At 44.8% G+C, this 72,089-nt stretch overlaps 2 protein-coding genes and 1 non-coding gene across 3 annotated transcripts in view; all 3 read right to left on the reverse strand.

Annotated features, from left to right (window-relative positions):
- Positions 1-11,732: 11,732 nt before the first annotated feature.
- Positions 11,733-40,959, reverse strand: LOC142596533 (zinc finger protein 367-like). The gene is given in 7 exon segments (XM_075725685.1): positions 11,733-11,970; positions 12,569-12,707; positions 13,132-13,251; positions 15,801-15,951; positions 40,612-40,740; positions 40,742-40,816; positions 40,819-40,959. Coding segments are annotated over 7 exon segments (993 nt in total).
- Positions 21,077-21,149, reverse strand: TRNAK-CUU (transfer RNA lysine (anticodon CUU)). Its single transcript has one exon. It is a non-coding gene; the product is annotated as a tRNA-Lys (tRNA).
- A 26,396-nt stretch (positions 40,960-67,355) lies between the features above and the next one.
- The window catches only part of LOC142596457 (E3 ubiquitin-protein ligase UHRF2-like), a 54,599-nt gene continuing 49,865 nt past the window's right edge, over positions 67,356-72,089 (reverse strand). The window contains exons 10-13 of the mRNA XM_075725565.1: positions 71,727-71,850; positions 71,184-71,344; positions 68,856-68,954; positions 67,356-67,502 (exon numbers count right to left, since the gene is read on the reverse strand). Of these exons, the coding sequence (XP_075581680.1) occupies positions 67,356-67,502; positions 68,856-68,954; positions 71,184-71,344; positions 71,727-71,850 (531 nt within the window). The remainder of the gene's footprint in view (positions 67,503-68,855; positions 68,955-71,183; positions 71,345-71,726; positions 71,851-72,089) is intronic.

A 72,089-nucleotide genomic window follows, 5' to 3' on the forward strand; every position in this document is an offset into this window, starting at 1 on the left:
GCTTTTAGCCAATCACAGGGCAGTATGAAAACAAATGGGTTATGATTTTTAAAAAAATGGCAGCTGAAACAAAGTTTTGACCCCCATGTGTATGTAGTGGAAGGGACTTCCTGTTCTGATGTACTTCTGGGTAAACTGGAAAGGGTGGCTTGTCCTGCTAGCTAATCACAACAGACCACATGACTGGAAGAGGGACATGACTTCCCAGGCAAATGGTACACGGGGCAGCTTGCAAGGAGGGGGACAGATTTCTGACGGAAGCTGGGGCAACTGTCGCTTATTATCTTGAATAAAAGTTGTCCCTAAACTACTGGCCAGTATCAGACTGCATCTTTTCTAGTGCAGATAAACAGTCAATCCTGCCACTGCTAATGAGGGTCAGCAGAAATATGTCAAAAAGATTATCATGCAAGTGATATTGTATCTTACCATATTTGCCTTCATTTGAATGAATTCTCGAAAAATGGTCTGGGATGCTGTCACCTGACACTAAGGAGGCAGACAGGTTCTTTTAGGGATCCTTGGCAGAATGATGACGGCACTAAATCGTCAAGCAGAATTAATGTAGTACAATTTATAGGTAGCGTAATACAGAATACATAATACAACTTAACTTATAAATTCTAATCACATAGACCTTAATTTAACTTATAAATTCTAATCATCTGGACTCTCTGCAGATTGGGTCAAATCTTAATACATGGTTTGCTGTATCAATATAACAATCATAATCTAGGCTTGAAAATCATATAAAAGAATACAAGTCACTCAATCCTCGGAGGAAGCAGATGACAGTGGAGGCATCCCTGGCCACTGGGGATTCATGGGTCTCACTGTCCAGCAGCAGTTCCAGTCCAAGTTCCCCACTTAGGACTTGTAACTGCTTGATTTTATAGACAGTGCTCTGTGTGCTGTTATGCTTCCCTGTTCTGTGACAGGGTCATCAAAAACACCTCATTGGCCGGGTGCCTGGGACCTTCAAGGCCAGTAAGGAAGGGAGTAGTTGGCCTGGCGCCCAGGAATCTTGAGGCCGGTAGAGAGGGGAAGAAGAAATCTGTTTGGTTTGTCTACTTGGTTCACAGGACCTTCAGGGCCTGATAATGAGGGGAAAGGGGACTAATATGTGACTGGCTCAGTCACAGAGAATGGCCTTTTGCCTTATAAAATGGTTTTAGTTATGCTAACCACATTGCAGGGGTCAGAAGCAGGGGGTACCGGTCACAGATATTCAAACCTATGGAGTGCAGCCATCCTTGGTGCTCCTGATGTGCTCTGCATGCCCTGGGTGCCCTTTCCAAAGCTTTCTCTTCTCCCTGTGTGCAAATATAGGCTTTTTTTTCCCCATATTCTACTGCAGTATCTTTACTTATTCCAAGCAGTACTTTAATCCTTTGCAAGTACCTGTTATTATTTATCAGATGATGTGAGATTCTGCAGAGTGAATGGCCTTATGTAAATGTTTTATGACATTACACTGTTGTTATGATTTCTTATTTTAGGTAGCAGCTCCTTATGTTATTTCTACTCCAATGACAATTTACCAAAACCCCAGTCGTATTACAAAGATGGCAGAAGAGTTTGTTAGTGAATCGATGGATTACATCACTTTTCAAAATGAAATTTTTGGATCTTTAGCCCATGAAATATTGGCAATTTAATTTGATAGTTTGTAAATGGAGCCCAAAGACAGCCAAAGCTGTCTAGGCTCAGCAGGGTTCTTTTGAACTGATTTCAAGTACCTCAGGATTAGACTTGAAATGAGAAATGGTGGATAGCTTGTTAAGGCTAATATGACACTAGTAAACTACGAAGGGAGGAAGATACTAGTAACATGCAGTAGTATCAGCAAAGTATGGCATTCTATGCTTTCAATGACCTTTGTGAACACCTAGTTAATTTCTTTCAAGAGCCTTCTGTAATCTTTTGTCTTTGTATTGGTTTTGCTTGATTGTTTTGAAGGCATGTGTTCTGTAGCTCATCCCTTTATGGATATTCCACAGTGACAGATTTCAAGAAACAGTCCTGCATGCATTTGCCAGGTATCTGAAGAAGAGGTGGAAGAACCCCTAACAGAGTTATTTTGGGGGGAAGATACACAATTGGAAACCTCAGAAAGATGCATTTGTAGTGCCTCTGTGTGTGTGTGAATGGGGAAGGAATCAAATCAGTTTAAAGTATAACGCCATCCAAATCACTTATCAAGGATTAATTTGATCCAATTATTAAGCAAATTCGTTAATGTCCCTTTCCAAACACCGCAACATTTACTAGAGCTGTTCCAGCGACTCTGGACTTTAGATAGGTTCTAAGAAATGCTGCTGCTGCTGTTGCTGTTTTAAGAGATGCTTGGAGGCCACAGATATTTGTACTCATTTGATGTTCACAAATAAGATAACTCACTTTATTTCCAAACTTGTTCATAGTTTATTTTGACGCTTTCAGAGAGTGCTTTGTATCTTTGGTTTCTTCAGAAAAGACAAGAAAATTTGCAAAAAGAAAAAAAAGGAAGCTTTTGGGGGGAATGTACACACTGGAGCTTTGGAAATCTGCAGCCATAAAAAAATTATTACTGCCAAGAGTCTATGAAAGACTTCTTCCTCTGCAGTATTTGATATGAGCTGGAGGAGGCAGGAGCATGGGCAAAAATATGCAGTAATTCTGTGTTCCTGGATGAAAGCAGAAGGCAAACTTCTTGATTTTAGATATCATTTATTCAGATCTATTTCAGTTTGTTAAAAATCAGGAGTTTTAATGCATCTTCCAGTTTTGCAGATGTATTTTGTTTCTGCATTTCAAAAAGCTTTTTTTGTAAAGCTGCCTTAAGATAGCAAACGCCTTACTGATAAAAAAAAGCATATGTTGATGTTTCTTGGTCAAATGTGACCTGACAGAATCTCTCTAATATTTGCTACACAGGATGGAGAGGAATAACTAAATATATCCTATTGGCTCCAGAAATTCCTGCATGCCGCATTGAATCTAGTGAAAAATACAGAATCTAGTGAAAAATATAGGCAACACCACACAGACTTATGATAGAACATCACAAGTCCCAACTTTCCTCACTTGTCTCCTATACTTATTGCTGTAATTTTCACAAAGAACAATTAATAATTGTGCTGAAATCTCTGAACTGAAATAATAAAAGTAATAATATATAAAATGTCATGGTTTAGCCCCAGCCAGCAACTAAGCACCACACAGCCGCTCACTCAGTCTCCCTACCCTGATGGGATGGGGGAGAGAATCGGAGGAGTAAGAGTGAGAAACACTCCTGGGTTGAGATAAGAACAGTTTAATAATTGAAATAAGGTAAAAATAATAATAACAATATAATAATGATAATAATAATAATAATATACAAAGCAAGTGATGCACAATGCAATTGCTCACCACCCGCCGACCGATACCCAGACAGTTCCCGAGCAGCAATCGCTGCTCCCCGGCCAACCCCCCCAGTTTATATACTGAGCATGATGTCATATGGTATGGAATAGCCCTTTGGTCAGTTTGGATCAACTATCCTGGCTGTGCCCCCTCCCAGTTTCTTGTGCACCTGGCAGAGCCTGGGAAGCTGAAAAGTCCTTGACTAGCATAAGCAGTACTTAGCAACAACTAAAACATCAGTGTGTTACCAACATTCTTCTCATACTAAATCCAAAACACAGCACTATGCCAGCTACTAGGAAGAAAATTAACTCTATCCCAGCCAAAACCAGGACAGTATCCACCCCTTATTCTATACCATCCACGTCATGCCCAGGTCCTACCCTTTCCAATGCATTCCAATCAATCACCACCATTTTCCCTATTTTGATATATACACACAGATATCATTCCCTTCATCTATGGGCCATCCCTCTAAAATGTCCATTGAGTTCATTTAGCCCATGACTTTGGGTTCCATGTGTCATCACAGTCTTTCAGAGCAGGAGAGGTGGTGTGCAGTGTTGGATTGTTGCATGCTGAAGCCAGTTCTCATTCCAACATGGTTTCATCAAAGTTCATTTTCATTAAGCTGGGCAATTCTTACTGTAATACCATTGATGTGGCATATAGCAATCATAACATACAGTATTATATACTTAACACTAGCATACTATATTATTATATTAACATACAGTTAAGAGATAACATAAGGTAACTGATAACATACAGTTAAGAGATAACACGCAGTATTATTTTTCATGTGCACTACAGGGACTTTATCCCCCTCTACAGTATGTAAAAGTTTTGATTGGGCAGGGCCAGCTCGATTGGCAGATCCCCTGGTGTTGACTAACCAGGTGGCTTTTGCTAAATGCGTATCCCAATGTTTGAATGTCCCACCACCCATTGCTCTCAGGGTAGTCTTTAACAGTCCATTGTATCGTTTGATTGTCCCAGAGGCTGGTGCATGATAAGGGATGTGATATACCCACTCAATGCCGTGCTCTTTGGCCCAGGTGTCTATGAGGTTGTTTCGGAAATGAGTCCCGTTGTCTGACTCGATTCTTTCTGGGGTGCCATGTCGCCACAGGACTTGCTTTTCAAGGCCCAGGATGGTGTTCCGGGCGGTGGCATGGGGCACGGGATATGTTTCCAGCCATTCGGTGGTTGCTTCCACCATGGTGAGCACATGGCACTTGCCTTGGCGGATTTGTGGGAGTGTGATATAATCAATCTGCCAGGCCTCCCCATATTGATATTTTAGCCATCATTCACTATACCCGAGGGGCTTGAACCTCTTGGCTTGCTTGATTGCAGCGCATGTTTCACACTAAGGAATAACCTGTGCAATACTGTCCATAGTTAGAGTCCACCCCTCGATCACAAGCCCATCTATATGTTGCATCTCTTCCTTGATGGCCTGAGGCATCATGGGCCCACCAAGCTATAAATAGTTCACCCTTATGCTACCAGTCCAGATCCACCTGAGCCACTTCAATCTTAGCAGCCTGATCCACCTGCTGGTTGTTTTGATGTTCTTCAGGGGCCCCACTCCTGGGTACATGAGCATCTACGTGACATACTTTTACAACCAGGTTCTCTACCCGGGCAGCAATATCTTGCCATAATGCGGCAGCCCAGATGGGTTTGCCTCTGCGCTGCCAGTTGCTTTGCCTCCATTGCTGCAACCACCCCCACAGGGCATTTGCCACCATCCATGAGTCAGTATAGAGATAAAGGACTGGCCATTTCTCTTGGTCAGCAATATCTAAAGCCACCTGGATGGCTGTCACCTCTGCAAACTGACTCGACTCCCCTTCTCCTTCAGCAGTTTCTGCAACTTGTCGTATAGGACTCCATACAGCAGCTTTCCACCTCCGGTGCTTTCCCACAAGACAACAGGACCCATCAGTGAACAGGGCATATTGTTTCTCATTTTCTGGCAATTTATTATACAGTGGGGCCTCTTCAGCACGTGTCACCTTCTCCTCTGGTGATATTCTAATGTTTTTGCCTTCTGGCCAGTCCATGATCACTTCCAAGATTCCTGGGCGACTGGGGTTTCCTATTCGAGCCCGTTGTGTGATCAGTGCAACCCACTTACTCCACGTAGCATCAGTTGCATGATGTGTAGAGGGGACCCTCCCTCTGAACATCCAGCCCAGCACCGGCAGTCGGGGTGCCAGCAGGCACTGAGCATGACGACATATGGTATGGAATAGCCCTTTGGTCAGTTTGGTCAGTTTGGATCAACTATCCTGGCTGTGCCCCCTCCCAGTTTCTTGTGCACCTGGCAGAGCCTGGGAAGCTGACAAGTCCTTGACTAGCATAAGCAGTACTTAGCAACAACTAAAACATCAGTGTGTTATCAACATTATTCTCATCCTAAATCCAAAACACAGCACTATGCCAGCTACTAGGAAGAAAATTAACTCTATCCCAGCCAAAACCAGGACAAATGGCTCAGTTTATTTTTAAACCAGTGTGTAGTCATCCTGACCAGAAGACCATTGTACATTGAAGGGTTAGTGAGCCACATAACAGTTAACCTACTTAGGCCCAGGCCTATGCTGTGTTGTGCTGCATGTAAAGCTTGGCCTTCAGGCCTGTGTTGCGCTGTGCATACGGCCACAGGATAAACTTAGTCTGTTGATTGCAACAGAGGAGCCTGCAGGCAGCTCCCACTCAGTTCTGGCAATTACATCACCTGTGTGGCCTTGCCTTTATCTGAAATTGCAGCAAGAAGCTCTTATGCAAACACCTTTCCTGTTTAACAGCAGAAATGATGAACAGAGTTGTTTTCTTCTAAGAAAAATCCTATAATAGCATGAATGACCAAAATGGAGTAACCCTTCCACGGATGGGATCTACATGGCTTGCTGCACCCTCATCAATGTTCAATGCTGCACAGCTCAGGGTTCCCAGAACCTGAAGGGATGTAGTGTTATCTATACTGTCCTCTCCTTTATAGTGTTAGCTCTAATAAATAGCCTTTTAAAATGATACTTTACAGAGTGTGAGTGCCTTTCTTACTGGGATCATAACAAACCAGCACCTTCAGGCACAAAACACTAGTCTCACTAGAAAAAAGTTCTCAACTATGAGCACATGGGAATTCCAGCATCTATAAGCACTCGCATTGTAGAAATAGAAAAAAAAAAAATTTCTGCAGATCTGTATTGGGTGTAAGGCAAGGTTTTGGTAGGGGGGGGGGCTGCAGGGGTGGTCTCTTGTGAGACGAGACCAAGGGTTGCCCTGTGCTGAACACAGCCAGTTCCACCTGGCTTGGCAATGGACCCACCGCTGGCCAAAGATGAGCCAATCAGTGTAGTTGGTGATGCCCCTGTGAAAACATATTTAAGAAAGGGCAAAATGCTGCACAGGCAGTGATTAGTGAGGAAAAAAAGTGTGAGAAACAACCCTGTGAACACCAAAGTCGAAGGAGGAGGAGGGGGAGGGGGAGGGGGAGGAGGTGCTCCAGGCACTGGAGCAGATATTCCCCTGCAGCCCATGGAGGACCCTACACCGTAGCAGTTGGATATTTTCTGAAAGAACTGCAGCCTGCAGAGACCCCACGCTGGATCAGATTTTTTTTCCTTAAGGACTGCAGCCCATGAAGAGGACCCACGCTGGAGCAGGGGAAAAGTGTGAGGAGGAAGGAGCAGCAGAGAGGAACTGTTATGGACTAAACACAACACCCCATTCCCCCTGCACCACTGAGGGGGGGAGGTAGAAGAGTCAGGAATGAAGGAGTAAAGTTGAACCTGAGAAAAAGGGGGAGGGGGCAGGAAGGTGTTTTTCACCATCGTACTCCTTTTTTAATTGGCAATAAATTAAATTAATTTTCCCCAACTCGAGTCTGTTTTGCCTGTGATGGTAATTGGAAAGTGATCTCCCTGTCTTTATCTTGACCCACAAGCTTCTCCATCTTATTTTCTCCTGCTGAGGAGGGGGAGTGAGAGAGTGGCTGAGTGGGTGTCTGGCAGCCAGCCAAGGTCAACCCACTACACCATCTCTAGATTAAAGCTGCTTCAAGAAGTTCTAGGCACTACTGTTGTCCCAAATGGGGCTCGCTTACCCGGTGTGCAATAAGCCAATCTTCACACACTGAGATGAGATATTGTTTTATTTAATTTCTGCACAGAGATGGGTGCTAGGTGGTAATTCCACAAAGCTGGCACACCAAATCGTTGTCAGCCTCTATTTATACACATTCATTACCATATTTAATTCCCTAATACATATGCAGTGCTATGATTGGTTAAAATCTCTTTGCCTACTATTTAAATTAATGAGCATGCTCAGTTGTCCTTCAGTTTGAGTCTGGGGTGTAATTGTGGTAGGGGTCTCATGAGTCGGTGGTCGTGATCTCCCCCTGCTGGAATTACCTGTCCCCTGATTTCTTTCTTGGCAGATCTTAAATGACTTCTCGTGGTTTACTGATCAAGTCAGTAATACATCACCTAGACTTCTGCTCTCGGACAATCTGTTAACTTCAGCAAAACCATATTGTATAATTTAGTTAGGGTCACCTTAGACTTCTGCTCTCAATCTGTTAACTAAACAAAAGCATAGTTAGGGTAGGGCTTTACAATGGACATCTATAGCAGCATGTTTTGGACAACACTACTTGCTTACTTGTTTTGGGCTGCCACATTGTTACCTCAAACATATATATTTTTCTTGGATGAAATGGAAATAGTGCAGGAGTTAGTAGTAGTTAAGGAAGGATCACAGTTAGGAGTGGAAACTAACACATAATGTGTAGGCCAGATAAGAGGGTATTAGCAATGCATGCCTCACCAACGAGTACCTCCTCAAAAGAATACAAATCTGTAGAACTTCAAGGACTGACAATGGAAACATCCTGCTACAAAGAAGGTTGTAAAGATAAGGGAAGGGCACAAATGTGAGGTCAGCAGTGATAAAAGGGAACATCTTGCCCCAGAAGATCCTGAGAAATCAGGCGATTGCCGAAGCATGATAACTGGGGGAAAGGTAATTCCGGCAGGGGGAGATTGCGACCACCGACTCAACTGAGGGACGAAAGGACTACCCCCCCGCCACTCCTTTTGAGCATGTGCAGTGAATTAAAATCACACTGTAGCTTTAAAATTAAGCAGAAAAGATACAGACTAATGGAAGAAGAGGATGCTCAGTCAGTGCAATGATTATGTATTAGATAGGCGTGGTGTGTTAACTGTCACCTATAAATGTCAAAATGAACTTCAAGAGGTGTGCTTGATTTGTGGAAATATTCCACCTTGCACCCGGTGCCGAATAAAGTAATGCCTGTTTCTTAATATAGAAATAAAGTGTTAAGGAGTTTTATTCCCAATTTCGGTGACATCACATCAGATCTGGCCTTTGTTTCAAAGGAATTCTCAAAGTTTTGGTCAGACAACTACTAAAAAAATTGGTCTCTCAACATGCTTGAGAAGGTTTACTTATAATAGTCAAATTTCAACAAACAGGAAACATAAACACCTATATGTTCTGTGATATGTCAGAATGATAGGATTATAGCAATGAGGAAGAGAAGGATTAAGAATTGCCAAACACCACTGAAGGGGAAACTCAAATTGTAACTGCTCAGCAGTGGTAATTTGTGACCAAGGAATGATCTGGCATGGAAGGCAAGAAGGCCTAACAGCAGAAGGGGTTAAACTGGCTGGAAGCAGGAATGCCAGAGACAGAAGGACTCCCAGTAAGGGAGTGAAGTTTCCCTCAGTCCTGAGATAAGAAATGCTGCAGTATTGTTTTGTAAAGATCCTGGAATGCAAGTGCTCAGGAGCCACCTGTGGGCAGCAGAACTGGCTCTGGGGGATTGACCCAGTGCTGGGCCAAGGCACCCCATGCCTACACTCACGGGACTGGTACTGGTACAAGTGTATATAAGGAATGGGCTCGTGACGTGACGCATGTTTGCAGACTCCTTGTAGAACCACTTATGGCGGTAGGACTGTCCAATGCACTGATCATTTTTTTTTTTTAATTTAAGCACAAACATGTGTTTAATTCGCCTCAAGGGGTACAATAAAAATTCCCCAACACCACACACATGTAAACTAAAGTTGAAAGTTAAATCAACTTTTTATTCAAAGCACCTATTAAAATGACAGCGCATTTACTCTTCTGCTGTTAAGTCATGCCAAACTACAGCGTAATCTTATGAAGCATAGAACACTTCAATATTTCTTGTATGCAGTCATTTTTTAATAAACCAAAAAGCAGTCTTCTACCTCAGGTTTTTTACTTGTTATTTTACCCAAAATTTGTTACTTACACAAAAGTACTTGAGCTGTCTGAATTTTTCCTACAGCTACATAGAATTCAGTGTATTTGTCATACTGAAAGAAGTATTGTGCAAGTTGTCAAAAGCATTACAGCTGATTGGGAAAATCAGTTCTATTGAATTAAGTTATGACTTGGATCTGCAACTGGCTGGTTATTAGTCTTGTGCCGTGTGAAATACCACTCACAAGCAATTCCAAGTTATGACTCACAAGTACAACAGATTCATGCTCAAGGCTCATTTTGGGATCAGACTATTTGTATGCAGCTAACTGAACAGTCAAAAGCATGTAACTGAGAAATTCTAAACCCACACCCATGAACTGCCAGGTATTTTTACATAGGCTAAGAAGCCTGAAACGACTACGAAGTGTTTCATTTTTTTAAGCTCAAAAGATCAAAACCAAAGTGTATTAATACATTATTTTAAACAAACAGGGTTAATACAATTTACTACCACAACAGGTATCAATTATCAGAGAACATAACCCAACAATTGCAGTTTCTGCTGTAGAATTAGACTACTTTTCTGAAACAGCTGTATGCATCTAGTCAGTCTATATCAAGTAATTGAACAATGTTTTCTTTTTGCTTAAGAAAGAGGGAAAGTCTGAATTCTTATCTGAATTTCCTGACCTTCAATGAGAGGGAGGAGTTAAGAGCAAGCGGGTCAGTAAATATGACATTAACATTCCCTAAAGCAGTAGCTCAACTAAAGAGTTTATCCAATTTGGAAACAAAATTTCCGTAGCATATTAGGAATCTCTGGTTGCCTTCCAAGCAAAATACAGAAAGAGATCACCATGAGACAATGGTATTTGAAAGTACACAATACTCATGAGGTGACAAGATGTAGTGCTAAATGCTTTTTATCTGCATCTTAGAGCACTAGGCAGTGTTCTGTACCTTCATTTATTTGGGAAATATATGAAATCACACAGTTAACATACTCAAAACTACCTTTGGAAGCCTATTTTCTGGTTATATAGTGAATACTTTTTTGCCATGTTTAATTGATAGCTGTGCTACAGTTAGTGAACACAAAATTGGCATGTTATTCTGAAGTAAAGCAATAAGGCAGCTTTATGCACAGCAAGTATGGAGGCTTCTATTTGCTAATAATCATATATGAGCAATACTTTAAAACTTAGTGTTTGCTAATAGGAGATCTAAAATAGTTTAGTACAAATCAATACCACCCTGTCAATACTCCCTTTATTAACAAAAGCAAGTGCCAAATCACTAAAGGGTCCAAAAATATCTAAAAAAATATTACCAATTGTTTACCTTTGTCTAGACTTTGCAAGACTAATCATTTTCAGATAAACCCAACAATGTGCAAAAGTTCCTAACATCATACATTAGGAATAACAAGTGCTACTCAAACCAAGAGATTCTGCTGAGATCAAATAAAAAAACATAAAATAGCAAAGTCAAGTCTCATATCTTGAGCAGTTGCAGTGAAGATCCTGAACTATCTTACAGTTTCCTGCCCGAAGCAGTTTCTTCCCCTCTACGAGTTGAGATAATAGGTAAAAATATACTGACATTAGAAAATTTGGTTCCATTGCTGCTTACAGTATCTTCAGACCTACCACTTAATATAGTTTTGCTTAAACAGTGAGATACTTTCCCTTTTCTCAGCCTTCTTTGGCCACATGTACCATTCTGCTAACCACAAACACTGTGCTCAGAAAGTGCTTCCTGTGAAAACTGTTTCAAATAAATGAGTTAACCTTGCAAAAAATCTAGCTTCCCACAACATGAAGTTTGTCCACCCTGCATTATGCAGTTCCATATTTACAAGATACTTAAACTTTACATTTGTCTTTCACCTTACAAAAAGTGCAACTCTCCCACCCCGTGTTATGGGGCGACAACATTCTTCATAAATTCTACAGAACAGCAGCCTATGATAAGTAAATAAGGTGCTCAGATTATGCCCAGGATCTAACTGGTTAAGGACCACAAAGTACCACCATTTTGTAAAGGCAGACTCCATTCCTATGCTACTGACACAGTGGTGCCACAGCTAGGTTTGCAAGCTCAATAAGAGCCAATGCACCATGCATGCGTTCACGCTGTTCCTGGAGGCGGCGGTGAGCAGCTGAATGAGTGCTATTTTTCTCTTCATCATCCTCTTCGTCAGACTGAAGATATCCCATCGGGTCCTGCTGTTCCTGATCCATTTTCTGGATTGTTTTACTTTTCAAAGTGGGAGCACGCTGTTCTCTAGTCTCCCAGTATCTACAACATCAGAGGTGGAGAATGCTTTTAAATTATGTACAGCTTATGTCAGAACTACCATTCAAAGCTAGCAAAGACCTTCCAAGTATTGTCTTGCACATGACTAGTCACTGCATTTGTTTTTTTCTCTTTCAACCCTTTTATGGCACTATTTAAGCTGTCAGAAGCCTCCTTTATTCAGCATTTTAAATGCAGAAGTGCCCAAGGGATATCTGATCTTTCACACAGATCTTTCTGCTACATGGTATTCCCACCAGTCAGCTCTCCCTGTGCATACACGATTGTTGTTCCTCACATAGATGCAAATTCAGCAGTATGACTATAGCACTAACATGGTATTAGCAGGTGTTGTTCAAGCGAAGAGAAGCATTTAAGTAGAGAAGGAAAAACAGATGAGAAAGTCTCATGAGGAACTTTGTCTTAATTGGGTGTCAGCACTTAAACAAAAGGCAAGGCTGGGCTGAATCATACTAAAGGAACAGCTGGGTTTTGGGGTTTTTTTGGGTTGGGTTTTTTTTTTGCCCCTAAGAATAAAACACTTTCTCAGGCCACTCTGTGTTATAAGTTTAGAGAGAGATCATACCATAAGGAAACTTACTTCGCTAGCCACTCTGCTGCAGCTTTATTGTCAGCCGTCTGTTTTTTACTCAGTCTGACTGTGAGTTCTTCCCTCTTCAGCCGGGCATATGGGTGTTTGGGGCAATGACGGTTTGCATGTGTGAATCTGCTTAAACAGCCTTAAAAACACAAAATACCAATGGAGAACACATTAAGGAAAGCAGTCAACTGACATGTTAGCATAACATCCATGGGATGAAGATGCTCCTGACCCCAACCTTCCTTACTCCACAAAAACCTGGATTCAGTTGAAAACAGCACACTAGTCACAAGGCCCATAACATGCCCAAACATTTTATGCATTGGTATCAACTGATTTTGATATAATTATTGATAACCAGGCTTATATAATCAAGCATGCAATCCTTAGATATAAGTTTGGTGATTATGCACAGATTCTGTGTGGCTTCTCCCTTCCCTAGAAGCTCCTCCAAAATTAAGATCCAAAGCTTTTATAGATCGCTGCCACATGAGCGTCCATACATTCCCAGTACTAGACTGACACTAATTCTGAAAGCCACAAGTTATTCTCTGAGGGCTCACCATTCTCTGAGCAGACAAAAGGCTTTTCCCCTGTGTGAAGACGCTGGTGAGTTTTGAGTTGCCCGCTCTGAACAAAGGCTTTCCCGCAGTCTGGGTAGTCACACAAATAAGGTCTTTCACCTTTAAAAACAAAACAAAACAAAACAAAAAAAAACCCACAAAAAAGCAACCCCCCCTAAACCAAACCCAAAACCACAACCACACACACAGATTTATGAAAGCTGAATATAGAAGTCATACTATCCAGTGGTGGTCCTTGGCTTGAGACTTACACAAGCAAGCTCTCCTTTTATGCACTCACACTTGCATCTACTCAGAAAGCCTTAGTGCACTGGACAGCAGAGATACGCTTTTACCCCAAACAGATGTTTAAAGTACGTATTAAATGCTACTGGATAATATATTTTTTCCCCAGAAAAATATCAAAATTATATTTTTGCCTTATCATATTCCTAATCTTGCACATTATTTAAATAATTCTGGTATGTTGCAGTACAAAATAATTCTGGAAGGCATAAAAAGGATGGGCTGACAGCAGTTCAGAGAAATCATGGGCCTCGCTTTTCCCCCCTCCATGAGAAGATTGAACATTCCTCCCTGTCACTGTCCAGATTTTTTGGACTGCAGTAGGAATTTGAGTGAGGCAGAGCACTACAGCAACTGCAAATTAGTTCTGTTCATTTTGGTATGTGAGACAGTGGCAAGCAATGTTACACACTGTTCTCCTTTGAAAACTTCTGCTTCAGCATGTAAGCAGACGTGTGAACTTCATAGTGGCCAGGTTTCCAGAAAGGCTACAGTTTTGTAGTTCTGCAGTGTTAGCAGCATCTCATCATCTTTGGTATTAGAAAGGGCAGTTCCAGAGAAGAGAAGAATTTTACAATGTTTTCCCTTTGAGCACTGCATCCTGCCTTTCAGAGAGTATCATGAAAGACTGAGGGCTTAGAGTGTTTTGTTTGTTTAAGAACTTTTTTTTGGACATAAAACTTTCTTAAAGCACTGAGATAAGTCCTAGAACTGATACTTGCAGTTAGGTAGAAAGAAACATACACATTATATTGCATAGATAGCATCCTATAGTATAGGTAGAACAAAGTAAAGGCAAACAATTTAATTCCAGTTGCAACCAGATACATTTTATCATTAATATAAACTGAACTAGGGTAAAATAACTGAGGTTAATGATATAGGGATGTATAAAGTTGCAGAAGTACCTTATTAGAGAGTTTTACTAGACTATTTGAAAAAAGTTGCAATGAATAAATGGAGGTAGGAAGAGAAACTCATTCTAGACTCAAGCCAAGAGAATTTAGGCCAACCATCAAGAACGACTTCCCCATGCAAACTGCAACAAGAGGAATGGAGATAGCGGGTATTTCCTCTCTGTCTCTCAAAAGAGTATGATTGGGTGGCAAGTTTGCAAAGGTGTGCCATGCTACCACTCCTCAGAAAGGACAACTAAAAGAAGGGAACACTGACTTACTAAGTCAGGAGAGTAACACCAAGGTGAGTTCTGCTCAATTAAGTAGTCCGTGTTTAATAAACAAGTTCAACACTTAATTCAAGCAAGTGAAATGAAAACATCTTTTGACCAAAAGGCATGAAGAATCTGGTGTTTAATATTAGTATCCACAGACTTGTCTTGTTTGAGTCAGAAAAAGAGACAACAGGAGCCAAGGCTTTATGTGTCTACAATAGTTCATACTTTATTGCAAAATACAGTCTTATTGGAACATGAAGAAAACAAAAAGTGTATTTACCTGGTATAAAAACAGCATTTCCCTTTCAGTTCAAGCTCAGTTGGACATTGAGTGAATTGTCACTACATTTTAACTTAAATGAATTGTCTTCTAGAGCTGCTTTATATATATAGTTCAGTAAATTAAAGTGACCACCTCCACCCCAGAAAATGAGTTCTAAATGAGTAAGGGAGACAACTGGACAATGATTTTACACATTTGAACTCTTTTCTCAACATTTAAGATACACTTTTAATGTATTACACCGTCCAAGTTATCAGCTACTTTTTAAGATACTTTTTCCTCTTACAGCTACGCTTCAGGACCTGGGCGTGTTGGTTGATAGCCGGCTGAATATGAGCCGGCAGTGTGCCCAGGTGGCCAAGGCGGCCAACAGCATCCTGGCTTCTATCAGAAATAGTGTGGCCAGCAGGACTAGGGAAGTGATCATCCCCCTGTACTCAGCACTGGTGAGGCCGCACCTCAAATACTGTGTTCAGTTTTGGACCCCTCACTACAGGAAAGACATTGAGGTGCTGGAGTGTGTCCAAAGAAGGGCAACGAAGCTGGTGAAGGGCCTAGAGAACAAGTCTAGGTAGTCAGAATGAAAAATACTACCAAGTACAGAACACCAAGCTCAGGAAAAATTTTTCATCTTATTTAGAAAGTCTGACAACAGCAGATAAAATATTTACACTATATGTCTTTACTATTATAGCCCAAATTACTGCTATGTTTACCCTGTGACAAAAACAGTTGCAGACAGACTTTCCTTTGATTGCACTAACAAGCCCTGGGAGAAAAGTATGATTAATTTAACAATTACAATAAGATATTAACAGGTTGAGGGTTTGGGTTTTTTTTGCCTTCCCAACTGCTTCATAAGTGTTTGTCAGCTACTCAGATCTTCCTTTTAATCGCTTCACTTACCAGTATGAGTTCGTTTGTGTGCCTGTAGTGATTTCTCTCGTGGAAACACCCTGTTGCAGATATTGCAACGTATTCTGCTAGAAGAATGCTCTCCTTCATTTATTAGGTCACGAACTGTGTCTGCTCTTGGTCGCCCACGTCTTATCCCATCCTGTATTAAAATAATTAAGAAACTGAAGTGCCATACTTTTCCATGTAAGCAGTTTAGCAAAGAACATCCCCCCTCCCCCAAACAAACAAACCCACAACACAGCCCACAAGCAACCACACACACAGTATTCTTACATAAGCTCAACAAAATTGAAGGATCTGCTACAATAATACATAGGAAAACACATGTATTTTTATGAAAAAAAAGAGAAAAAGAAAAAAAGACACTAGAACTCATTTAGAATTACCCCAAAAATTATTTTACAGAGCTACAATGTAGATATATCCAAAGATGGGTAAAACAGCAGAACTGTGTGAACCAAGTCTAAGCCTATCCAACAATATAGCTTATATTATCACAGGAGTCATCAAATAGCAGTATGGGGGAGGTTGGTTTTGTGTGGAGGGTGTGTGCGCAGGATATGAGGTGTGTGTAGCATGGTGTGTGTGGTACGCGTGAGGTGCATGGTGTGTGTGCACAGGGGTGTAGTGTGTGGGGCAGATGTGTGGGCAGTATGTGGTGGACAAGAGCAGTGTGTGAGTGTGGTGTGTGTGCTGCATGGTTGTGTGGGGGTGTATGTGCTGTGGGTGGGCGCAGGTGTTATGTGGTGTGTGTGGGAGTAGAGTGTGGGGTGCATGGGGTAAGGGGTGCATGCATGCATGGTATGTGGGGAGGTGCGCATCTGCATGCGTGGTGTGTGGTGTGGGTATGTGTGCATGGGGTGCGTGGTGCATGCATGGGTGCTGTGTGGGGTGCATTTGTGGGGTACATGTGGTGGGTTGTGGGTAGGTGTGGGGTGTGTCAGGATTAGGTAGGGAGTGGGGATGTGTGCATATGGGGGCTTTGGGGCCATCTGTTTTGGGGGTTTTTTTCCACTCCAGGGTCTTGAGTCATCTGGATTTCTTTTCATTCTGCAATTTTGGGTTGTCAGGGGTTTTTTTTATTCCACGGCTTTGGGTTGTTAGGGATTTTTTTGGTTATGAGCTTTTGGGTTTCCAAGTTTGTTTGGGTTTTTTTTTACTTTGGTTCCCGCTTTTTGGGCCATCTGAGGGGTTTTTTTTCCATCCTAAGGTCTTGGGTTGTTGGGGGTTTTATTCGTTCTGGGGTCTTGTATTGTTTGTGGTGTTTGATTCCAGTGTTTTGGGTTGCTTGGGTTTTTTTGTTTTTATTTTTTAGTTCCGGGGTTTTGGGTTGTTTGGGGTGTTTGACTGTGGGGTTTTGGGTTGTTCAGGTATTTTTCAATTCTGGTGGTTTAGTTTTGGGGTTCTAATGTCTGGTGTTTCTTTGGGGGGGGGCTGGGGTTCTTATTTGGGTCTGGGTTTTTGGGGGGGAGATCTTTGGTTCTTGTATTTTGGGGGTTTTGGATTCTTGGGCTTTGGGATTTTGCAGTTCTGGGGTCTTAAGGTTGTTTGCTTCCAGGCTTCTGGGTTGTCTGGGTTATTTTTTTTGGTTCCAGGCTTTTAGGTTGTACAGGGTGGTTTTCTTTTTTTTTTGTTCCAGCCTTTTGGGTTGTAGGGGTTGGGGTTTTTTTTTGGTTCCTGGCTTTTAGGGCACCTGGTGGTTTTGTTTGGTTCTGGCCTTTTGGGTCATCTGGTTTTTTTCCTTTTGGTTCCGGGCTTTTGCATAATCTGTTTTGTTTTTTTTTTTTTTGTTTAGCTCCAGGCTTTTGGGGCATCTTTTTTTTTTTTTTTTTTTCATTCTGGGGCTTTGGTTTTGTGGTTGGTTAACCTTGACTGGCCGCCAGGTGCCCACCAAGCCACTCTCTCACTCCCCCTCCTCAGCAAGACAGGGGGAGAAAATAAGATGAAAAGCTCATGGGTCGAGATAAGGACAGGGAGATTGCTCTTTCCTCCTCATTGTTCCCCTGCTCCAGTGTGGGGTCGCTCCCACGGGATGCAGTCCTTCACAAACCGCTCCTGTCAGCAGCTGTCCCCACAGCCAGTTCAAAACACGGGAAGCCGATACTAGCAGCAGCAGCAGCAGCAGTTGCCGCGTGCTGATAGGAATGCGAGACTTCTGAGGTCCCTGGCGGTGTCTGAGGGGGTTTCTGGGCCCCTGACACCCTTGGGCTGTGTGTGTGAGGGACCGGCCAGCTGGCAGCAAGTCTCACGAGAGGGGCGAGTGAGAGTTGGGCGGTGCTGGCTGTCCCCACGGCCAGTTCAAGCCGCGCGAAGCTGCATAAAACTGGCCCCTAGGGAGCACCAACGACCAGGGCGTGCAAGCAGGGAGCGGCGTCAGTTGGGAGGTGCGTCGGCAGTTCTCGCGGGAAGGGCTGCACGCTCTGCCAGTTATCGGGCTGCCACCTGCTCTGCTCACCCGCAGGCTTAGGCCGCAGCCCTGACGGTCACCTCTGCAAGCTGGTGGCTGTGCAAGCCTACCCAGCAGCTTGAGGTCTCCAGGGAATTAGAAGGGCTTATTAGGCAGTGCTTTGAGGTTGTCGAAAGCATAGTGGTAGAGAACAGGCAAGGGTTGCACTCTGCAGCAGACAGGAATCAGCTACCTACTCAGGCTAGCCTGTGACAAGTGGAGGAAGCTGCTGTCTGGGTAGAGAGCTGCAAAGACTGCACCCCCACCTCCTGGGTGGAGGAGGGTGCAAGCTCTACCTGGGCAAGGTGTGCTCTGGTGGAGTCACTCAGGTAAGAGGTGGAGGAGCTGCAGGAGGAAGTCATCAGGCTATGACGTATTAGGGAGGGGGAACAAGAAACAGAGTATATTTGAGACTTTGCAAGAAGAAATACTAGGGCCCCATGGCAATGACCTCCAAGGACCACCAGACAAAGAGTGTCAACAGCAAACAAACAGCACCTTGGAGGAGGTGCCATGGTGACTCGTGGCAACAGGCTATCACTCCCCCCCATTTCCTCGTATGTACCAACCAACAACAGATATGAAGTCTTGGCAGCAGACAAAACCAATGAGCAAAATTCACAGAGAGAAACTGCACCAGCAGCACATACTAAAAGCTGCAAAAGAAAGAGGCAAGTGCTAGTAGTGGGTGACTCTCTGCTGAGAGGCACAGAGGCACACCCATCTTCCAGCCTGATATATAGTCAAGGGAAGTTTGCTGCTTGCCAGGAGCCAAGACCTGGGATGTCACAGAGAGACTGCCACAACTGGTTAAAAGCACAGACTACTATCCCCTACTTTTCCATGTGGGCACCAATGACATGGTAAAGCATAACCTGAGCAAGATCAAGCAAGACTTCAGAGCCCTGGGAGGGCAAGTGATCTTCTCCTCTGTCTTGCCAGTCAGGGATAGGGGTGCCAGCAGAAGTTGACACATCATGCAGATCAATACCTGGCTTTGCAGCTGGTGTCGTTGCCCTATGGCTTTGCTTTCTATGATCATGGGACTTTCCTCAACATATACAGCCTACTGGGGAGAGATAGGATCCACCTACCTAGAAGAGGCAGGGGAATCTTGGCTAGCAGATTGGCTGACTTAGTGAATTGTGCTTTAAACTAACGAACTTGGGGGGTGGGGTCCAAAGCTGTGACACTTGTGTACTCACAAGCAACAGGGTAGATGAGCCATTACTACCGGAGTAGTGAGGAATGCCCCCCAACCCTCTCCAAAGGCAAGAACCCTATGTCCAGCCACCTCAAGTGCACATATACCAATGCAAGTAGTCCGGGCAACAAACAGGAGGAACTGGAGCTCTGTGCCCACTCTGAGAGTTATGATGTCATAGGAATCACAGAAACTTAGTGGGAAAACTCTATATTGGGTTTGCGTGGCAAGGTTTTCATAGCGGGGGGCCTACAGGGGTGGCTTCTGTGAGAAGCTGCTAGAAGCTTCCCCTATGTCCGACAGAGCCAATGCCAGCCAGCTCCAAGAGGGACCCACTGCTGGCCAAAGCTGAGCCAATCAGCGACGGTGGTAGTGCCTCTATGATAATATATTTAAGAAGGGGGAAAAAAATGATGGGACACAAAACTGCAGCTGGAGTGAGAATATGTGAGAGGAACAACTATGCAGACACCAAGGTCACTGAAGAAGGAGGGGGAGGAGGTGCTCCAGGCACCAGAGCAGAGATTCCCCTGCAGCCCATGGTGAAGACCATGGTGAGGCAGGCTGTCCCCCTGCAGCCCATGGAGGTCCATGGTGCAGCAGATATCCACCTGCAGCCCGCGGAGGACCCCACGCCAGAGCAGGCAGATGGGCCCAAAGGAGGCTGTGACCCTGTGGAGAGCCTGCGCTGGAGCAGGCTCCTGGCAGGTCCTGTGGACCCGTGGAGACAGAAGCCCACGCTGGAGCAGGTTTCCTGGCAGGACTTGTGACCCCGTAGGGGACCCATGCTGGAGCAGTCTGCTCCTGAAGGACTGCACCCCGTGGAAAGGACAAGTGGAAAGGACCCACGCTGGAGCAGTTTGTGAAGAACTGCAGCCTGTGGGAAGGACCCACACAGGAGCAGTTCATGAAGAACTGCAGCCTGTGGGAAGGACCCACATTGAAGAAGTTCGTGGAGGACTGTATCCCGTGGGAGGGACCCCACGCTGGAGTAGGGGAAGAGTGTGAGGAGGAAGGAGCGGCAGAGACAGCATGTGATGAACTCACCACAACCCCCATTCCCTGTCCCCCTGCACCACTTGGGGGGAGGATGCAGAGAAAATCGGGAGTGAAGCTGAGCCCAGGAAGAAAGGAGGAATGGGGGGAAGGTGTTTTAAGAGTTAGTTTTATTTCTCATTACCCTACTCAGTTTTGATTGGTAATAAATTAAACTGATTTTCCCCAAGTCAAGTCTGTTTTGCCCGTGACGGTAATTGCTGAGTGATTTCCCTGTCCTTATCTCGACCCATGAGCTTTTCGTTATATTTTGTCTCCCCTGTCCAGTTGAGAAGGGGAATGATAGAGCGGCTTTGGTGGGCACTTGGCATCCAGACAGGGTCAACCCACCACAGACCTTGTAGAACCACTTATGGGACTGGTACTGGTGCAAGTGTACATAAGGAATGGGCTCGTGACGCATCTTTTCTAATTGCCGAGTGATCTCCCTGTTCTTATCTTGACCCACGAGCCTTTTGTCGTATTTTTCTCCCTGTCCAGCTGAGGAGAGGGATTGATAGAGTAGCTTGGTGGGCACCTGGCATCCAGCCAAGGTCAACCCCCCCCAGTCCTTTTTGGTGCCCAATGTGGAGTACGAACCCACAACCCTGAGATTAAGAGTCTCATGCTCTACTGACTGAGCTAGCCGGGCTAGAGGGAGCTCATAAGCTTTCCTAGGCCTTGTGGGATTCTGGAGAATGCATATTCCAGGTTATAGTCAGCTTGTGAGCCCTCTCTATTGAGTAACCCAAAAGAACTATTTTGAGTGGGGCCCTGAGCAACAGCAAGCTTTTGAGCAGATCACACAGGAGATAGCTCGTGCGGTACTCTTGGGCCTGTCCAGACAGGACCAGCTGTGCAAAATGTGCTCTACACTGCAGCTGGGAAGCATGGTCTCACCTGGAGCCTCTGGCAGAAAACATCAGGAGAAACCCGAGGTCAACCTCTAGGGTTTTGGAGCCAGGGGTATCAAGGATCAGAAGTCCCGACTGAAAAAGAGATACTAGCAGCATATGAGGGGGCTCGAACTGCTTCAGAAGTTGTTGGTACAGAAACATATCTCCTCTTGGCACCACGATTGCCCGTGCTACACTGAATGTTCAAAGGAAACGTCCCCTCTACACATCACGCAACCAGCGCTACATGGAGTAAGTGGGTAGCGTTGATCACGCAACGAGCTCGACTGGGGAAGCCCAGCTGCCCAGGAATCCTGGAAGAGATCATGGACTGGCCAGAAGGCAAAGATTTTGGAGCGGTGCCTGAGGAGGCAGCTCGTGCCCAAGAGGCACCACCATATAATGAGTTATCAGAAGATTAAAGGCGTTATGTTTTGTTTACTGATGGATCCTGTCATGTTGTAGAAACCATCGGAAGTGGAAAGCTGCTGTGTGGAGTCCCACACGACAAAGTGTTGAAGCCACTGAAGGAGAAGGTGAGTCAAGTCAGTTTGCAGAAGTGAAAGCCATCCAGCTGGCCCTAGAGATTGCTGAATGAGAAAAGTGGCCAGTACTCTATACTGACTCATGGATGGTGGTTAATGCCCTATGGGGTTGGCTACAGCAGTGGAAGACAATAACCAATTGGCAGCGCAGGGGTAAACCCATCTGGGCTGCTGCATTGTGGCAGGACATCACTGCCTGGGTAGAAAACATCGCTCTAAAGGTACGCCATGTAGGTACTCACATGCCCAAAAGCTGCCCCACTGAAGAACATCAAAACAATGAACAGGTAGACAAGGCTGTCAAAATTGAAGTGGCTCAGGTGGACCTGGACTGGGAGCATAAGGGTGAACTACTTGTAGCTCCATGCACCCACAAAACATCAGGACATCTAGGGAGATGCAACATACAGAAGGGCTCGTGACTGAGGGGTGGACCTGACCATGGAGGCCATCACACAGGTCACTCATGAATGTGAAACGTGCTGCAATCAAACGAGCCACACGAGTGAAGTCTCCCTGAAATAGAGGGAGGTGGCTGGGTTTTCGATATGGTGAGGCCTGGCAAATTCACTATATTGGACCACTGCCACGAACATGTCAAGGCAAGCGCTACATACTCACCATGGTGGAAGCAACTACTGGTTGGCTAGAAACATACTGTGTAAACCATGCCACTACCTGAAACACCATCTTAGGCCTTGAAAGGCAAATTCTGTGGTGACATGGTACCCCAGAAAGAACTGAATCAGACAATGGGACTCATTTCCGAAATAACCTCATAAACTCCTGGGACAAGAAACACAGCACTGAGTGAGTGCATCACATCCCCTATCACCCATAAGCCTCTGGAAAGATTGAGAGATATAATGGACTGTTAAAGACTACGTTGAGAGCGTTGGGCAATGGGTCATGGAAGCACTGGGATATAAATTTAGCAGAAGCCACTTGGCTGGTTAACACCAGAGGATCTGCTAACCCTCCTGGTCCTGCCCAAACAAAACCCCTACATACTGTGGAAGGAGAGAAAGTCCCCGTAGTGCACATAGGGAAGTGGCTGGGGAAGGCAGTGTGGATTGCTCCTCCCGTGGGAAAAGGCAAACCCGTTTGTGGGACTGTCTTCAGTCAAGGACCTGGGTGTACTTGGTGGGTAATGCAGAACGATGGGGATACCCGGTGTGTGCCTCAAGGAGATTTAACCTCGGGGGAAAAATAATCTGTGATGCGATTTGTATGCTGTAGGAAGTAATGTAGCAGGAATGACCTAAACCAATGAAGAGTGAGCTTCGCAAGGAACTGGGCGAGTGCAACGATGACACAAACCAAGCCGGTGTTGGTGCCCAACAATCGAACATACTGCTTCTCCTGTCCTGAGCACCCATCTTGACAGATGGGGACCAAGTCATAGCCTGTTCTTATGAACATTTGGAGGAGTGGAGGGAGCCCATGGAATGGAAGAATAATATCTATCTGTTAAAGGACAGGGGATAGCAGTTAATGAGAATGTATAAAACTGTATGTTGGGTATAAAGATAGTTTAAGTATGTAGTATAAGTTGTAAGTTGTAAGAAGGGATTTCAGTAATGAGAATTAAGTACAATAGGATGGTTAGAAGATATATATATATGTATTAAATTATGTGGGGCCTGAGCATGATGCAAATGGTATGGAATAAGGGGTGGAGATGGTATTTGGCTTGGCTGGGATGGAGTTAACTTTCCCCATAGCAGCCCTCAGAGTGCTGTGCTTTGTATTGGTAGCTAGAAAGGTGTTGATAACACACCAGTGTTTTGGCTACTGCTGAGCAGTGCTCCCACAGCATCAAGACTGTCTCTCCAAAATTCCCCCCTACCCCCAAAGGCCAGTAGGCTGGGGTGGGCAGGATCTTGGGAGGGGACATAGCCAGGACAGCTGACCCAAACTGACCAAAGGGATATTCCAAACCATATGACGACTGCTCAGAAATAAAAGCTAAGAGAAAGGACAAGGAGGAGGGGACATTCGTTATTACAAAGTTTGTCTTCCTGCCAAAAACAATACTTTTTCCCCATATAAGTTCTTATTCTCATCCATTCTTAAAGCTAACAGATGATGCAATTAAACAAGGAAGAACATTTTTGTGGTATTTACTGATATTTATTCTTTTCTGAATCTTTGATGATCCATCTATACTCTTCTAGGTCAAAATACATAGAAAAGAAGAACATTAAAGTTTGCTTGTCTCTGAACTAGTTCATGGCATTTAACTCATAAACTTAGGTAGTTAATGGACTAAGAAGAGTAATATTTGTTGCAGATATTTTTTTGGATAGTCACTATGTACTTTTTTCCACATGTTACTTTTCATAATGTTTATCAGTTCATGCACACTTTAAAAGCTTAAAAATATGCAGTAATGTGGAATAGTCAGATAGATAATTTGCCATTGTTACAACTTTTTAAAATCCTTCCATGTTACTTGAGAAATAATTATTTGCAAAAATGAAAAAATGTTAAACCTGAAGGGCTTGGTTTCTATGATTCTTTTATTTAACTATATTAGCTGAGTTTTCATTGTGAACATTTGGAACTAAATATATTGTATTCCTATTCCTATTCTCACACACAGTAGAGTTGATCTCAGTGCTTCCATCAGTATTGCAGTCTACTGAAGAATTCACTGCAAATTCTTCTTCTGCTTAGTAAACATAATTGGATAAGGCAAAGAAATTTGATCTTGTCACACTGATCCTCAATAGTATGTTGTATGAAGCAATCTATTTTATGAAGATATTTAATGTGATTTTCAGGGCATTGGCCCTTAACTGTGATGCCCCATTGGATGATAAAAATGGAGCAGAGTCTAAGAATTGGAGAGCTGGTAAGCCAGTCCGAGTAGTACGCAGTTCAAAAGGACGACGGATCAGCAAATATGCCCCAGAGGAAGGCAACAGATATGATGGCATTTACAAGGTATTATGATTTTTACTGTATATATAGCATTACTTTTTTCTTAAGACATGTTTTTTAAGAGTCTTTTGTGTGTTACATAGCAAACTCTTCATTATTGCTTTTGAAGCAATAATTCTTTTGTTACCATGAGGACGGTTTAGCCTACCTCGTTCTGTAGTGAAATGAAATGGAAGTATTCCATTCCATTCCAACTGTGGCATTGACAGATTGCGCAGCAGTTCACGCGGATGTACGTGCGGGAAGGGCGGTGCACTCTGCCAGCTATCAGGCTGCCGCCTGCTCTGCTCACCCGCAGGCTTAGGCTGCATCCCCGATGGTCACCCCAGCTAGCTGGTGGCTGTGCAAGCCTACCCAGCAGCTTGAGGCCTCCAGGGAATTAGAAGGGCTTATTAGGCAGCACTTTGAGATTGTTGGAAGCATAGCGGTAGAGAACAGGCAAGGGCTGCGCTCTGCAGCAGACGGGAATCAGCTACCTACTCAGGCTAGCCTGGGACGAGTGGAAGCAGCCACCCAGACAGAACTTCCTACCAGGGAAGTTGCTGTCCAGGTGGAGGGCTGTAAAGACTGCACCCCTGCCTCCTGGGTAGAGGAGGGTGCAAGCTCTACCTGGGCAAGGTGTGCTCTGGTGGAGTCACTCAGGTAAGAGGTGGAGGAGCTGCAGGAGGAAGTCATCAGGCTATGACGTATTAGGGAGGGGGAACAAGAAACAGAGTATATTTGAGACTTTGCAAGAAGAAATACTAGGGCCCCATGGCAATGACCTCCAAGGACCACCAGACAAAGAGTGTCAACAGCAAACAAACAGCACCTTGGAGGAGGTGCCATGGTGACTCGTGGCAACAGGATATCACTCCCCCCCATTTCCTCGTATGTACCAACCAACAACAGATATGAAGTCTTGGCAGCAGACAAAACCAATGAGCAAAATTCACAGAGAGAAACCGCACCAGCAGCACATACTAAAAGCTGCAAAAGGAAGCGGTGAGTACTAGTAGTGGGTGACTCTCTGCTGAGAGGCACAGAGGCACACCCATCTTCCAGCCTGATATATAGTCAAGGGGAAGTTTGCTGCTTACTAGGAGCCAAGATCCGGGATGTGAGGAATGCTCCCCAACCCTCTCCAAAGGCAAGAACCCCAAGTCCAGCCACCTCAAGTGCATGTATACCAATGCAAGTAGTCTGGGCAACAAACAGGAGGAAATGGAGCTCCACACCCAGTCTGAGAGTTATGATGTCATAGGAATCACAGAAACCTAGTGGGAAAACTCACACGACTGGAAGACTGCAATGGATGACTACAAGCTCTTTTGGAAAGATAGGAAGGGAAGAAGAGGAGGTGGAGTTACACTTTATGTAAAAGAGAATTTTGAGTGTATGGAGGTGAGCTATGGAGACCACAAAAGTTCTATCGAATGCCTTTGGATCAAGATTGGAGGAATCATCACCAAGGGGGATTATATGGTAGGTATCTGTTACCAAACTCCCAATCAGGATGACGAGGCCGACAAAACCTTACTTCGGCCGCTCAAGGAAGTCTCGGACCAATAGAACCTGGTCCTCATGGGTGACTTCAATTACCTGGACATTTGTTGGGAAAACAACACAGCAGTGCACAAGTCGTCCATCAGGTTCCTGGAATGCATTGAGGACTGCTTCCTGCTACAGATGCTGGACATGCCGACTAGGAACAGCACATTGCTACATTTACTGCTCGCAAACCAAGACGACTTACTTGACAACATAACTACCAATGGTAGCCTTGGATACAGCAATCACAACACTGTGGAGTTTAAGATCCTGCCGAGCATGCTGAAGACCAGTAGTAGGACAAAGATCCTGGATTTTCGAAGAGCCAACTTCAATACGCTCAGAGCCCAGCTGTGAGGGATTCCATGGGAAGCATCCATGGAGGGCAAAGGAGCTTGCGAGTGCTAGGAGTTATTCAAGAACAGCCTCCCGGAAGCACAAGAACAGTCCATCCCCTACAAAGGGAAAGGAAGAAGGCAGAACAAGAGGCCACCCTGGCTTAACAAAGAGCTTTTGGGTGTGCTTAAAGGCAAAAAAGAAGCATACCGGCTATGGAAAGGTGGCCAAATAGCCATTGAGGACTACAAGAACCTTGCTAGGGCATGTAGAGATGCAGTCAGGAAGGCTAAGGCTCAGCTAGAACTGAAATTGGCCAGAGGTGTCAAGAACAACAAGAAAGGGTTCTTCAGGTACGTGAGCAGTAAGCAGGCGCACAGGGAAGACATAGGTGCATTACTAAACAGGGCAGGGAAACTAGTTACTAATAATGCTGACAAGGCAGAGGTTCTCAATACCTCCTTTGCCTCTGTCTTTACTGGCATAGCTGGACCCCAGAGCACAGGATCAAGTAGCTATGACACCACGTGTCAACCCACCAGTAGTGGAGGAAGGGCTGGTCTGCGGCCTCTTGCAAGGGCTCAACCCACATAAATCTATGGGCCTGGACAGAATCCACCCCAGGGTGTTAAGAGAAGTGGCTGACATTGTTGCAAGGCCACTGTTTATAATCTTTGAAAAGTCGTGGAGATCAGGGGATGTCCCTGATGAATGGAAGAGGGCAAATGTCACACCCATCCTCAAGAAGGGCACAAAAGAGGACCCAGGAAACTACAGGCCCATTAGTCTTGCTTCAGTCCCTGGGAAAGCAATGGAATAAGTCCTCCTAGAAACTATCACAAACCTAATGAAGCAGGTGATTGGGAAAATCCAACATGCATTTACCAAAGGCAAATCTTTCCAGACTAACCTGATCACCTTCTACAACAAAATAACATCTTCTGCCGAAATGGGGAGAGCAGCGGATGTTGTTTACCTGGACTTCAGCAGTGTTCGACACTGTTTCCCACAGCCTTCTCCTGGACAAACTGGCAAGATACAGATTGGATGGGTGGTCTGTGAGATGGGTAGGAAATTGGTTAACAGGCCGCCCTCAGAGAGTGGTGATCAATGGTTTTTACTCAGGCTGGCAGCCTGTCACAAGTAGGATCCCCCAGGGATCGATACTGGGCCCCACGCTGTTCAACATCTTCATAAATGATCCGGATGATGGGATTGAAAACACCCTCACCAAGTTTGCTGATGACACTAAACCGGGTGGTGAGGTGGACACTCCAGAAGGGAGAGCCATCTTACAGAGAGACCTGGACAGGCTGGAAAAGTGGGCTAGCAAGAAGTTTAACAAAGACAAATGCAAAATCCTGCACCTGGGTCAGAATAACCAAAGACCCCAGTACAGGCTAGGATCTGTGTGGCTGGGGAGCAGCTTTGTTGAAAGGGACCTGGGGGTCCTGGTGGACAACAAGCTGAACATGAGTCAGCAGTGCACCGCTGCAGCAACAAAGGCAAATTGGATGCTGGGCTGCATCCGCAGGGGCATTACTAGCAGAGACAGAGACGTGATCAGCCCACTCTACTCAGCGCTTGTCAGGTCGCACCTGCAGTACTGTGTCCAGTTCTGGTCTCCACAATTCAAGAAAGATGCGGACAGACTGGAGAGGGTCCAAAGGAGGGCCACATAGATGATCAAAAGGCTGGAGAACCTGCCCTATGAGGAAAGACTGGAGGAGTTAGGTCTTTTCTCCCTGGAGAAGAGAAAGCTCAGGGGGGACCTCCTCCACAGTATTCCAGTACTTAAAGGGCAGCTACAAAGAGGACAGAGGCTCTCTCTTCACAAGGAGACACATGCAGAAGACAAGGGGCAACAGGTACAAGTTGCACCGGGAGAGGTTTCATCTTGACATAAGAAAGAAATTTTTCACAGTGAGAACAATCATTCACTGGAACAACCTCCCCAGGGACATGGCAGAGTCCCCATCACTGGAGGTTTTCAAGATATAATTGGACAGGGTGCTAGATAATCTCATCTAGACTCCCTTTCCCACAAATGGTTGGACCAGATGATCTTTCAACGTCCCTTCCAACCTGGGCTGTTCTATGATTCTCTGGTTCTCCAACATGGGTCCTTCCCACAGGCTGCAGTTCTTCAAGAGCTGCTCCAGCATTGGCCCTTTCCATGGGGTACAATCCATCAGGAAAAGACTGCTCCAGCGTGGGTCCCCCGTGGGGCCACAGGTCCTGCCAGAAAACTTGCTCCTGCGTGGGCTCCTCTCCACAGGGCCACCATTCCTGCCAGGAGCCTGCTCTAGCATAGGCTCTCCATGGGCTGCAGCTTCCTTTAGGGCATATCCACCTGTTCTGGTGTGGGGTCGGGGTTTATTTTGGGTCTGGGAGTTTTGCAGGTTTTTTTTTTTTTTATCTTGAATTTTGAGGGTTTTGGGTTTTTTAGTTTGGGAATTTTTGGATTCTGGAGTTTTGGAATTTTGAGGTTCTGGGGTTTTGAGATTGTTGGGTTCTGAGCTTTTGGGTCATCTGGGATTTTTTGGGTTTTTTTTTGGGGGGGGGCTTTTGGGGCATCTGGTTTTCTTGGTTTTGATTCCAGGTTTTTGGGGTTTTCTTGGTTCGGGGCTTTTGGGTCGTCTGAGTTTTTTGTTTAGTTCTGGGCTTTTAGTTTTTGGGTTTCTAGGGCTTTGGGGGTTCTGGGGTGTTTTATTTTTTAGTCCTGGGGGTTGTTCTGGGGATTTTTTTTATCCTAGTGGGTTTAGGGAATGTTTTTTGATCCGGGAGGGTTTGGGAATATTTTTTAGTCCTGGGGGGTTTGGGGATTTTTTTGAGGTTTTTTTTGGTTCTGGGCTTTTGGGTCATCTGGTTGGAGGGAGGGGGGGTGTCAGTTCCAGGCTTTTGGGGTGTTTCTTTTGGGTTGGGTTTTTTTTTTGTTTCCAGGCTTTTGGGTCATTTGGGGTTTTTTTTGGACCTGGGCTTTTAGGATTTCATGTTTTTCTTGGTTTGGGGCTTTTGGATCCACTGTTCTTTTTATGGTTCCAGGCTTTTGGGTCATCTGGGTTGGTTGTTTGTTTGCTCCTATTTCTGGGCTTTTGGTTTCTCTGGGATTTTGGGTTCTAGGCTTTTGGATCATCTGGGTCTTTTTGGTTCTGAGCTTTGGGTTCGTTGTTTTTTAAGTTCCGAGCATTTGGGTGGTTTGGTTTATTTTGGTTCTGGGCTATCGGATCTCTTGTTCTCTTTGGTTCCAGGATATTGGTTATCTGTTTTTCTTTGGTTCAGGGCTTTTGGGGGGCTGGGTTTAGCATGTTTTTGTTTTGGGATGTTTGTTTTGGGTTGTTTGTTTGTTCAGTATTTGGGGGGGCTACATTTGGCATATTTTGGGTGATTTTTTGCTTTTTTTTCCCATTCAGCGGTTTGTGGGGCTGGGTTTGACGTGGTTTTGATTTGGTGTATTTTGGGTGGGTTTTTTTGTTCAGTGCTCCGGGGGGCTATGTTTGGCATGGGTTTGGTTTGGCTTGTTTTCGGGGTGGGTGGTTCTCTGGTTGGCAGGGCTAGGTTTGGCACAGGGGTCTTTTTGTGTTGTTTGGGGTGGGGTGGCGTGTTTTGTTTTTTTTTCATGTGTTTGTGACCAGTACCCCCCTGCTCCTGACCCCTGGTAATATGGTTAGCATAACTAAAACCATTTTATAAGGCAAAAGGCCATTCTCTGTGACTGAGCCAGTCACATATTAGTCCCCTTTCCCCTCATTATCAGGCCCTGAAGGTCCTGTGAACCAAGTAGACAAACCAAACAGATTTCTTCTTCTCCTCTCTACCGGCCTCAAGATTCCTGGGCGCCAGGCCAACTACTCCCTTCCTTACTGGCCTTGAAGGTCCCAGGCACCTGGCCAATGAGGTGTTGTTGATGACCCCGTCACAGAACAGGGAAGCGTAACAGCACACAGAGCACTGTCTATAAAATCAAGCAGTTACAAGTCCTAAATGGGGAACTTGGACTGGAACTGCTGCTGGACAGTGAGACCCATGAATCCCCAGTGGCCAGGGACGCCTCCACTGTCATCTGCTTCCTCCGAAGACTGACTCGTATTCTTTTATATGATTTTCAAGTCCAGATTATGAGTGTTATATTGATACAGCAAACCATGTATTGAGATCTGACCCAATCTGCAGAGGGTCCAGGTGATTAGAAATTATAAGTTAAATTGTATTATAAAGTATGTATTATGCTACTTACAGTTTGTTCTATATTGATTCTGCTTGTACAAATCCTGTGCCATTCTAATCATAAATTCTGTGCTTTAATAATCATAATATCCTGTTAAGAAAATAAAGCTTTAATTTTAACTACGATTTAGTGCTGTCATCATTCTGCCAAGGATCCCTAAAAGAACCTGTCTGTCCCCTTAGTGTCAGGTGACAGTGTTTTGGAGGGTTTTTTGGTTCAGTGGTTCTGGGGGATTTATTTGGCGCATTTTTGTTTCAGCATGTTTTGGGCTTTTAGGGGGTTCTTGTTGAGGGGGCTCAGTTTGGCTAGGATTTGTTTTGGCGCATTTTTCTTTTGGCACATGAGTTTTTTTGTGGTTCAGTGGTTAGAGGTTTGGCATATTTTTAGCACATTTTTCTTCTAAAGCTTTATGGGGGTTTGTTTAGTTGGAGATTGGTGGATTTTAGTTTTCGCGTGATTTGGGGTTTTTTTCAGTGGATGGGGGGACTGGGTTTGGGGTATTTTTGATTTGGCATGGTTTCAGGGTTTTTTGTTTCACTTGTTGGGGGGCTGGGTTTGGCATGTTTTGGGGGGTTAATATTGGGTTTGGGGGTTTTGAATGCTTGGTGGGGTTTTTTTTATTATTTTGGTAGCTGGGTTTTTTTTGCATTTTGGTGGCTTGTTTTGGTTTGGTGGTTCAGGAGGCTGGGTTTGGTGCATTTTTTTGGGCCCATTTCTGTTTTGCTGCTTTTTGGGGATTTTTTTTTGGTTCGTTAATGGGGGGTGCTGGGTTTGGCTTTTTTTATTTATTTTGGCATGTTTTCTGGGGGTGGTTTGGTTGTTGTGGGGGCTGGGTTTGGCATGTCTTTGGTTTGGCGTGGTTTTGTTGGGTTTGGGATTTTTGGGAGGTTTTGTGATTGAGGGCTGGGTTTGTATGTTTGAGTTTCAGCATGTTTGGGGAGTTTTTTGGTTCGGTGGCTTGGAGGTGCTAGGTTTGACGTGGTTTTTGTTTTGGTGCATTTTGGGGGGGGATCGGATCGGTGGTTGGCTTAGTTTAGGCTGTTTTTCTTTTAGCATGTTTTGGGTGGGTTTTTGGTTCTGGGTTTGGCAGGACTGGGTTTTGCATGTTCTTGTTTTGGCACGTTTTTCTTTTGGTGCATTCTGGGGTCTTTTTTTGGTTTGGTGGTTCCCCCCAACCACCTCATTGGGTTTGGTGTGCTTTTATTTTGGCAAGTTTTGGGAGTTTTTTGGTTCAGTGGTTGGGGGGGTTGGGTTTAACATGTTTTGGGAGGGGGTTGCATGTCTTAGGTATTTTTTTGTTCAGTGGTTCAGTGGGCTTGGTTTAGCATGTTTTGGGATATTTTTGGTTCAGTGGTTTGAGGTGCTGGGTTTGGTGTTTTTTGTTTTGGCACATTTTCATTTCAGTGTGTTTGGGGTTGTTTTGGGGGGCTTTTTGGTGTGGCTTTGTTTTGTCATGGATTGGGGTTTTTTTGGTTGAATGGTTCAGGGGGGTGGGTTTGGCACACTTCTGGCATAGTTTTGGGGGCCTTTTTGGTTTGGTGGTAGAGGGGGCTGGATTTGGCATGTTTTGGGGGGTTAATATTGGGTTTAGGGGTTTTGAAGGGTTGGGGCTTGGGTTTTTTGTTCTGGTGGTTGGGGGCGAGGTTTGGCATGTTTTGTTTTGGTACGTCTTGGGGTCTTTTTTGGTTCAGTAGTTCAGGGGCTAGGTTTGGCACATTTTTGTTTTGGCCAAGTTTTTTTTTTTTTGTGCAGTTTTTGGGGTTTTAGTACAAATTTGGGAGGTTTTCAGGGTTTTTCATGAGTTTTAGAGGTTTTTTTATGGTTCGATGGCTCAGAGGACTTGTTTTGGCACTTTTTACTTTTGACATGGTTTGGGATTTTTTTGTGGGTTACGTGGTTGAGGGAGATAGCTTTGGCACATTTTTCTTTTGGTGTGCTCTGGGGTTTTTTTTGGTTCAGTGGTTGGGGGGGCTAGGTTTGGTATGATTTTGGTTTGGCACATTTTGGGGGATTTCTGGTTTGCTTGTTGAATGGAGCAGGGTTTGGCATGTAGTTTTGGTGTGTTTTGGGACATTTCTTGGTTGGGGAGGCTGGTGTTAGTGTGTTCTTCATTTGGTGCATTTTGGGGGGCTAGGTTTGGCATGTTTTTCATTTGGCACGTTTTAGGTGTTTTGGGTTTTTTTAATGTTCGGTGCACTGGGTGGCTAGGTTTAGCACGTTTTTTAATTTGGCGTGTTTTGGGAGATTTTTCCGGGGTTCGGGGGGCTGGGTTGGTGCACTTTTTCATGTAGTGCATTTTGGGGCAGGAGGTTGCCTTCTCAGTGTTCGAGGGGCTGGGTTTGGCACGTCTTTTCATGTGGCACGTTTTAGAAAGGAGTTGCCTTCTCGAGGTTCAGGAGGCTGGGTTTGGCGCTTTTTTCATGTGGCTTGTTGGGGGTGGGGGGGGTGTTCTTCCCAAAGTTTGGGGTGCTGGATTTGGCATGCTTTCTCATGTGGCACATTTTGAGGAGAGGTGTTACCTTCTCAGGGTTTGGGGGACTGGATTTGGCATGCTTTTTCACATGGCACATTTTGGGGAGTGTGGTTGTCTCCTCAGGGTTCGGCAGGGGCTGGGTTTGGTGCATCTTTTTATGCGGCATGTTTTGGGGGAGGTTGCCTACTCAGGATTCGGGGGGCTGAGGTTGGCATCTTTATTCATGACAAGTTTTTGTTTTGGGGGTGGGGGTGTTACCTTCTCAGTGTCCAAGGGGCTGGGTTTGGAGCATCTTTTTGTGTGACATGTTTTGGGGAGAGGGATTCATTTTCAGGATACCGAGGACTGGGTTTGGTGTGTTGTTTAGTGTGGCACATTTTGGGGGGGGGGGCTTGCCTCCTTGGGGTTTGGGGGGCTAGGTGTGGCTAGTCTTTTCATTTGCCACATTTTTTTTTACCCATTTCAGTGATTCAGGGTGCTGGTTTTGGCATGCTTTTTATTCTGGCATGTTTTGGGGTGGGACGTTGCCTTCTCAGGGTTTGGTGGGCTTGGTTTGTCACACTTTTTCATTTGGCACATCTGGGGGGGTACCATCTTGGGGTTTGGGGGGCTGGGGTTGGTGTGCTTTTTCCCGTGGCTCATTTTGGGGCGGGAGGTTGCCTTCTCAGGGTTCGGGGGGCTGGGGTTGGCACACTTTTTCATGCGATACATTTTCAGTGGTGGGGTTGCCATCTAAGGGTTCAATGGGCTAGGACTGGTGCTTTTTTGTGTGGCTTGATTTGGTTGTAGTGGGGGTTCCTTCCTGGATTTTGGGGGGCTATATTTGGTGCGCTTTCTTGTATGGTGCATTTTGGATAGGGGTTGCTTTCTAGGGGGTTTGGGGAACTTGGTTTGGCACACTATTTATGTGACATGTTTTGGGATGGAAGGTTGCCTTCACGGGGTTTGGGGGGGGGGGGGGGGGGGGCTGGGCTTGGCACACCTTTTCGCGTGGCATGTTTTGGGGGAGTTGCCTTCCTGTGGTTCAGAGAGCAGGGTTTCGTGCACTTTTTTGTGTGGTGCATTTTGGGGCAGGAGATTGCCTTCTCAGGATTTGGGGGGCTATATTTGGAGCATCTTTTCCTGTGGCGCATTTTTGGGAGCGGTTGCCTTCTCGGGGTTTGAGGAGCTGAGGCTAGTGTGCTTTTTCCTGTGGCACATTTTGAAGAGGAAGGTTGCCTCCTTGTCGTTCGGGGGACTGGATTTGGCACGCTTTCTCATGTGGAACATTTTTGGGCACAAGTTTGCCTTCTTGGGGTTCAGGGGTCTGCGTTTGTTGCACTTTTTCATGTATAGAATCATAGAATCTTTTAGGTTGGAAAAGACCTTTAAGATCATCCAGTCCAACCATTAACCTACACTACCAAATCCACACTAAACAAATCAAGGGTAGACTAGACTAAACCATGTCCCAGAGTGCCACGTCTACCCATCTTCTGAACACTTCCAGGGATGGTGACTCCACCACCTCTCTGGGCAGCCTGTTCCAATGCTTGACTACCCTTTCCATGAAGAAATTCTTCCTAATATCCATTCTAAACCTCCCCTGGCGCAGCTTGAGCCCATTTCCTCTCGTCCTATCGCTAGCTACTTGGGAGAAGAGACCAACACCCACCTGACTACAACCTCCTTTCAGGGAGTTGTAGAGAGCGATAAGGTCTCCCCTCAGCCTCCTCTTCTCCAGGCTAAACAACCCCAGTTCCCTCAGCCACTCCTCATAAGGCCTGTGCTCCAGACCCTTCTCCAGCTTCGTTGCCCTTCTCTGGACACGCTCCAGCACCTCAATGTCCTTCTTCTAGTGAGGGGCCCAAACCTGGACACAGTATTCCAGGTGCAGCCTCACCAGTGCCGAGTACAGGGGGACAATCACCTCCCTGCTCCTGCTGGCCACACTAGTCCTGATACAAGCCAGGATGCTGTTGGCCTTCTTGGCCACCTGGGCACACTGCTGGCTCATGTTCAGCCAGCTGTCAACCAACACCCCCAGGTCCTTTTCCGCCAGGCAGCTTTCCAGCCACTCTTCCCCAAGCCTGTAGCGCTGCATGGGGTTGTTGTGACCCAAGTGCAGGACCCGGCACTTGCCCTTGTTGAACCTCATACAGTTGGCCTCGGCCCATCGGTCCAGCCTGTCCAGGTCCCTCTGCAGGGCCATCCTACCCTCCAGCAGATCGACACTCCCACCCAACAACATCTGCAAACTTCCTGAGGTTGCACTCAATCCCCTCATCCAGATCATTGATAAAGATATTAAACAAGGCTGGCCCCAAAACAGAGCCCTAGGGAACACCACTCGTGACCAGCCACCAACTGGACTTAACTCCATTCACCACTACTCTCTGGGCTCGGCCACCCAACCAGTTTTTTACCCAGCGAAGACTACGCCCGTCCAAGCCATGAGCTGCCAGCTTCCCAAGGAGAATATTATGGGAGACGGTGTCAAAAGCTTTGCTAAAGTCCAGGTAAATGACATCCACAGCCTTTCCATCATCTACCAGGCGGGTCACCAGGTCATAAAAGGAGATCAGGTTGGTCAAGCAGGACCTGCCTTTCATAAACCCATGCTGACTGGGCCTGATCCCCTGGTTGACCTGCACTTGCCTGTTGAGTTCACTCAATATGAACCTCTCCATAATCTTTCCCGGCACCGAGGTCAGGCTGACAGGCCTGTAGTTCCCCGGGTCCTCCTTCCGGCCCTTCTTGTAGATGGGCGTCACATTGGCAAGCCTCCAGTCATCAGGGACCTCCCCTGTTAACCAGGACTGCTGAGAGATGATGGAAAGTGGCTTGGCAAGCTCCTCTGCCAGCTCCCTCAATACTCTCGGGTGGATCCCATCTGGCCCCATAGACTTGTGAGTGTCCAGGTGGCGTAGCAGGTCATTAACTGCTTCCTCCTGGACTATGAGGGCTCCACTCTGCTCCCCATCCCTGTCTTCCAGCTCAGGGGCCTGAGTACCCTGGGGATGACTGGTCTGGCTGTTAAACACAGAGGCAAAGAAGGCATTAAATACCTCAGCCTTTTCCTTGTCCTCGGTGACAATGTTCCCCCACACAAACACACCCCGCATCCAGCAAAGGATGGAGATCCTCCTTGGCTCTCCTTTTATTGTTGATGTACTTATAAAAACATTTTTTATTATCTTTTACAACAGTGGCCAGATTGAGTTCTTGCTGGGCTTTTGCTTTTCTAATTTCCTCCCTGCATGACCTAACAAGATCCCTGTACTCTTCCTGAGTTGCCCACCCCCTCTTCCAAAGGTGGTAGACTCTCCTTTTTTCCCTGAGTCCCAGCAAAAGCTCCCTATTCAGCCAGGCTGGTCGTCTTCCCCCGCCGGCTAGTCTTATTCAACACGGGGAGAGCCCGCTCCTGTGCCCTTAAGACTTCCTTCTTGAAGAAGGCCCAGCCTTCCTGGACCCCTTTGCCCTTCAGGACTGCCTCCCAAGGGACTTTCCAAACCCGCGTCCTGAATAGGCCAAAGTCTGCCCTCCGGAAGTCCATGGTAACAGTTTTGCTGCCCCTCCTCTTTACATCGCCAAGAATCGAGAACTCTATCATATCGTGGTCACTAAGCCCAGGACGGCCTCCGACCACGACATCTCCCACAAGCCCTTCTCTTTTGGTAAACAACAGGTCAAGCGAGGCACCTCCCCTGGTAGGCTCACTTACCAGCTGCGTCAGGAACTTATCCTCCACACACTCTAGGGACTTCCTAGACTGTTGCCTCTCTGCTGTGTTGTATTTCCAGCAGATGTCCGGCAAGTTGAAGTCCCCCACAAGAACAAGGGCTGGCGATTCTAAGACTTCTGCCAGCTGCTTATAGAATGCTTCATCTACCTCTACATCCTGGCTGGGTGGTCTATAGCAGACTCCCAACAGGACATCCACCTTGCTGGCCTTCCCCCTCATCCTTACCCATAAGCACTCGACCTTGTCATCGCCACTGTTGAAGTCTATAGTGAAAACACTCCCTAACATACAGAGCCACCCCACCGCCTCTCCTTCCATGCCTATCCCTTCTGAAGAGCTTATAGCCATCCAGTGCAGCACTCCAGTCATGAGAGTCATCCCACCACGTTTCTGTGATGGCGACTATGTTATAGCCATCCTGCTGCACAAGGGCTTCCAGCTCCTCCTGTTTGTTGCCCATGCTGCGTACATTGGTGTACATGCACTTGAGATGGGCTATCGATTTCGCCCCCAACGTTGCCATGCCACCCCTGGGCTCCTCACTAGCGAGCCCGTTTATATCCCCTTCCCCCTTCAAACCTAGTTTAAAGCCCTCTCAATGAGTCCTGCCAACTCATGGGCAAGAATCATTTTCCCCTTTGGAGACAGCTGATCTCCATCAGCCACCAGCAGGCCCGGTGCCATGTAAACTTCCCCATGATCGAAAAACCCAAAATTCCACCAATGGCACCAGCCTCTGAGCCACCTATTAATCAGGTGAGTTTTCCCATTCCTTTCAGCATTCTTCCCTGCCACTGACGAGATTGAGGAAAACACTACCTGTGCTCCCGAGCCTGTGACCAATCGCCCCAGTGCCCTGAAGTCCCTCTTCATTGCTTTAGGACTTCTCTCTGTAATCTCATCACTGCCAACCTGTACAACCAGCAACGGGTAATAATCGGAGGGCCTTACGAGGTCCGGGAGTTTCCTAGTAATGTCCCTAACCCGGGCCCCAGGGAGGTAGCAGACTTCCCTGTGGGATGGGTCCAGACGGCAGATTGGGCTCTCAGTTCCCCACAGGAGGGAATCACCCACCACACTTACCCTCCTTTTTTTCTTAACAGGGGCAGTCGTAATCCATGGGGCTGACTGACTGTGGGGCCATTGGTTGTGTTCTTGGGGTTCAGGGGGCTAGTCTTGGGTGCACTTTTTCATGTGGCACGTTTTTGGGCTGGAGGTTACCTTCTTGGGGTTCCAGGGGCTGGGTTTGGCATGCTTTTTCCTGCGGTGTGTTTTGTGGGGTGAGAGTGCCGCCTTGGTGTTTGAGAGGCTGAGGTTGGCATCTTTTCTTATGGTGTGTTTTAGGGAGAGGTGTTGCCTTTTTTGTTTTCGGGGGGCTGGGTGTGTCTTTTCGTGAGGCGCGTGTTGGGGGGTTTGCCTTCTTGGAGTTCGGAGGGCAGGGTTTGGCGTACTTCTTCACGTGGCGCACTTTTTCACGTGGTGCATTTCTGGGCAGGAGGTTGCCTTCTTGGGGTTTGGGGGGCTACATTTAGAGCGCTTTTTCCTGTTGCATGTTTTTTCGGGGGGGGGGTGGTGTTTTAAGGGTTCAGTGGGCTGGGGTTGGCACACTTTTTTGTGTGACACGTTCTGAGGGTGAGCAGCGTACCTTCCTGAGATTTTGGGAGGCGCATTTTACTGCACTTTTTTGTGTAGTGTGTTATGGTGCAGGTGGTTGCCTTCTTGGGGTTTGGAGGGGGTGGGTTTGGCATGCTTTTTCCTGTGGGGAGTTTTGTGGGGGTTGCTCTCTCAGAGTTCAGGGTGCTGGGGTTGGCACATCTTTTTGTGTGGCACGTTCTAGGGGTGAGGGTACCTTTTTGGGGTTGGGGGGGTTGGGCTTGGCACTTTTTGTGTAGTGTGTTTTGTGGAGAGCCAGAGCATTTCTTTCATGGTGCTTTCTGGGGTTGTTGCCTTGAGGTTTGAGGGGCTGGGTTTGGAGCATCTTTTCGCATGACATGTTTTGGGGAGAGGGTTTGATGTTCAGGGTTTGGAGGGCTTTGGTACGGGTTTTTTTTTAGTGTGGTGCATTTTGATGGGGGTACCTTCTTGGGGTTCGGGGTCTTGGGGTGGCGTGCTTTTTCATGTTGCATATTTAGGGGGCGGAATGCCAACACAAGGATGGGGAGGCGAAAGAGGTGGGAGTGGCACGCTTTTTCATATGGCACAGTTTGGGGAGAGTGTTTGCCTTCTTGGGGTTGAAGGGGCTGGGGTGTGTGTGATTTTTCCATGTGGTGCATTTTGGGAAGTGTAGTTGCCTCCTCAGGGTTCAGGGTTTGGTGTGGTTTTTTGTGTGGTGTGTTTTGAAGGGGTTGCCTTCTCCCAGTTTGGGGGGCTCGGGTTGGAGCATTTTTCTTTCAGCTCATTTTGGGGATTTTCTGGTTCTGTGGTTGCGTTTTGTGCTTTTGTGTTTAGAGGGGTGGGTTTACTGGGTTGGGGGGTATACTGGGTGGGTCTAAGTTTTGGGGGGGCTTTTTACAGGAGATTAGGATGTTTTGTTGGGGTTTTGGCAGGGTTGAGGTGTTTTGGGCAGGAGGGGTTGGGGCAGTTGTAATTTGTGGGTTTAGGTATGATTTACCGGTTTTGGGAGTTCTGAAGTTCTTGGGAAGCAGGGGTTGGATTTGGGGGTTCATGTGGTGGTTGTGGGTGTTTTATTAGATTTGGGGGGGTGGGCTTTTGAGGGGATTGGGTTTGTGGCTTTGGAGGGTTTTTTTTTTTTTGCATTTGGGACTACTTGTTTTTTTTTGCGGGGGGGGGGGGGGGGGGTGTCCAGGGTTTTGGGGTGGTTTTGGGTGTGGGGGCTTCTGGGGTTTGGGATGTTGTGCATGGTTGGGGCTTTTGGAGGGAACGTGAGCATTTGGTGGGGTGTAAGTTTCAGGGTTTCTTGTATTTAGGGGTTTAGGGTTTTTAGTATGGGGTGGGTTTTGGGGGGGGTTCTATGGATTAGAGGGTTTCAGGTTTGGGGTTTTTTTGAGGGGTTGGGGGTTCGTTTTTTTTTTTGTTTTGGGGGCAGGGAGCTTTTAGGGTGCGGGCGTTTTTGATGTTTTGGAGGGTTGTCAGCGCGTAGATGCCCGGCCGTTGGCGGGCTGTCATCCCTCTGCAGCTGGCTCCGCCCCCCATCCCACCCCTCGGGGACCGTTAAGGGCGGCTCGCCTCTTTCCCCCCCCCCCATGCGGTTGGGCGCGCCGTGGTGTCATCGGAAGTGACTTCACTTCAAGTGGCCGGGAGGAGCTAGACGCTGAGAATAGGGAAGGAGTGCTCGGCGCATCGCTCTTTAACTTTGCGTCTCTGCCCTTCCGTAGTGAGGCATCTTACCACCCCACCGACTCCGGGCTGCACGCACAGGGGCAGCGGAGTTCACCCCATCGCGCCCGGCTGCTTGGCCTGTCCCGGCCACACTCACCTTGAGGTGGCTGCCGCTGCTATTGCTGCCTGGGCTATCCGCCTCCTCTTCTTCCCCGCTGCAGGCTCTCGCTGGCCCCCCACAGGGCTGTTGGACGAATGAAGGGGCGGCGGAGCCACCCGGGCTAAAAGGTCACATTGTGGGCGTTCTCCCCCCAGCGCCAGGGGTAAACCATGAAGTCGCTGAAGCCAGGACTGATGGGGACGGGGCGGGGGGGAGTGCTGGCTCCTCACCTCTCCCTCGGGAGAACGGTTTGATCGAGGTGGTTTTGATAACGGAAACCAGGACACGCTTCGGGGAGTCCTGGCAAAAAGTCACCGGGAGACCCGGCGGTGGCCTCTCCACCATCGCTACCCTGTCACAGACACCAGCGCAGAAAAGGGAAGAGAGAGTGGGGAAGCTCCACAACGGTTCAGCTCCCCTTTCCCAGTCTACGTCCCAGGGCGGGGAAGGCATAGAAATCCTGCAACCACCACCACTTGTCACCCCCCAGGTCTGCTTTAGCTGTTCATCGCCAGAGACGGCGGCTCCTCTCGGGGCCTCACCCCCCTTTCCCAGCTACCACCGTCACAAAATCTGCGACAGCTACAGTCTCCCCACACCTTTCTGAAGCGGCGCTGGTCCCCGCTTGTCCCAGTCCTGGTGACTCCTGAGGAAGAGCTACTGTTGCATAACCCAGACCAAACCCGAGATTTTCCCGCGTTACTTTTCGCGCCCGGGCGTAACCAATCACCGAACCAGACGCTGACGTCACGGAGTAACAGTTCCCGCTCACCAACCACTTTGACCCGTGGGTGGGGACAGAGCGGAACTCGGCTTCGCTTCTGCCGCTCTATTGGCCAGGCGCCAGGCCGACTGGTAGAATTCGAAACTGACTGCTGGTGGACTGCTGGGGGTGTTTTGCCTCACTATAACTCATTTCCTCTGAGGAGGCACAGCCTGGCTGTTGATTGGCCAGCCACGGCGAGCGGGGGAGGGCTTGTTCGTCCGCTCTAGCTTGGCGCGCGTTTTTGTTTCGCCGTTTGGGCGCTTGGTGGACGAGCTTTGGCGCACCTGGCTCTGGACACGGCGTGTCACGTGTGGGGTTTAAAGGGTCGGCCACCGCTCGGGTATTTGGTGCTTGCTTCATGCAGAAGAGATGCTAGAAAGCGCCCGGAAGGCGCTGAGATTTCATTGCATGTGTGGATTTGTGCCCTATCGCAAGGAAAAGTCTCCTTCTGTCGCAACTCCGTCTCTAGAGGCGGGGAGTAGCTGAGGATTGCGCATAGCAACGGGAGGAGCGGAGGGGAAGTCGCCACCGGACGTGCTACTGCCGTCACCCAGATGTGTTTAGGGCAGGAGACCCGGAACAGGCGCTGTGGAGGCTGCGGCAGTGTGGTCATTGCGGCACGCGGTGGCCGTTGTGGGGCGCTGCAGCGGCAAGCGCGTGGTCGCGCCCTGTGAGGAGACAGAGCAGGGAGCTTGGAGCTGCTGGTGGGCTCCTGCGGGTTGCTGCCTCCCTGCGGTATCGGGATATCGCTGGGGGGGGGGGGGGTGTCCAGAGTGTATGGAGAAATGCCTGTTTCGGTACAAGACCCTAACACTGATAAGCCACGCTGAGTCGGCAGCTCTGCTCCTCCACGCACACATTTAAAATAATCTACAGCTCTGTCCAATTGCTTGATCATGCACTAACAGGAAGTCCAATGAGTCTAATGCTGTTTTGTGATGGTTGGCATGAAAGGTGAGGTGCTAACAGCAATATAACTTGCTTAGAAGTATGAACATTGCCTGAGACTATGAGCTTTTACCTCAGCGTTGATGTGACCTGAAGACCCAACCTAAGCCGGCTCTTACTGGCTGAGAACACCCCATACAGACAATAAAACAATAGGAGATTTGCCTTTCAAAAAAAACCCAGGCATATAACCATAGCCATCTACACCACCTGCATGGGACAAGCACATACTGATTACACAAGCAATACTAACTGATTAGTCCACCCTGTAACATGAGTGATTTGATTAGGCTGCGCAACTGTATTTTAACATATATAAACCGTGCTTTCCTCTGTATCGGGGTCCTCCATGCGTTAGGCTGAGGCAATGATATGTGCATAGCTAATATGAGAGAATAAATTCCCTTGGTAATTCTATGCTAAGCGTCCTTATCTTCATCCTTGGCTGGCAAAGAACTGACTTTTACATTGGTCATACACAGTCCATACAGAACTCTTATAAGCTTCTAGCTAGACAGCCTGACCTATACCACCAACATGTTACCACTGAGTAACTATGGCACCATTCACAAAAGTTTACGAAATCAATAGGAGTTATGTGCCAAATAATTATACAGATCTAGCTCCAGATTGTCACTGCTTTATGAGCTCTAACCAGTCTGTATGAGTCAGAAAGTTTGAGGTTTATCTAGTATGTTTTATCCAAAGTTTCTAAAAGTTATTAATTTTAGTATTTAATAATTACTGTTAAAAAAAAAACAGTAAACTGGGATTCGTATCAGCTTTTATTTGATCCACATGAGTAAAAGACATACAGCTGAACAATGAAAGATTTGGTGATAAAGAGGAATAATTTGAAAATATGGTGGCATACATTGATTTGGCTTTTTTTTTGTAAAATCCTGAAAGATAGGTTGTATGTTTGATTTTTAAATCTCAAAAGTAACCACAGTGCCTCATTTACTAAATCCTTAAGAAATACTGGAAATTAGGAAAGCTTTGGCTTTATCAGATACAGCAGTACTTAATTTATTAATTTATTAATAATTTTAATTTTATTAATTTATTTGGCATTTGGTTCAGGCCTTTAACATGAAGATAACTAGTACTAGTAAAGTAATATTCTACTTGAGCCCAGCTACTGAATGCTCCAGAAGGAAGGAAACAGAATGAGATAATCATGCCCATAATGAAGATTAATTGCCATCCCTTCCTGTGAAGGCAATGGAAGAATAGTAGTTAATATGTAGGACACCAATACAGAGGAACAATAAGAAATATTTCTATAAATATATTCACAACAAAAGGAGGGCTAAGGAGAATCTCCATCCTTTATTGGATGTGGGGGGAAACATAGTAACAAAGGCAGAGGAAAAGGCTGAGATACTTAATGCCACCTTTGCCTCAGTCTTTAATAGTCAGACCAATTGTTCTCTGGGTCCCAGCCCCCTGAGCTCTAAGACAGGGATGGGGAGCAGAACGAAGCCCCCATAATCCAAGGGGAAATGGTTAGTGACCTGCTACACCACTTAGACACACACAAGTCTATGAGGCCAGATGGGATCCACCCAAGGGTGCTGAGAGAGCTGGCGGAAGTGTTCACCAAGCCACTCTCCATCATTTATCAGCAGTCCTGGCTAACCGGGGAGATCCCAGTTGACTGGAAGCTAGCAAATGTAACACCCATCTACAAGAAGGGCTGGAAGGAGGATCTGGGGAACTACAGGCCTGTCAGCCTGACCTCGGTGCCAGGGAAGGTTATAGAGCAGATCATCCTGAGTGCCATCACATGGCATGTACAGGGCAACCAGGCCCAGTCAGCATGGGTTTATGAAAGGCAGGTCCTGCTTGACTAACCTGATCTCCTATGACAAGGTGACCCGCTTAGTGGATGAGGGAAAGGCTGTGGATGTTGTCTACCTGGACTTTAGTTATGCCTTTGACACCATCCCCCACAGCATTCGCCTGGAAAAACTGGCTGCTCATGGCTTGGACGGACGTACTCTTCGATGGGTAAAAAACTGGCTGGATGGCCGAGCCCAGAGAATTGTGGTGAATGGAGTTAAATCCAGTTGGTGGCCAGTCACAAGTGGTGTTCCCCAGGGCTCAGTATTGGTGCCAGTTGTTTTTAATATCTTTTTCAATGAGCTGGATGAGGGGATCGAGTGCATCCTCAGGAAGTTTGCAGATGACACCAAGTTGGGTGGGAATGTTGATCTGCTCGAGGGTAGGAAGCCTCTACAGAGGGATCTGGACAGGCTGGATTGATGGGCCAAGGCCAACTGTATGAGATTCAACAAGGCCAAGTGCTGGGTCCTGCACTTGGGTCACAACAACCCCATGCAACGCTACAGGCTTGGGGAAGAGTGGCTGGAAAGCTGCCTGGCCGAAAAGGACCTGGGGGTGTTGGTTGATAGCCGGCTGAATATGAGCCGGCAGTGTGCCCAGGTGGCCAAGAAGGCCAACAGCATCCTGGCTTCTATCGGAAATAGTGTGGCGAGCAGGACTAGGGAAGTGATCATCCCCCTGTACTTGGCACTGGTGAGACTGCACCTGGAATACCATGTTTAGTTTTGGGCCCCTCACTACAAGAAAGACATTGGGGTGCTGGAGCACATTCAAAGAAGAGCAACAAAGCTGATGAGGGGCCTAGAGAATCTTATGAGGAGTGGCTGAGGGAACTGGGGTTGTTTAGTCTGGAGAAAAGGAGGCTGAGGGGAGACCTTTTCGCTCTCTACAACTGCCTGAAAGGAGGTTCTAACAAGGTGGGTGTCGGTCTCTTTTCCCAAGTAACAAGCGATAGGTTGAGAGGAAACGGCCTCAAGTTGCGCCAAGGGAGGTTTAGATTGGATATTAGGAGAAATGTCTTCACTGAAAGGGTTGTCAAGCACTGGAACAGGCTGCCCAGGGAAGTGGTTGAGTCCCCTTCCCTGGAGGTATTTAAAAGATGTGTTGATGTGGTGCTTAGGGACATGATTTAGTGGTGGACTTCGCAGTGCTAGGTTTATGGTTGGCCTCAATGATCTTAAGGGTCTTTTCCAACCTAAGTGATTCTATGCGTCTATTATTCTAATATAAGTTGATCCATCTTCAGTGATGTAGCTCTTTATTGCTCAGCCTTCATGCAGTCAATTGAGTTCAGTTGTGTTATATTGCTGGAAAAATGTATGTAATAACTAGATCCACTAAGTGACAGTGTTACACTCTCTACCTGTTTAGGTGTCCAGTCCCAGAATGGACCTTGAGTCCTGCAGTAGGTTTGGGAGGTTTCTGCTCAGGGCAGGAGACATTTAGACACTTGAGAATGAGATTCATGTTGAAGTGGGTGAAAGAGTGGCTGTAGGAAATGTCAAGGATGGGATGCCACTCACTGGTAATTAAATGACTCGCTGTAAAGGTCAGAGGAATGTCAGCCTCCATTCGGGTTTCACTGTCTCCTGTAATTAGGAACCTTTGACCTTTAAAAAAGAATGAAGCAGGAGGTCATTTGGTAAAGATGCCATATTCCAAATCTATACATACTTAGGAAGCTGGGTCTTCTCTACTTGTGTGGGGCTGCTGTTCTGTGCACCTGCAGAAAGAACCTGGATGGAGGAGTGTACTGGGTCTGGCTGGGTTGGAGCTCCTTTTCTTCATAGTACCTTGTATGGAGTTCCATTTTAGATTTGTGATTAAAATAGTGTTGATAACACACCAATGTTTTAGCTATTACTGAACATTGCTTGCACAGTGTCAAGGCTTTCTGTTTCTCACTGTCCCTGCAGCAAGTAGGCCGGGGGTGGGCAAGAAGTTACGAGGGGACACAGCCAGGACAGCTAAACCAAACTGACCAAAGGCATATTCCATGCCATATAACGTCACACTCAGCAATAAAACTGGGAGGGTAGTCTTTCCAAAGTAGCTGTTGCTCGGAGACTGTTTGGGCATCAGTCTGATGGTGGGAGGTGGTGAGTGATTGCCTTTGCATCACTTGTTGTTTTTCCTCTCTTTCCTTCACTTATTCAACTGTCTTTATCTCGACCCATGAGTTTCTTGCCTTTGCTCTTCTGATTCTTTCCTCCATCTCGCTGGGATGGGGAGTGAGTGAGTGGCTGGTAGGTGCTTAGTTGCTGGCTGGGGTCAACCCACCACAGTCCTTTTTGGTGCCAAATGTGGGGCTTGAGGGGTTCAAGAGAATGATAGATTTCATTGGAGTGTGCTAGACTGAATTTATAGGTGTTATACCTGTTTAGCTGTTACTTGGCAGGTTGTTACTTGCTGTTGCTGGTCATGATGTTGACTTGTTTCCTCTCAATACTGGTTTATTTGTTCTCGTCTGCTCCATGGCGTGCTCCCTCTGTTGCTGTACATCAAAATCCAGGGCTTGTTAATGGCTGCTTTCAATTTTTGCTCTTTGCTGTGTTGTTTATCGCTTTGTTTTGCTTTGCCTGGGAGAGCTATGATAAAGGCACTGGCCTTGAGCCTAATCTGGTATTTGGGCCCTACATTGCTGCTGTCCCAGTACTCCAGGAATCGTCTCATGGAAACAATTAACAATTACACCTTTCTCCTCTGGCATCTTCCCACAATGATGCACATGGCTTGGAGGCCCATTCGATGCTACACCACCTGGGGTTCCCACCATCTAAAGGGACGTAAGATTATCTATACTATTCTCTCCTTATAGTGTTAGCTCTAATAAATAGCATTTTAAATGATACCTTACAGAGTCTGAGTGCCTTTCTTGCTGGGATCATAATGGACCAGCACCTCCGGGTGACAAACGATTGCCTGGCACATCAGACCCACAGGAATATAAGGCTCTGGTTGACACTAGTGCACAGTGTACCCTAATGCCACCTGGGTATAGCATTGAACAGGCCTCCAATCCACACACAGCACACTGGGCAGACCCTGTCCATAGAAGAGATTCTCTCATTTTGGTCATTCAAGCTATTTAAAGGATTTTCTTACAATAAAACAACTCTATTCATCATTTCCACTGTCAAACAGAAAGGATGTTCACCTCTTGCTGCACTCCTAGATAAAGGCAAGGACACGCAGGCAGTCTAATCGTTGATACCAAGTGGGAGCTGCCCGCAGGCTTCTCCGCTACAATTAGTTGGCTGTTTATCCTGCGGCCAAGGGATTTGTGCAGCATAACACAGGCCTGAAGTCCATGCTGTATGTACAGGATACCATGGCACAGCATAGGCCTGGGCCTAAGTAGGTTAACTGTTATGTGGATCACTAACCCCTCGATGTACAATGGTCTCCTGGTCAGGATCAATACATTCTGGTCTGAGCATTCGTTACCTGACTCCTGTAATTGCAAACCAGAAGTCCCTTCATCAGGATCAGGAGGAGAGGTGTCCTCAGCCCTTCTGTTGCCTCTGGGGAATTGCTTGATAGAAACCAGAGCAGTAATCTTCCTGGATGAACCCATTTTAGCTGCTGTTTTTCCCTGCAATTCATGTACACAGGCTTCCAGGTCTGAGGTAGGTGCACTGTCCCACTTCCTCACGTCCATAGTCACGTAGATGGAACCACAGGGTGGCATGTAGTGTGCACCCACAGTTCCCTTTCATTTGAGCAGGGAAAGGCTGACTCTGTATGGCACTCTTCATAGCCAAGACACTGGTGTGGTGGGTTGACCTTGGCTGGCTGCCAGGTGCCCACCAAGCCGCTCTTATCACCCCCCTTCCTCAACTGAACATGAGGAGAAAATATGAGGAAGGCTCATGGGTAGAGATAAGGACAGGGAGATCACTCACCAATTACCATCACGGGCAAACCAGACTTGACTTGGGGAAATTAATTTAATCTATTGCCAATTAAACAGAGCAGGATAATGAGAAATAAGAATAAATCTAAAAACACCTTCCCCCCACCCCTCCCTTCTTCCTGGGGTCAACTTCACTCCCGACTTCTCTACCTCCTCCCCCCGAGCAGCGCAGGGGGATGGGGAATGGGGGTTGTGGTCAGTTCATAATGCTTCTTCTCTGCCACTCCTTCCTCCTCATGCTCTTCCCCTGCTCCAGCATGGGGTCCCTCCCACGGGAACTTCTCCAACGTGAGTCCTTCCCCTGGGCTGCAGTTCTCCAAGAACCAGCATGGGTCCTTTCTACGGGGTGCAGTCCTTCAGGAACAGACTGCTCCAGCATGAGCCCCCTGTGGGGTCACAGGTCCTGCCAGAAAACATGCTCTAGCGTGGGCTCCTCTTCACAGGGTGCAGCTTCCTTCAAGGCACATCCACCTGCTCCAGTGTGGGGTCCTCTACGGGCTGCTGCACCATGGACCTCCATTGGGCTGCAGGGGAACAGCCTGCCTCACCATGGTCTTCACCATGGGCTGCAGGGGAATCTCTGCTCTGGTGCCTGGAGCACCTCTTCCCCCTCCTTCTTCACTGACCTTGGTGTCTGCATATTTGTTCCTCTCACATTTTCTCACTCCTCTCTCCCAGCTGCTGTTGTGCAGCAGTTTTTTCCCCATTCTTAAATATGTTATCACAGAGGTAACACCAGCTTTGCTGATTGGCTCAGCTTTGACCAGTGGCAGGTCTGTCTTGGAGACAGCTGGAACTGGCTCTGTCCAACATGGAGGCAGCTTCTAGCAGCTTCTCACAGAAGCCACCCCTGCAGCCCCCCCGCTACCAAAACCTTGCCACATAAACCCAATACAATCTTGACCCACAGGTTTTTTTCACCTTAGTTTTTCCCCCTGTCCTGCTGAGGAGGGGGAATGAGAGTGGCTTGGTGGGCACCTGGCATCCAGCCAAGGTTAACCCACCACAAGAGGGGAATAATTTGACAGACTAGTTCTGTAGAGGTGTTGCAATGAAAGAGGCATTTGGAAGTAGAAATGATACAAAACCATATAATGAACCTTCTCATCAGACTGTTTTCCTTAACTATTTCATAGTTTAATGAAACAGTGGGAACAGGGGAAGCTGTAGTGTTGAGACCTCCAAATCTCTACTTGTGTCTTTGGTTACAGAAGAGACTGAAAATATATTTTTGGTATATACTTCTCTAAAATAGAAAAAATTCTTCTCCTCCTTTAAAACCCCATTCTTCTTGGTGGTGGTGGTGGTGGAGGAAATCCCCTTAGCAATGCAAAATACTTCAGATGATTTCTAGAGTTCCCCAAATCTGTGTAACCCTTTCTAGGAAGTGTTCCAACTATGGTCATTCTGCCTTAAGGCAGACAAGTAATAGTGAATAATAGTTAAGTTTGTCAGAGAATACTATTTGTTTTCTTGCCAGTTTGAGCTGAATGGCACTTATAAAAAAAAAAAAACAAACCTGAAAATACATCTTGAATAGCACACATATTGTATATACCTCTCTAACTTAAGAGAGCCTGCATTTTAAGACAATACTATTTTCCCAAAGAAATAAAAGTAAATTGCAACTTTTGAAAGGTTCAGTAATGAAATGGAACTAGGGTCATATGGATCATGCATATAAATTTTAGACGACTTATCTCTAGCCTCCCTCTATAACATCAGATTTGAGCTCTTTGCCTAGTTTGAACATGGTGTTCTTGTATACTGCTAGTCTGGGGAGCTTGAGATAAAGCCTAGGACCCAATTTATACTGGAATGCTGGAAAACTGGATTACTCTCTAGAGTATTTGTAAACAGGCACCTCTGCCTATCTCTGCTCATGGCAAATCTAATGCCTTCTTTTGAGGTAATGGGGCTCAAGGAGAACCCATAGTCAAATACTCAGCTCTATTACGTTAGTTTCTTAAGTGTGTGGGTGTTGGTTTTGTTTCCTCAAATAGATATTCCTTGTGTGTCTTTATACTGTATTCTTCGCACACACACAAAAATAATACTATATTATAATTTAGGCTGGTTTTTAGATTGTTTCATTCTTCCATCAAATAAGCATGGTACATATTTTGTTCATTTAAAGGTTATGTAGCCCATGATGTAAGGGTATGTGCAAGGAAAGTGTCTGCTACTTTATGGGTATCTGGTCAAAGGAGCCATAAACAAGAGCATACAGAGAGAAACCTGACCAACACATGATAGGAACAAACCTGGTAAGTCGCACTATTTGGTAAGGATATGTAGAGTTCGAGAATGTTTATTCTTTCAGTTGGGAGGAAAAAGAAAGGAAGGGAGACAAACACACAGAGACATAAAACCTGACCAATTAACCTTAACAAAGACAATAACCAGAAACAAACCTGGTCAGTCACACTAATTGATGGGCTACCAAGAAACTGCAGGCAAATGGGAATTTGCAAGTGATAAGGATGTAACCCTGAGGGTCAAAGATGTTGGAAGGGGGGTCGGTGGGACTATTCCAGCTGATGAGGCAATGTGCAGGGGAAGGGGGAGCAAGGAGAAACAAAGTAGTGGAGGGGTAGACAGAAAGGGGTATAAACGGGTTCGGTCAAGTGTAAAATGGGGCCAGTCAGTACGCTGGTGCTGGCTGCTGTGGGGGCACCGAGTATCTGTATCTTCTCCAAACCTGGGGGGGTGCGTGTGTATTCGCCAGAAAACTTCAAGCTGGACTAGCCAGCAAGTAGCAGGGGGGCCTCAGGTCCAGGCAGGTGTATCAGGCAGGCAAGGGTCTGTGCTGGTATGCCCAGGGGGACCTGTGAGTGTGGAATGGCTATGGGACGAGTGAGTGTGTGTTTGCTAGTGAGCATCAAGCTGGACTAGCCAGCGAGTAGGGGACCTGTGAAATGGGTAAGAGAGCCTGGGATCCTGGCAGGGATACCAGGTGGACAGAACAGGCTATGCCAGTACTCAAGGGATCTGCGAATGTGTGTGTGATTGTGCATTTAAAAGCAATAATGCCTCTGCAAGAGTAATAGTCCATGTAGACAATTCTGGTTCTTTGGCCTTGATAGTGCATATGACATCTCTCCAGGCATAAGGTCATGGGAGGCCGGGTAGATGACTATCATTGTCATTGTCTTGCTGGCTTGTGCCACTGGAGTGAGCCCTTTTCTTGCCTATAGAAGATTCAAATCTCTGAGCTGCTGCTGGTCCTGGTCCCACTTCTGTAAGTTTGGGTGATCCACCTCAGTGGTCCACTCTGTGGGTAGGTCTGTGTTGATAGCTAAGTCACATCATAATGTCAAAGGCCAAGTTAAGTTCACTTCTTGATTATTGATAGTCAGTTTCAGATCCATATCATTTGCGGTGTCAGTCCCTACCATTTGAGGTTGGTGCTACCCTCCCAACACACCCATTCATTTACAGTGGTCTATTGTCTGGGCCTTACCAGGGTTATATGCTGAAGTTCAGGGTGCTGTTGTGGCCACCCTTTCCATAAGTTTCCCAGTCCAACCCAAAAGCCCACAACAGAAGGATCATCTGAGAGACCAGGCAAGGTAGCCAGCTTTTTAATCTTCTCTGTATCCAAGGCAGCTACAACAAAGGCCCGCCAGTACCCTTTTGGGTCCTTCAGGTACCCCCTCCTGAGGTAGTCTATGCCAAGGATACACAGAGCCTTCGGGCCAATTACGATAGGATGCTTTTGCCATTTGTCCTCTGTTAAGCTCACCTCAGACTCCATCACAGACAACAGCTGGGATTCCTTGTTGTAGCTTGCTGAGCGTCAAAGAACAGCAGATGCCAATTGCTACCTGGTACTGGCGGGCCTTTGTTGTAAAAGCTGAGCAGATTAAACAGGAGATAGCTCACGAGGTAGCTCTTGGTCCTGTCTGTACAGGACCAGCTGTGCAAAATGTGCTCTACACGGCAGCTGGGGAGCATGGCCTCACCTGGAGTCTCTGGCAGAAAACACCAGGAGAAACCCAAGGTTAACCTCTAGGGTTTTGTAGCTGGGGGTCTGTTGTGGTTTAATCTAGTAGGCAGCTAAACACCACACAGCCATTTTACTCACTCCCCCCCATCCCCAGTGGGATGGGGGAGAGAATAGGAAAAAAAAAAGTAGAATTAGTGGGTTGAGATAAAGACAGTTTAATAGGACAGAAAAGGAAAGGATAATAATACTAATACTACTAATAATATACAAAAGTGATGCACAATGCAATTGCTCCCCAACCGCCGACTGATACCCAGCCAGTTCCCAAGCAGCGATCGCTGCCCCCCGGCCAACTCCCCCCAGTTTATATACTGAGCATGACATCATATGGTATGGAATAGCCCTTTGGTCAGTTTGGATCAACTATTCTGGCTGTGCCCCCTCCCAGCTTCTTGTGCACCTGGCAGAGCATGGGAAGCTGACAAGTTCTTGACTAGCATAAGCAGTACTTAGCAACAACTAAAACATCAGTGTGTTATCAACATTCTTCTCCTACTAAATCCAAAACACAGCACTATGCCAGCTACTAGGAAGAAAACTAACTCTATCCCAGCCAAAACCAGGACAGAGTCTTGAGTGTCAGAAACCCACTACACCCCGACTGAAAAAGCGATACTAGCAGCATATGAGGGAGTTTGAGCTGCTTCAGAAGTTGTTGGTACAGAAGCACAGCTCCTCTTGGCACTGCGATTGCCTGTGCTACACTGGATGTTCAGAGGAAACATCCCCTCTACACATCATGCAACCGACACTAAGAAAGAGGGTAAGTAAGTGGGTAGCATTGATTACGCAACGAGCTTGACTGGGGAAGCCCAGCTGCCCAGGAATCCTGGAAGAGATCATGGACTGGCCATTCAACAACAGGCCCGCATTTTCCTTGTTCAACCTTTTATTAGTAATGTAGTGGTAGAAACTCTTCTTGTTGCTCTTGATGGTCCTCTAGTTGAGCTTTGGCTTTCCTGACACCATCCCTAATGCTTGGGCAGTGTTTCTTTATTCCTCCTTTGTAGCCTGTCTGTACTGGTTTTGGCTGGGATAGAGTTCATTTTCTTCATGGTAGCTTGTATGATGCTATGTTTTGGATTTGTGATGAAAACAGTGTTGATAACACAGGGATGTTTTAGTTATTGCTGAACAGTGCTGACACAGCACCAAGGCTGCCTTTGTTTTCTCACACTTCTCAGTGAGTAGGCTGGGGGTGCACAAGAAGTTGGGAGGGGGCATAGGTGGGACAGCTGACCCTAACCTACCAAAGGGATATTTCATACCATATGATGTCGTGCTCAGTGATAAAAGCAGCAGGGAAGACGGAGGAAGGGGGGACATGTGAAATTATGGCATTTGTCTTCCCAAGTAACCATTACGCATGATGAAGCCCTGCTTTTCTGGAAATGACTAAACACCTGCCTGCTGATGGGAAGTAGTGAATGGATTCCTTATTTTGCTTTGCTTGCGTGCACAGCTTTTGCTTTACTTATTAAAATATCTTTATCTCAACTTGCAAGTTTTCGCACTTTTGCCCTTCCATTTGTCTTTCCCATCCCACTCAGTGGGGAGTGAGTGAGTGGCTGTGTGGTGCTTAGCTGCTGGCTGGCATTAAATACGGCACCTGTCCTTGCTTTCACCTACTCGATGCCCTCTTTTTGCATTGGAGCTCTACCATGAGTTCCCTGCTTAGCCAAGCTGGTCTTCTGGTACATCTACTTGTCTTCCTGAGTATTGGGATGGACGGTAGTTTTCCTTGGACAATGATGTCCTTAGAGACCTCCCAGCTTTCTTGAGCTCCTTTGCCCTTCAGCACTACCTACCACCTACCAGTTTCCTGAATAAGCCAAAATCTCCTCTTCTGAAGTCCAGGGCCTGTACTCTGCTCCTTGCTTTCCTCATTACCCTCAGGAGCTTCAACTCTGCTAGTTCATGGACACTGCAGCCAAGGCTTCCATTTATTATCACATCCCCAACCCATTCCAAGCACCAAGTTCCCCCCCCCCAAGGTCCATTTCCCTCTTCAACCAAGGCTTTGTTCCTAACCATGCCTCGTGTGCTGATTTTGGATCAGGAACCTGCAGACTACACCAGATATTAGAAAGTGGTGGGTTGCTGCCAATGCCATCATGCCAAGAATGGGTGCTGATATGGTGACACCAGGATGCTTCATCTGTCTGTCCAAGTTTTTCCTTGACATCCTGGAAAGCACCTCACCTCTACCCCAATCACTTTGGAAGGAAGTATTATCCTTTGGGTTGAGAACCGGAGAGAATCTAAAAGTGCAGCTTTTAAGACCATTCCATAAAGTCTGTGTGTGACTCTCCTCTACTATCAATAACGCAGTGAGATACTCCCCTTTAGGTAGGAACTAAGGTTCTTTGAGCAATCTGCCCCCTCCAGTATATTGCGTACCTGTGTGTTCAGTCCTGAAAAGGGTTACAGAAAAGGCCTAAGAACTTGTTTTGTCATCTTTTAGGAAAAATAAGGTTGTCAACTGCTAGCTAATGCTTACATTAACTCCTAACCTGTAATCAGTGACTGGATTTGTTCTTTATCAGTTTTTCATGCTCCAACCATGTCCTGGCCAATGGCAGGGACACTTATGATTGAACCAACAGAGTCTGAATAGAAGGCAGAGCTGGACAGATTCTGTCATGCAATGATCGATATTCAGCAGGAAATTGCTAAAACAGAGGAAGACAGGATGGACCCTGATTAACCCACTGAAGTTAAGAATTATGTTCAGGTCTTGGATAATATCTTTAACCAAACTGAAAAATGCATAAAGGTTGACTCATTTCCTGTTTTAAATTGGTCTCTCTTTCAGATACCCTATGTTCAAGAGAACCTTTTGAGGCTAATTTCAGCTATATGCATGTAGTAACGTGGACTTGAAGGAGTGAGGATTCAGCATTGACACATTTAGTTGAATCCAGTCATCTCGTGTCTTAAACACATCTTTCTGCTTTAATTGTCACCACATACTCTGAACTGTATTGCCTCTTCTAAGTGGGCTCGTCCTTTAGAAAAACACAGAATCACAGAATGGTTGAGGTTAGAATGGACCTCTGGGGGTCTTCTGGTCCAACCCATCTGCTCAAGCAGGGCCACCTAGAGCCAGTTGCCCAGGACAACGTCCAGATGGCTTTTGAATACCTCCAAGGATGGAGACTCCACAACTTCTCTGGGCAACATGTTCCAGTGCTTGGTCACCCTCACAGTAAAAAAGTGTTTCCTTATGTTCAGATGGTACCTCCTGTGTTTCTGTTTGTGCCCATTGCCTCTTGTCCTGTCACTGGGCACCACTGAAAAGAGCCTGGTTTCGTCTTCTTTGCACGCTCCCTTCAGGTATTTGTATACATTAATGAGATACCCCCCGAGCCTTCTCTTCTCTAGGCTAAACAGTCCCAGCTCTCTCAGCCTTTCCTCATAGGAGAGATGCTCCAGTTCCTTAATCATCCTGGTGGCCCTTTGTTGGAGTCTCTCCAGTATGTCCATGTCTCTCTTGTACTGGGGAGCCCAGAACTGGACACAGGACTCTAGGTGCGGCCTCACCAGTGCTGAGTAGAGGGAAAGCATCGCCTCCCTCGACCTGCTGGCAACACTCATAATGCAGCCCAGGATACCATTGGCCTTCCTTGCGGCAAGGGCGCATTGCTGGCTCATGTTCAATCTTATGTACACCAGGACCCCCAGGGCCTTTTCTGCCACTGCTTTCCAGCTGGGTAGCCCCCAGCATGTACTGGTGCATGGGGTTGTTCTTCCCCAGGTGCAGGACTTTGCACTTCTCCTTTTTGAACTTCATGAGGCTCCTGCCTGCCCATTTCTCCAACCTGTTGTGGTCCCTCTGGATGGCAGCAGCACCTTCTGAGGCATCAGCCACTCCTCCCAGTTTTGTGTCATCAGCAAACTTAAAAACGTGAGGCTGCTCCTATCTGTCCGTAGAGAGCCTCATCTGCTTATTCTTCCTGGTCAGGTGGTCTGTAGCAGACACACACTATTATGCCACCCTTACCTGTCCTTTCTTTAATCCTAACCCATAAACTCTCAGTTGGGTCCTCATTCTTTCCCAGGCAAAGCTCCATGAACTCCAGCTGCTCTCTCACATAAAGTGCAAGTCCCCCTCCTTGTCTTTCCAGCCTGTCTTCCCTAAAGAGCTTGTATCCCTTCATTGCAACACTCCAGAAGTAGCAGCCTTCCTACTAGTAAGTAAATGATGGACTTCTAGTGAGTTGTGAAGAGGTAAATTTGCCCTCTGCTCTGTAGTTTCCTCATCTGTTGATGTAATATGCTAATAAGCATATTAACTTTAGAATAATTTTTATTGTTATGCAATTATTCTGAAAGTGAAATCTACAGCAAACGTTAAGCTTTATTTCTCATGTCAGAACTCAAAGCTTGCTCTTCATGTTTAGTTATCTTAATTTCAGCATTTCAATAGTAGAGATTAAAACTGACATTCTTGTTGGAAAGTGAGTTAGACTTCCCATTCATTGAAGTTTACCATATTGTACCAGAATCTCAAAAAATTATTCAAGTCCCCATGTTACATACAGAAGAAGTTCTGCTCCAGAAAACTCAGCTGAGGATCTGACAAGATGCAAGAGCTGGATAGGGCTAAGGACAGTAATGTGAGATAAATATAAGTGTAGCCAAACAGACTGAAAGTGTCAGACATCTTTAGAGAACTATCCAAAATAGCTTCCAAGGTCTTCTAACAGATAATTTAGAATGTTATACATTATGCTATTTTTCTCACTTGACACTGAATTGCATGTATTTTATCGCTGATCTCTGTTTGAAAGAGTTGCAGAACTTGGTAACCATTTTCTCGTATTCCTTGGTTCCCATCTTTTAGCCAGTTAATGAGGACCATGCTTTTTAAACCATAACAACTGTATCTTTATAAGCCTTTGCTGGAGGACATGGTTACAATTTTTTTTTTGTTAAAACTAAATTGTTTTGATTGCATCATCCCTGTTCCACACAATTGCTAACTTTCAAAGATTCCTAACAGATTTAAGATGCATGACTCTGACAAACACTGAAAAAATGGCTATATGGCTTTTTAATTCTTTGCATGTCTATTATATTGGTTACACAGATTTGCTTGATCGGAGAGTGATATAAGAGTTAAAATAATTAAGTTTTTTTTTTTTTTTTTTTTGGTGCTTAGCCATTTGTGAAATCTGAAAGCAAGTTTTGGCCTGCAATGGCATGCATTGATGACAAATATGGAGATGAACATCTGGTTTGTACTTACCCACCGGTAGAAGTCTATGATCTCCTTTTTCTGAACAGAAGAGAGCATCTTCATAATATGACTTCCAACTGTCTGGATTCACCTGACTGATTCACTCTACCAGGATGGCTTTTCTGCCCTAGACAAACTTAGGTGATTTATATACTGTATATATTTCTGGTAATCTCTGTATTTATTAACAGAATCCCTGCTTAGTTAATGCAAATAAAATCAGTATATTAAATGTGTCCTGGTTTTGGCTGGGATAGAGTTAATTTTCTTCCTAGTAGCAGGCATAGTGCTGTGTTTTGGATTTAGTAGGAGAAGAATGTTGATAACACACTGATGTTTTAGTTGTTGCTAAGTACTGCTTATGCTAGTCAAGAACTTGTCAGCTTCCCATGCTCTGCCAGGTGCACAAGAAACTGGGAGGGGGCACAGCCAGGATAGTTGATCCAAACTGACCAAAGGGCTATTCCATACCATGCCATCAAACAAAGTAAGGTCAAGGGACCTGCACAGGAGATCCAGTTCTTAGGAATAAAATGGCAAGATGGACGTCGTCAGATCCCAATGGATGTGATCCACAAAATAACAGCTATGTCCCCACCAACTAGCAAAAAGGAAACACAAGCTTTCTTAGGCGTTGTGGGTTTTTGGAGAATGCATATTCCAAATTGCAGTCTGATCGTAAGCCCTCTCTATCAAGTGACCCGGAAAAAGAACGATTTCAAATGGGGCCCTGAGCAACAACAAGCCTTTGAACAAATTAAATGGGAGATAGTTCATGCAGTAGCCCTTGGGCCAGTCCGGGCAGGGCAGGATATTAAAAATGTGCTCTACACCGCAGCCGGGGAGAATGGCCCTACCTGGAGCCTCTGGCAGAAAGCACCAGGGGAGACTCGAGGTCGACCCCTAGGGTTTTGGAGTCAGGGATACAGAGGATCCGAAGCCTGCTATACTCCAACTGAGAAAGAGATATTGGCAGCATATGAAGGGGTTTGATCTGCTTCAGAAGTGGTTGGTACTGAAGCACATCTCCTGCTGGCACCCCGACTGCCGGTGCTGGGCTGGATGTTCAGAGGGAGGGTCCCCTCTACACATCATGCAACTGATGCTACGTGGAGTAAGTGGGTCGCACTGATCACACAATGGGCTCGAATAGGAAACCCCAGTCGCCCAGGAATCTTGGAAGTGATCATGGACTGGCCAGAAGGCAAAAACTTCAGAATATCACCAGAGGAGGAGGTGACACGTGCTAAGGAGGCCCCACTGTATAATAAACTGCCAGAAAATGAGAAGCAATATGCCCTGTTCACTGATGGGTCCTGTCGTCTTGTGGGAAAGCATCGAAGGTGGAAAGCTGCTGTATGGAGTCCTATACGACAAGTCGCAGAAACTGCTGAAGGAGAAGGGGAGTCGAGTCAGTTTGCAGAGGTGAAAGCCATCCAGCTGGCTTTAGATATTGCTGAACGAGGAAAGTGGCCAGTCCTTTATCTCTATACTGACTCATGGATGGTGGCAAATGCCCTGTGGGGGTGGTTGCAGCAATGGATTCAGAGCAACTGGCAGCGCAGAGGCAAACCTATCTAAGCTGCCGCACTTTGGCAAGATATTGCTGCCCGGGTAGAGAACCTGGTTGTAAAAGTTCGTCACGTAGATGCTCATGTACCCAAGAGTCGGGCCACTGAAGAACATGAAAACAACCAGCAGGTGGATCAGGCTGCTAAGATTGAAGTGGCTCAGGTGGATCTGGACTGGCAACATAAGGGTGAATTATTTATAGCTCAGTGGGCCCATGACACCTCAGGCCATCAAGGAAGAGATGCAACATATAGATGGGCTCGTGATCGAGGGGTGGACTTAACTATGGACAGTATTGCACAGGTTTTTCATGAATGTGAAACGTGTGCTGCAATCAAGCAAGCCAAGCGGTTCAAGTCCCTCTGGTATAGTGAACGATGGCTGAAATATAAATATGGGGAGGCCTGGCAGATTGATTACATCATGCTCCCACAAACCTGCCAAGGCAAGCACCATGTGCTCACCATGGTGGAAGCAACCACCGGATGGCTGGAAACATATCCCGTGCCCCATGCCACCGCCCGGAACACCATCCTGGGCCTTGAAAAGCAAGTCCTGTGGTGACATGGCACCCCAGAAAGAATCGAGTCAGACAACGGGACTCATTTCCGAAACAACCTCATAGACACCTGGGCCAAAGAGCATGGCATTTAGTGGGTATATGTGTACGGAAGTGTTAAAAGATGGAATTTTGGTCTGTGGATGGACACTGGGTGAGAAGTAGATAGCCGAGGAATGCAGTTAGCACACAAGACAGATAATTTATTGTTTGGAATGCTGACCACAGAGATAAGAAAGCTGAGAAATGTTAGGGAGGATGTGCAGCTGTGAAGATACAAGGTACAGCTCACAATTTTGCTTGCTTTGCAAGCATCCTGTTATTGGCTTGAGCATAGTCGATACGTGACTGCTAGATTATGGCAATATGCCACGTGAACAAAGGCCATGAACCAATAGATGGGATACCTACAGCGCGTGCAGCGTGCCTGGCCAGCGGGCGCATGCGCCTTAGGCTCCCTATGTTGTAACCGAGTGTCCTCGTTTCAGCTGGGACAGAGTTAATTTTCTTCCTAGCAGCAGGCATAGTGCTGTGTTTTGGATTTAGTAGGAGAAGAATGTTGATAACACACTGATGTTTTTAGTTCTTGCTAAGTACTGCTTATGCTAGTCAAGGACTTTTCAGCTTCCCAGGCTCTGCCAGGTGCACAGGAAACTGGGAGGGGGCACAGCCAGAATAGTTGATCCAAACTGACCAAAGGGCTATTCCATACCATATGACGTCATGCTCAGTATATAAACTGGGGGGGGGTTGGCTGGGGAGCAGCAATTGCTGCTCGGGAGCTGTCTGGGTATCTGTCAGCGAGTGGTGAGCAATTGCATTGTGCATTACTTGCTTTTTATATTGTTATTATTATTATCATTATTATATTATTATTATTATCATTTTACCTTATTTCAGTTATTAAACTGTTCTTATCTCAACCCAGGAGTGTTTTTTTCACTCTTACTCCTCCGATTCTCTCCCCCATCCCATCGGGGTAGGGGGAGTGAGCGAGCGGCTGCATGGTGCTTAGTTGCTGGCTGGGGCTAAACCACGACACCGAGGCGTGTTTTCGGCATTTGCTGGCCACGTGTGTCGAAACCCGTTTCCTCTGCCATATAAAAACTGGGATTTCCTGAAGAGCGGTGGGCGGGTGTACGGCGAGGTCACTGTTGCCTCCGTGGGGACGCCCACGTAAAGCTGGCACCTACCGACCACTGGGCTGAGCTCACAGCGCAAGACAGCACAAGATTGTATGGATGGACCATCTTCCTCACAGTCCTCGGGTCAGTAAGACTATTGCTTTGCTGAACGCTTGTAGTCTAGTTAATAAAGTCTTTGTGCTGCTAGATAGTCTGTGTGTGCGTGCCATTCTTTCCCCGGGAATCCTCGAAACCACTCTAAAATAGTGTATCGCATCCCTTATCATGCACCAGCCTCGGGGAAAATCAAACGATACAATGGACTGTTAAAGACTACCCTGAGAGCAATGGGTGGTGGGACGTTCAAACATTGGGATACGCATTTAGCAAAAGCCACCTGGTTAGTCAACACCAGGGGATCTGCCAATCGAGCTGGCCCTGCCCAATCAAAACTTTTATGTACTGTAGAAGGAGATAAAGTCCCTGTAGTGCACATAAAAAATATGCTGGGGAAGACAGTCTGGGTTACTTCCCCCTCTGGCAAAGGCAAACCCATTCATGGGATTGCTTTTGCTCAAGGACCTGGGTGCCCTTGGTGGGTGATGCGAAAGGATGGGGAAGTCCAATGTGTACCTCAAGGGGATTTGATTTTGGGTGAAAATAGTCAATGAACTGAACTGTATGATCTTAATTGCTATATAATACTGTATGTTATCTCTTAACTGTATGTTATCTCTTACTGTATGTTATCTCTTAAATGTATGTTAATATAATAATATAGTATAATGTTAATATAATACAGTATGTTAATGTTAAGTATATAATACTGTATGTTATGGTTGCTATATGCTACATCAACGGTATTACAGTAAGAATTGCCCAGCTTAATGAAAATGAACTTTGATGAAACCATGTTGGAATGAGAACTGGCTTCAGTATGCAACAATCCAACACTGCACACCACCTCTCCTGCCCTGAAAGACTGTGATGACAGATGGAACCCAAAGTCATGGAGTAAATGAACTCAATGGACATTTTAGAGGGATGGCCCATAGACGAAGGGAATGATATCTGTGCGTATATATCAAGATAGGGAAAGTGGTGGTGATTAATTAGAACACATTGGAAAGGGGAGGGCCTGTGCATGACGTAGATGGTATAGAATAAGGGGTGGATACTGTCCTGGTTTTGGCTGGGACAGAGTTAATTTTCTTCCTAGTAGCAGGCATAGTGCTGTGTTTTAAGAATGTTGATAACACACTGATGTTTTACTTGTTGCTAAGTACTGCTTATGCTAGTCAAGGACTTTTCAGCTTCCGATGCTCTGCCAGGTGCACAAGAAACTGGGAGGGGGCACAGCCAGAATAGTTGATCCAAACTGACCAAAGGGCTATTCCATACCATATGATGTAATGCTCAGTATATAAACTGGTGGGGGGTTGGCCGGGGAGCAGTGATCGCTGCTTGGGAACTGTCTGGGTATCGGTTGGCGGGTGGTGAGCAATTGCATTGTGCATCACTTGCTTTGTACATTATTATTATTATTATCATTATTATATTGTTATTATTATCCTTGCTATTTTACTTTCTTTCAATTATTAAACTGTTCTTATCTCAACCCAGGAGTGTTTCTCACTCTTACTCCTCCAATTCTCTCCCCCATCCCATCAGGGTAGGGGGAGTGAGCGAGCGGCTGTGTGGTGCTTAGTTGCTGGCTGGGGCTAAACCACAACAGGTGGAAGAAAAATTAGTTGGTTCAATATTTATTTTCCATAGTACTTGATGTTAAGGTTGCCTCAAATCTGTGTTTTTATCTTTGTGCTAAAACTTTAATATTAACATAGTTTTCAAAGTGGTATGTGTATTGGGACCCTTGCGGAAGACATTGTATTCCAGGAGTTAGTTATCTTGAACAAGCCATGATTTCTCTGTTGGGCCTTGTACTTAGGGCTGGAGAAGCCTCTATGTTACTAATATAATCTGTAACTTAAAATATTTTTGGGAAAGGTAAGCTGTATGTGGCTCAAGGGGTGGAATGTAGTGATCCTGACCAGCACACCACTGTACATCAGAGAATTAGTGATCCACATAACAGTTAACCTGAGTAGGCCCAGGCCTGTGCTGTGCTGTGCTTCGCTGCACAGCACAGCATGGCCTTCAGGCATGTGTTATGATGCACAAATCCCTTGGACGCAGGATAAACTCAGCGGCTCATTGTAACAGGGGGGCCTGCAGGCAGCTCCCACTTGGTACCAGTGATTAAGCCACCTGCGTGGCCTTGCCTTTATCTAACAGTGCAGCAAGAAGCTCCTATGCGAACACCTTTCCTGTTTGACGGTAGAAATGATGAATAGAGTTGTTTTCTTGTAAAAAAAGCCTATAACAGCTTGAATGACCAAAAAGGAGGAACCTCTCCGTGGACGGGATCTGCCCAGCAAGCCGTGGGAAAATCCATCCAGGGTTGAGCTGATGCTGCATGAACTGTCGTTCCCAGCATCTGAAGGCATGTAAGATTTACTCACTATCTATATTCCTCTTTTTATTCTATCTTATTAAAACAGCTATTTTATTAAGCCATTTTTCATCAGGCCTTTTTTATTGAGTTCTAGGTGAACCCTGCACCCTCTCTCACCTCCCCCCACCCCCTGCTGAGAACAGGATGCAACCCTTTTTATTCCAGATGCCTCATAAGGCAATAGAAATGAATATCATCCCCAGCAGTAATTGTTTATTTTCTAAAGACAGATGGATTCTTTAATACACGTATTACCACTAGCATTGCTAGTGTTAATATTTCTTACCTGGTTTACCTGCCAATCTTAGTTTTCCAATAGTCAGCCAGAATTAAGCACGTCATCTTTTGAACTCTAATTTTTAAACTTTAGCTAGCAGAAGTATAAAATCTTGATGCCTCTTTTGTTTGATACTTCAGTTCTGATTTGTCAGAGCTGCCACAGTAGCAGTAGGTCCTACACAAAGTAAAATACTGGCAGAATGTAATATTAAAGATCTGTGGTTTTTTCCCCCACAAGCTACAATGTTCAATTTTTACTGAGCATTAAACCTACCTTTTTCAGTATCACATAATTTTTTCCTTATAGTTCCAAATAAACCTCTCCTTCTAATCCAGGTAAAGTATGAAACAGCTTTTCTACAAATATTGAAATTGAACTTCTTACTCTGAGTTAAATCTCATCTAACAAAAGTACAATATTTTTTCTTTGCATTTTTTCAGACCTCTTAGTTTGAATAATGACTCTGGTTTAGACAGCATTCTTAACTTGCCTTGCTTCATTACATAGACTATAGCTTGCTTTAAAATGGCTTCAAAACTTAAGCTCTGGCCCTCCAGGAATACTGAATGAGCACTTGAGATCAGAGTCCTATTGCTCCACATAATGCCATGTAGAAGTAAAGTGTCCAGGACTGAAACCTTGAACAAGAACATCTTCCCATATGTTCCCATCAATCAGTTTATATAAAAATTTGGCTTCTGAGACTGTCCATATAGTTGGTGGGATAGACTTTACATGTGATAACTTTATGATGAAGACACCAATGTAGTGTATTTGAAAGGAACACAAGAGCTTTTCTGGCATGTCTGTGCAGATACTTGAGTTCAATCAAGTGAGTTCCTTTGTAGCTGAGTTAGTTTGTCACTACATAAAGTAGTAGTGCTGCAGATCAAGAAGTATGTACTGTAGTAATATTTAGAGTGGAGAAATGACTGCACAATTTTATATCATCCAAATAGTAACCACTAGAACTTTATGGTATACAGGCACATGAATGCCTGGGGGCTTTCTTTGAAGTGACAAAAATGAGGCTTGTATTAATAGAGCTATTTTAACTATTCTACTTTTGTGTCCTTTGTGGTAAAGGTTTTGGAGTTGCAATTCTTCATTACCTACTTAGTGACTTCCAATGGGAATTTAATTTGACAGAGGTTGCACCATCATATGAAAGTAACAGGAAACAGACAAGCCATTGTTGTATACAGAGAGAGATTCAGCATTAGAAAATTTTAGACTTCAATAATATTGAAAAAGACATTTAATAGACACTGGTATAGCACTAAGGGTTTACAAAATTGTGAAATACTACTACAAACTGGACTTTTAATATAGGTGAAAATAGTGGACGTGTTTTCAGTTGTCACTATGCAAAATCTTGTCAATCTGTTCATTACAAACAATTGTGCTTATGTCATTAAAATGGTCTGAAAAAAATAGTTAAGCCAAAACCTTAAAATAATTTAGGAACTTCCTACAGTTGGCCTTAAACTTTGCGACAAATGGTAGATTAAAAGTAAACTCACTGAAATAATATAAACTAGGGAAAAAGCCAGTTGCTCTAGTAATCAAGAGTCACTAACTCTTCTGAATAAGAAAAATAAAAGTTAATATTTGGAACAGTTTCTTGCTAAACATTTAACAGAGAAGGTGAATTGTTCAGATTTATATTTTCTAGATATTTGTGTGTTTTGATGAATGTTACCAACCTCAGTTTAAGACTCAGGAATCTAGATTAAAAGCTGCCTTTTCCAAAGCAGTTTTAAGACTTCTCCAATAAAATGGTGCATTTATAGTATCTTACCTCACCAATTCAGTTTGGTAGCTTTTTACCAATTCAAAGGTCATCAAAAGGTATAAAATACTGTAGACTTTTGGTAGGTGCATATTACACAGATGCATGTGCTGGTGACAAGGGTATAATTTTCACCATAAAAAGCATCGGGTTACAATTTGGGAAATCTGTGGACTTAGGAAACCATCTACAGTTCTCAAACTATATGCTTAATATTAATACAGTTGTTGCATAGTGCCTGAAACCTCATTTCCTAGTAAGTATCGAAAAAGATCAAAAGCTGAAGCTTTAACTTCTGAGTTCAACAACACGTCTTCAATATTATGTGACTCAAGATGCTACCAACATTAAAGCATTATGCATTAGTACAGTGTAACTGAAATTCTTTAGCTAAAACTAACTGAACAAAAAAAAAAAAGAGAAATTACATTTGTCTGATTCATTATAGAGGTGAAGGCAAGGTTTTGAATCAGAGAATGTCATGATAAATGTGCACATACTTCTCCAATATGAATGTACATGTAGACAAGCACTCAAAAGGGGATTATCACTTTACATAAAACTATTAACAAATCAAAGATAATACCTTACTGATATAATGCAGCCTCAAACAATATTTAACAGTAAACAATAAATAGTATTTCAAAGGTCTGAAATGAGAATTGACACAAAAAATGATATCTAGTTGTTATTTCCCTACAACATCATGGCATATCTCCTTTGTAGACTATACACTGTTGGTACCACCCCATGACTACTTAGACAACCCTTTTACTGATCACTGTGCTGGGATCCCACAACATACAATGCTAACAGGAAGGAAAGGCTCTCTCCTGCAGCAGGTCCCAGGACTCCTGCTCTGATATATAGAGCTAGGGCTACTCATGCTTGTCTCAAGCAAAGGCCTGAATAGCTGCACCTGTAGCACAAGCACTGCTACAGAAGAAATATATATCTGATATGTAAGACCCTGAATCAGGTTAGATTTTTTCTTAAGGCATGGGGGGGGGGGCAGCATAGTGGCTTAGAATTTCATTTGAACAAACATTCTTCTGTTTTCTTGATGAATGAATTAAGGTATATGAAGACACAAGTTTGAAGAATAAGAAGCCTGCCTAAAGGAAATATTCTGTAGTCTGAAAAAAGTATCTTAATTTTAAATGTCATAATTTGACAAGTTTGGATAATACAAAACCCACAAAATTAGCAACATTTCTGAATCATAAAATATTTAATAATGTATATTTTAGGGGAATATATTGTATATAAAATTTCAGGTCACCATATGAAGCAATTTAAACCCTTTTCAAGCTAGCGCTGTCTTCAATGCTGTATAGATTTATTGCCACTGATACAAGACCTACTAAAAGCATACATTTTAAACTAATACAAAAGTGGCTTTTTTTATTTGAATTTTTTGTACACAACTACTGTCTTGAATATCTGCTAAGTGCAAAAAAACACAGATCACTTTACACTACTGTAGCAACAATGCATTCATATTGTTCATTAGTCCTTAGTAGTCAGCTTGCATAAGATACAAGAAAAAGCACAGTGAAGCTCACAAAAATAGACTAAAAGTCAGCCTGTTCTTGCAAAAAAATACACCATAATGGAAGAAAGACAAAAAAAGGATTATGCACACCACAGATTTTGCTGTTCTTTAATCCAGCTGACTTAAGTGCTGTTTGTTTTTTGTTGTTGTTTTGGGTGTTTGGGTTTTTTGGCCTTTTTTGTTGAATCAAACCACATAGACTAGATACAAATAAAATTAAGAAAGCAGTGGGTAGCTAAAACTTTATGAACTATTTTTCCTCCCCACAACTTGTTTTCCTCTACCTGAGGTAGTTACAAAAAACAAATCATAACTTAAGCACCAGCTAAGACTCATCACTTAGACCTAAAGCTTCTGGTTTGGTTTTTTTTTTCCTCCCTTTAAAAATTATTTGTCAGCTCACCAAAACTACCTTTGATGTTAAAGACAGCAGAGATTTAGAGTTCTCGCTACATGTAGAAAGATGGTGATGGAGAGGAAGAGGATTAGCTGCTTCAAAATGTGACAGTAGATTCAGTTCCATCAAGCTGGCTGGTTCACTGTTGACTTTTAGATGTTTATTCTCCTTTACTGTCTATAAAGTCAACGGGAGAAGTATGAAAGGATTTGAACATATCATCGTCCTTTACTGTAACCAGGGAAGAACTGGTCAAGTAGTGTCTGTAATATCTTGTTAGGAACCATGGTGTAGCTCTTTCCAAGGTCATAGCGGCAGGCAGGACAGGTAAAGACTTCAGCTCGGAAAGAGCGCTGTAAACAGCTCTAGGGCATACAAAGACAAAGTAGTAAAAGTGTTACAGCTTTTTCTTTACATCAAAAATTTAGCTAGCAAAAATTAAGCAATTACTAAGAACCAAAGATGCAGTTTCCCACATTTCCAGAAACAGCAAGTTCTTACTGAGTTCTCTTGCCATATTTCTGCCTTTACAACTGAAAGGATATACTGGGTCTGGCTGGGATGGAGTTAATTTTCTTCATAGCAGCCTGTATGGTTCTGTGTTTTAGATTTGTGACTAAACGAGTGTTGATAACACACCAATGTTTTAGCTGTTGCTGAACATTGCTTGCACAGCATCAAGGCTTTCTCTGTTTCTCATTCTGCCTCCCCAGCAAGCAGGTTGGGGATGGGCAAGAGGTTGGGAGGGGACACAGCTGGGACAGCTGACCCAAACTGAACAAAGAGATATTCCATGCCATATAATGTCATGCTCAGCAATAAAAACTGAGGGGTGGTCTTTCCAAAGTAGCCATTGCTCGGAGACTGGCTGGACATCAGTCTACTTGTGGGAGGTGGTGAACGAATGCCTTTGCATCACGTTTTTTTTTCTTTTCTTTTTTTCTCTTCACTTATTAAACTGTCTTTATCTTGACCCATGAGTTTTTCTCACTGTGGGGAGGATTGAGCGAGCAGCTGGTGGGTGCTTATTTGTAGAATAAAATAGGTTTCAGACTACAGTATCTAAAAGATGATTATTAATGTTGCCTTCTTTTTTTTGTTTGTTTTCCCAGACTGCAGACAGTCCAAGCATGTAAGTTAAATATGAAAATTTTGTGAGGGCCAATCTTTGCCCAAACAACGACACTCTGTCAGTCTATACCTTAAAACAGTAATTGGATGTTACTTTATAATTAGTCATTGATAGCTTCAGATTCTATGCTTTGAAGTTGTTGCCATTAAATATTCTCCATGTTTTTTCTACCACTCTGTATATTAACCCACTCATAATACTTTACCTCTATGTAACAAGCAGCTCTTTGAAGTAGCAGTCTTGCTCTATTCTCATTTCTTAACTACATAAAATTAACATAATCTTATTGTACCAACATCTAGCTCCTGGAACAAACCAATCCCTAGCATAGCTCCACTAATTACAATGGAATGGTAAACTTGATACATGATGTCTATAAGAAATTATACTAAATACATTTCCACTAATTTTTACATAAAATTAAGATTGATTATATGGCAGCCACACAACTGGAAGCAAGTATGTTCCATTTCTTGCTCAGACTGCTAGGCAATAATTATTGTCTTCCTAAAATATATGTTGGTTTTGGTGATCGGTGTCTCAGGACCAAGAACACAACCCAGAGCAATACAGGGATTATTCTTACTTTACAGACGTTGTGGAGACACTCTGTTGTCACTGGCTGGTAAACCAGCTCCTGACAGCAGACACACATAAAAGATTGTTCCAATTTCTTCAGGAAATTCTAATATAGGGCAAAAGAAAAGTAAAACTATTAGAGGCACATTCACAAATATACAAACAAAAAAAAATTTATTTTAAATTATTAAAGTTTTTTTAAAAACTAATCTGCCTAACTACTGTAATTATTACCTATGTTTAAATTATAAATTCACAGACCTAAACTGAGTAAAGAATTTGGCCTTCATAGCATTTGGTAAATGCAGAGATACATTCATGAGATACTTGTTTAACATCCTTGTTACTCTTCCCAAACTCACAGTTAGCATGGTCTAATGATGTTACACAACTGCTAGGAGTTGTTAAATCCAGTATTCAGTTTGATGGGACAGCTTGACATTATAAAGATTGCTCACACTGAAACTTTTCTAGTGCGATCTTCAGGTCTCAGTCCAAGTTATAGATTTCCTTCCAAAGCCTACCACCATTACTCCTGTATTCATGAACATTTACATAAAGACATTCCCATACCCTCTGCTATTACCTCTACCTATCTTCTGCTCATTCCTTATATTATTATTGTTCACAGCTTCTTGTTCATTCTTATTTCCTCAGAAGTGAACCTATATTGTGTTCAGTGCAAAGTATACATTTAATAAATTATGTTTATTACATTAAAAAATTTTGGAAGGCTCATCTTATAGCCTTCACATCCATGAGAAGTAGTGTGGCTAACAAAGTATTTAGAAAGCAAGTCCATGAACAATTAATTTCTCTGCTTTTCCAGAAGTCAGAGAACTAAGGTTTTGAAGGTTATTTGGTTGTATATTATTATCATTAAAAACAAAACAGAGGGCCCATCAAGCCCGATTCTTAGCACAAGTCAGAGAATTTGGAAGCTAATAGCTGTATTTAGTGATCATTGCTAGAATTTTGCATATCCATGATGGATAAGTGATCGCTGCTGCTCTGCAAAGGGAAAGCAAAGTACTGTATACCTCTTTCACTAAGAAATTCACCTCTGCACCTGCTGGAGGTGTTTAATTGGTTTCTTGAGTCCTCACTCTGAAATACTCTGCAATAGGTAAAAGAACCTTCCTGTTTTTCAGTCTTCTCAGAGCAACTTTGAAGAATGTGGGATAAATTTTGTGCCATAGATTTTACACATACAGGCATGCTTACAGAGACCTTATTCTCTGGTATTTCAGTAGTCTCAAGCATACCCACTCAGGTATAGAAGTGTAAAAAACAGATCTAAAGTTACTCAAAATGCAGTTCTAATATCAGATTCATCTCAACCCAAAACTTATAATTAAAGTGGAAAGGTTGTTTCAAGCATTAAGATTTATATTTTCATTGCAGCTATCTAATGGTAGTTGTGTGATTCCCATTGAAATTTCTATATGGCTATCACCAAGGGCAATCAAAATTATGGGCAGGAATCTATAGGAAAATAACTTTCTAGTAACTGGATTTCTCTTAAGATACTGTTTTCTGTTGCTTTAGAAACACATATCTACTGTATTTTGTCACATAACTAAGAGTTGAAAGTCTAATTATTTACAAACACTGGACAACCCACAGATAAAAACTTATAACTTTACAGTATCAGCTTCTATACAAGTGCAGTAGCATTATAGCAATAGTAGTACTGTAAGTGGAAGAACAAGGAGTTACTGGATGCTTTTTCTGTCAAAGAAGCAAAGTAAATAGCCCCTGGCAATTTCCAAATAAAGTGATCTTTGTACATTAATTTTTAGGCATCCATTCTCCATCTAATATTTTGTTCTTTCACTGACTTGATAGTGACCTTTACTGTTCTGATATCTTGATTTCATTTCTTCTGCAAAACAGCTAAAATAACTATGAATTGGAACATCAATAAAGCTAATTAATGTTCAAGGACATAATATTTTGGAAGATATTCCATCAGAGACTAATAAAAAAAAATCCACAAGTGTCTTCAAACTTGAACTATCCTTGCTATTTTCTTGACAGCTGGGGGAGGGAAGTATTTCCTCTTTTTTACTTAAGGTCCTCTCTATAGTGAGTAGAATAATCTGCTAAACTTGAGTTAAAAATATATTCATTTGGTATCTAAGTCTCAATATGACAGTATTTCTTCTATCTCCTTAAGTGAATGAAATTACATGCCCCATCAACTGTTTCTAAACAGATAGTACGTATTGAGCAATTTTAAGCAAGAGAATTAGGTTTTAACAAAGCCTCATTTCTCCTAACTCTATATAAAGAAAGGTTAAAAATGAATAATTTAAGCAAGCTGCAAGCATACTGGTCCTTCCTTAAGAGAAGCAAGTACTTCATCCCACAATTTCTGGTTCATACAGTCTTCTTTAATCAGCCACTGCTGTTGCTGGGTCAGTTGGAAAGCCTCTCCTTTCCCTCCATCTCCCATTCTCATGGCTTTGGATGTATTTTTAGTCTCCTCTATACCTGTTTAAAATTATGACAAGATACAGTAACAGTGGTAGTCTGAACTATTAAAAAGGGAAGACAAAATTATTTCTAGATAGCTAAAACATGAATTACATCTATGTAATGATGCAATAAAGCTCCAGTTCAAATTGCCCAGCTTTATTTTGAACTATAGATCATAACTACATAGAAGATTGTTCATTTTTCTGTGAAGTTTAAGAAAAAGAAACCTTACAAGTATGGAACAGCACCATAAGATCCCCAGCTTTCCATTTTATTACTGAGCACTTAACACTTTACATTTGGATTCCAAATGACTTCCAACTTCCTTGTAGTTTTCATACTATTGGCTTATATATAACTTGACAGAGCTCTAACACTAAGAAGTAAAAAGAAATACCATCATCAATTGTCCTTTTCTGGTTTCCGTTATTCTGGCCGGTTGGCTCCTGTTTGACGGTTTGCTTCTTAACCTTATCCTTTTTCTCTTTACTAGCCATGGCTTCCAAATAACCTTCTGGATACTAAAAAAACCCCGAAAAACAGATTTAAAACAAAATCCACTGGCACCTGGGAATTCCCAAATACTGACAAGTCTATTTTCTAAAAGAATGTAAACCCCTATGACTACATATTGAAATAATATAAAAATATTTTTAAAAAATCCTATATAAACAGGAAAGCTTTTAAATTAATATATTTTTAGAAAACTGTAGTTAAGTCAAAGGATCTGATCTAGAATAGATTTTATTAAAAGGCACCT

This window comes from Pelecanus crispus, chromosome W (genome assembly GCF_030463565.1).
Source record: "Pelecanus crispus isolate bPelCri1 chromosome W, bPelCri1.pri, whole genome shotgun sequence".
Taxonomy (NCBI): domain Eukaryota; kingdom Metazoa; phylum Chordata; class Aves; order Pelecaniformes; family Pelecanidae; genus Pelecanus; species Pelecanus crispus.